At 39.1% G+C, this 59,728-nt stretch overlaps 3 protein-coding genes across 15 annotated transcripts; 2 read left to right on the top strand and 1 right to left on the bottom strand.

Moving 5' to 3' along the window:
- The first annotated feature begins 521 nt into the window (after window positions 1–521).
- LOC131308662 (inactive poly [ADP-ribose] polymerase RCD1-like) lies at window positions 522–25,723 on the top strand. Of its 12 annotated transcripts, XM_058335620.1 has the most exons (11): window positions 2,717–3,028; window positions 5,198–5,317; window positions 8,561–9,795; window positions 10,005–10,246; window positions 10,616–10,707; window positions 11,296–11,484; window positions 11,589–11,684; window positions 12,752–12,922; window positions 15,810–16,282; window positions 23,711–24,870; window positions 25,162–25,723. In XM_058335620.1, the coding sequence occupies exons 3-8, from the start codon at window positions 8,678–8,680 to the stop codon at window positions 12,806–12,808; spliced, it is 1,794 nt and encodes a 597-aa protein (XP_058191603.1). In that variant the 5' UTR covers window positions 2,717–3,028; window positions 5,198–5,317; window positions 8,561–8,677; the 3' UTR covers window positions 12,809–12,922; window positions 15,810–16,282; window positions 23,711–24,870; window positions 25,162–25,723. The 12 variants fall into 12 exon arrangements, with proteins under 12 accessions (XP_058191605.1, XP_058191601.1, XP_058191607.1 ...); XM_058335621.1 differs by lacking the exons at window positions 15,810–16,282; window positions 23,711–24,870; window positions 25,162–25,723 and adding an exon at window positions 13,562–13,656; XM_058335627.1 differs by lacking the exons at window positions 15,810–16,282; window positions 23,711–24,870; window positions 25,162–25,723 and adding an exon at window positions 11,785–11,910 and having other exon boundaries at window positions 12,752–13,025.
- LOC131306907 (receptor kinase-like protein Xa21) lies at window positions 23,815–25,538 on the top strand. Its single transcript, XM_058333336.1, has 3 exons — window positions 23,815–24,125; window positions 24,221–24,870; window positions 25,162–25,538. Exons 1-3 carry the CDS (start codon window positions 23,815–23,817, stop codon window positions 25,536–25,538), a joined length of 1,338 nt encoding a protein of 445 aa, XP_058189319.1.
- A 7,555-nt stretch (window positions 25,724–33,278) lies between the features above and the next one.
- LOC131308305 (probable inactive shikimate kinase like 2, chloroplastic) lies at window positions 33,279–41,501 on the bottom strand. 2 transcript variants are annotated; one of them, XM_058335210.1, is made up of 9 exons: window positions 41,183–41,501; window positions 39,084–39,274; window positions 38,809–39,003; window positions 38,280–38,341; window positions 37,730–37,796; window positions 37,522–37,640; window positions 34,666–34,854; window positions 33,712–33,826; window positions 33,279–33,655 (listed from the first exon to the last, which is right to left on the bottom strand). In XM_058335210.1, exons 1-8 carry the CDS (start codon window positions 41,420–41,422, stop codon window positions 33,717–33,719), a joined length of 1,173 nt encoding a protein of 390 aa, XP_058191193.1. In that variant the 5' UTR covers window positions 41,423–41,501; the 3' UTR covers window positions 33,279–33,655; window positions 33,712–33,716. The 2 variants fall into 2 exon arrangements, with proteins under 2 accessions (XP_058191193.1, XP_058191194.1); XM_058335211.1 differs by having other exon boundaries at window positions 34,666–34,842; window positions 41,183–41,500.
- Between the last annotated feature and the right edge of the window lie 18,227 nt (window positions 41,502–59,728).

Here is a 59,728-nt window from a genome sequence, read left to right as displayed (position 1 = left end):
TTTACTACGTACCAATATTGTTTACCCTGAAGTTCTGCTGTAGTTTGCTTTATCATACCAGTTACAATTAGTTGTAGAATATTATAATTTAATTTTCCTCTATTATCATATATCATCCCTTAAATAAAATGACTTGGCGTACTAACTAGGCTTTTGTTGACATATCATTCTTTTTTAGGATAGTGATTGAGAAGCCTCGAAGCTCAAAAGAATCAATATGCTTGAAGATTTTTCGTCTTGAAGAAGATTTTTTAGTCTTGACATGTTTCATATTCTCTTTTTAGATGTCTCATCGAGGCACACATTTTCATTAATGTATATCATTTTTTATTTTCATTGGTGTTTTGGATGGTATTTTTTGATTTGATCAAGATTTATGCATCTGAGTTTGTTCTATGCGTCTTAATTGGTTAAATTTATTGTTCTGTTTTAATTTGCGTGTGCTGAATGTTTGAGCCGTGCCTTTAGGCACGGGCATTCGCTAGTTTTTAATATAACAAGGGAGAATCTTCCAAATCGATGAACACACAACAGGGTTTCATGGTCTCTTAATTCCTTAGCCATGTGACGTCGTCGTCTGGTTCCCATTGCAGCTCACGCTCACTCCTATCCCGAGTCTGAGACGACGACGTTGAGGCCAGCCAATCGACGCAGCTTTCGTTCTTAGTCCAACCGAATAGGTACAGATCTTCTCTTTCGGAGATTGATTTGCGTAACTGTTTGATTTCCCGTCTAGATGTTTTAAAGAATTTGACAGATTGGTGCTGATTTTGAGATTTCAGATTATAACGATTGTGATAGTATGTGTGTGTCGTATGACTCGTATGCTGTTTGAGGATCGTGAATTTTTTCCTTCGTTTAGATATCGGAGTTTTAGTGATTGGACAATTTTTTTTTAGTCATTTTTTTTCTTCTCTTTAGTTAGTTTGTTGATCTCATGGAAGTTGAAGTTTTATGATTTGTTTTGGTTAGAGCATCTCCAATCCATACAAAATAGAAGATGGATGTAACACATTGAGGGGAGATTTTATAATTTATTTCACTTTTTCTTCACTTTTTGTACTTTTTTGGGAGAATTTTTGAGGGACCCACCGTCCTTTTTAGAGTTTGGAGGAAATTTGTACTCCAAATTTACTTTTGGTCCTCCATTTTTAGAGGACCAAATTTACTTTTGGAGGACCAAACTCTAAAAAGGAAGGTGGGTCCCTCAAAGATTCTCCCAAAAAGTAGAAAAAGTGAAGAAAAAGTGGAATAAATTACAAAATCTCCCCTCAATGTGTTACATCTATCCTCTATTTTGTATGGATTGGAGATGCTCTTAGAGATATGTGTTTGTCGCTCTATATGTCAGACATGTCTACTGTTGGATGGACGTGTGACCCAAAACATGGTGATCTCAATTTTAAAATGCTACACTTTTGAAACTATTCTTTGTTGTACATTCTTCATTGAAATTCCTCCTCATTTATTTTACACCCCTCCATCACTCTAAAGTTGGAAGTTAAACTTTATTTTCATAGCGGATCAAAAAAAAAAAAAAAAACTTTATTTTTCATAAGGTGGGTGGAAGATGTTGATGGATACTTTAAAATATATACACAATTATTTCATTAGCGTTGGTCCCACCATAGCTCCATCATTAAACTCATCCTAATCCCACAAATTGAATTGTTTGTTAAGTCCCATCGAGATGGAAAACTACTCTTCCCTCCGTCTCGAAACATTAGACACTCTCTCATGCTCTTTGTCGTTCCATATAATTTGTCAATTTTGAAAAAAAACAAAATATGGTAAACTTTCCATTTTAACTTTTCTTTTGGGCACAACATTTCAAATTCAAATATTCAATTACTACTAGACAAAGTATAGTAGAAGGGTGACAATTTGATATTACATTTTTTGGGAAATAATTTTTACACTCTCCTTTTTTTTATTGGAATTTTCTTTTTTGTCTTTATTCATTCAGGTTAAAATTATAAACATCCTCTTACCTCTTGAGTTAATTTTCTTAATGAATGATGACGATTTGATATTTTCAAGTGAATAAAGACAAAAAAATAAATGTCAAAAAATAAAAATAGGTGAGAGTGCGCAAATCATTTTCCTATTTTTCTCTAAAATAAAATTTAGAACTCCCAAAAGTATTTAGCATTTCGAGACTTTGGTTAAGTGGGTTTAGGCCATTTTAGTTACATTAATGATTGCTGATAAAAAAAAAAATTACATTAATGATCCTAATATAAATTTTTGTGCACATATCATGTACATATTTTTTGTGGGGCCCATATTAGGTCTCACAAAGATAATCCAAATTGCTTGTTTTTTTTAAAATATTTTTTAGAAGATTCCTGTAAAAAATCAATTTCAATGGACATTGTTAATGGCTTTTATAGAAATCGTAGGGCGAATCATTCTTTTTTGTCCTACAAATTTAAAAAAAGTGTTTACCGACATTTGTTGGAATTAACTTTTTACAGAAATCCTCAAAATATTGATTCAAAAAATATGAGTGGTCGGATCATCTTTGTAAAACTCGATATAAACCCCACAAAAATATATATGTATTATATGTGCACAAAAATCTGAGTAAGAGCACGATTGTTTTTGTATATGAACATTACTCGCCGCCACTTGACCTCAGACCACACAACCTGACGACGTTCCAAGCAAATTCTCAAGAAAACGATACCGTTTCACAGTCACCAGGCCCCACTTACGACTCTCCCAGATCTCACCCCCCCAATCTCCGAAGCAACGAGGTCGGCCATCTCTCTCTACACTTTCTCTCTCTACTTTCCTGCTCTTCCTTTTCGCCCAAGCAAACGCCAGTCGCCAGGGCCACCCCATTTAATAACAAGGGAGAATCTTCCAAATCGATGAACACCCAACTGGCTTTCATTGGTCTCTTCCTTTGCCATTTGACGTCGTCGTCTCGTTCTCAACGCAGCTCACTCCTATCCCGAGTCTGAGACGACGACGTTGACGCCGGCCAATCGACGCAGCTTTCGTTTCTAATCCAACCGTATAGGTACAGATCTTCTCTTTCGGAGATCGATTTGCGTGACTTTTCGATTTTCCGTCCAGATGTTGTAAAGAATTTGACGGATCGGTGCTGATTTTGAGTTTTCAGATTATAACGATTGTTTTGTTACTTTTCCGTAAATCCAGTGGCCGGATATGTGTGTGTCGTATGATTCGTATGCGGTTTGAGGATCGTGAATTTTTGCCTTCGTTTAAAGATCGGAGTTTTAGGGATTAGACGATTTTTTTCCCCCTTTGGTTGGTTTGTTGATCTCATGGAAGTTGAAGTTTTATGATTTGTTTTGGTTTAGATACGTGTTTGTCTCTCTATATGTCAGACACATCTAACGTTGGATGGACGTGAGACCCAAAACATGGTGAACCGTGCCTGAGTTGGTGACCTTTCACCTGTGTGCCAGTGATCCGTTAAATCTTTGTAATCTTTTTCAAAGATTTATAATAAAATTTGTGCTGATTAAAAAAAAATTGTGCCCGAGGGGGGTGAAGCCAGAGGGTTGAGGGTGCGTGCACGTGTGCTGCGTGCCCTCTATGGAGCCCACTACGGGTCCTAATATTTAATCTGAACTGTTCATTTTATTCGTTTCGTCAAGTATGTAGTGCATGTGAAAATTCAATTTGATCCAACATCAGTAACTATGTTTTCAGAATGTATTTTTCTTCGAAAAGAAACAGTTGGTGATTTTCTTAAATTTTTTTTAAGTTCAATGTTCACTGAATATATAGTTATCGATGTCCGATCAACCTGAATTTTTATGTGGAATATGTACACGAGACAACAATGAATGGTTCAGATTAAATAATGGGACCCGGGGTGGCCTCTTAGCGGGTGCACATCAGACCTGCAACACACACCCTCAACCCGAAGCCATAGGAAACTCTGATGGAGGCCCGCAGCAATACTGACGTGCGAATTGTTCGTTTGACTTGAGTATAGGGGTAGAAGACTAATCGAACCTCCGGTAGCTGGTCGCCTGGTCCCCTCCGAAGTTTCCCTTAGGATAGCTGGATTTCAGGATTTGTCTGGTTAATTCTATTTAAGAACGAGATCTCTGCCTGCTAATTAGCTATGTGGAGGTGACCCCATACAATGCATGTGGGAACCCGTATCTCTAGACACATCTGTGTCCAAATTATTGTCCTTATTTTAATTGTACATATAAGCATGGATGGAAGTTGGATGGATCCACATCTGGTGCAAAAGTTGAGGCAAAAGGAATTTGAGGTCTTTCTGTACTGGTTGAGATTAAAGTAGGTTCCTTGGATTGGTGGAACCTTTGATCAGCATGAAACTGATGCTCGTTTTTTGGAATGAGAAAAAATTTGATTTGAGTGCATTTATACACAAATAAGCATGAAAGTTAAGAGATTATTTTCACATTCTATATAAGTTATAACAGAACATAAGCGTGATTTAAATAGAGAAAAAAATTTCACAAAAGAACTTGCAGTTTTGGTATTAAAATTACTGAAATGCAAAAATTTATTGGGAGGGGGATTTATAGGTGTCAGTATACACCTTTTTTTTAAAGATTACTAATTTATTTGTTTCAAACTCGTACGGGTGTTTCATGTGTTTTTGAGCAAGGGACGTATGTATTAGGGGTGTCAGGTTCTGAAAAATTTCCAAACTCGCTAGGGTTCATGTGTTTCATAAGCGAGGGACACGTGTTGAATGTGTCCAGTTCGGGAAAAAGCAAATAATAGAAGTGACAGAAAAGTTTGGACACCTGCTGGGTGTCCTGTCCGAAATGGATACAACATCCTTGTTGTAACTGTCCGAACCTCTTAGATTTTTACCGAAGCTATTTCACTGGGTGGAACTGGAGTAGAAAAATAACGTGAATTGGAATATTGGCCGTGTAATTATGGACTTATTCTTTTACTGGTAAAATATTCAGTGGGAAGGTGCCACCAATTTTACCTGTGCTACTACTTTTATGTTTTTTACTTTTGTTTATTGGATAGGTCCCCTCAATTGAAACGTCAATTTGAGTGGCAGTATTTTGGTGCTATTGAACCATTAAATCTGTCCCTTCCAAAGGAGTAACACGTTTCATTCATTCACTATGTTCCCATTTTGCGCATTCATTCGTATGCTCATCTCTACAGTAGACCTATATCTCTGGTTTATACTGATGAAAATTGTGCATTTTAGAAGAGTATAAGAATTGGAGCTGCTTGGGATATTGTGGCCTTAAAAGAACTTGTCGACGTCGCACAAATGGCTGGGAAGAGACAAACGTGTACAGAAAGGAGTTTTAGTTTCCAGAATTCGGTATAGTCTTGCACCTGCAATGATGTGCTAAATGACATTATTGATATTCTTTCTTTTGGATAATGTTAGAAGTTGATCATGTTAATAAATTCGTCCTGTGTTATGTAATTTGACAAGTTATACTGGTTGATGTTTTGGGCTTGCTGCATTAAAGTTTCGAAAGGGGTCAATATTTCTGATTCTAGTCTTGAGATTACCTTCCAAAATGCATGATTTGCTATTTTCACATGCACAATGCAACTTGCAATATAGTATGTGCTAAATGACATTTGTGATAATTCTTATTCTTTGATAACATTAAAAGTTGATCATGTTGTAGAAGATGTTGTCCTGTAGTATGTGATTTTAGAAGTATACAATTGACGTTATGGGCTATTGCTGCATGAAAATTATGAAAGGGGTCAAGGCGTTTGAATCAAGTCCTGTGATTAGTTGCCAAAATTTGCTATTTTCACATGCACAATGCAACTTGCAACATAGATGACTTTCTTTTTATTTCTTCCAGGTTCTTTTTGGAGAATTCTCTCTTCTATTTTTTTATTTTTTATTTTTTGTAGATTTTGAGCTGCTAAAGCTATTTGATAAGTATTGTGTGTAGGTAAAGTACAAATAAGCTAGTACAAAATATCATAATGTATATTGTGCTGCACATAGCTTTTTGTTCTGAATTTCAGTCTAAGACTTGAACTCAAAATTCTTAACCTTTTAAAGTTAACAAAAACCCATATTCAGGAATTAAAACAGCTGTATGTTCAGCCATTTATAGAAAAGGGAAGAAGCAAAAACATTTCAATGGTCTGATGGAAGGAACTTTCTCCAATTTCAAGAACACCTGTAGCTGCCACGTGTACATGTGTAGGACATCTTCTCTAGCAACCGAGTTTGATTACTGCATTGGTGAAACTAGTTGTGCTTAACGGCTATTGCAGAAGTTTAATGTCGTCGTGTTGGCCATTGAACATGTAAATTTTCATGTCAACTGATAAACGTTAAGTTACCTCTAGTTATGTCGCTAATTACAATATCAGTTAGGCATCACATAATTTAATGGCTCTTTTTTCGGAATCCCGATGCCAAGTAAGAATGACATAAAAATAAGTTCTAGTCTCGTCTATTTTTCGTTTGGTTGGAATTATTTCTTCTTATGAATATGATAGTTGGGAACTAATAAAAGCAGGCATGTTTGTCTGATTATTTCCTTCAAAATAAATGTATATAGATATGTAACACCCGCATATAGATATAAATGTATATCTTTGGGTGTGTGTGTATTTGCAATGGGCAGATAGCTTTATCATCCTATCGCCTATTGGGGACCTCAGAAACTTGCTTCTGCTCTCCCAAGTTATACTCTGCTAAGAACCTCGCTCTGCTCGAGAAGGATTTTGCTCCCAACCAGGATAGAACCTTTCAAGCATATAAATCCCAAAAGAAACAAAAGAAAAGATACCAAGCGAGAGAAGAGAAAATAGGAAGTAATGATTAGATGCTAGAAATCTATTATTTCAAAATTTGCCAAGTACGTAGTGTAGCATCCCACATCGGGATTTCAAGGGATAAAGAAATATTATATAAGGTAAGGCCGGCCAACTACTATTAACCCGAGGTTAACCTTTTGAGCCACGTGTTTAGGCCAAGGGTTAGGCTGGTCAGCTGGAGGCGGGGGCGGGCTGTGACATGTAGTACAATCCTATATTTACTAATATTCACGAAAGCAATATTTGCAACTGACAATCATGAATTTACATGTATTCTAGGACCATCAACAACTAATATTTTTGGAGTTCTTTTTTATATTTATATCAATATATATGCACACATGGTGCTCCTATAAAAGCTTCCAACCTAAATCCTTCTATATCCTCTCACTCTCCCCACCCGTTCTTGCTCCTACACTTGCACCGTCTCTTACTTTGTGCAATTAAGGGTTAAATTGTCTATTACACATGCCAATTTTGGTTCAACTGATTAACATTGTCGTAATCATATTTCCACCTCCAAAAGGACCAAAACCCAATTATAGAAGTGCTACGGTACATATGGCTTTACGGGGCAACGTCAAAATTCTTTCCTTCAGAAGAGTGAATGGAGGCGATCTCCATTTCATTTCCTATTGAGTTCATGCGTCATCATTTAGCAAATGGATGCATGAGATAAGGCCCCCCACATTGGAGATTGTGGAATTTTATCCTACGACGCTGTTTGCTTTAAAACTAGAAGAACATTGTTCGAGCACCGTCTATAGTCCATTCACGGTTCCTGTCTAGGTCACATCTCTCTTACGGAATGTGTAGTGGGTTTCCTATCTTAGTCTCTTTAGCTTTCCCTATTTCTATACAAAAGCTAAAGAATGAAAGCAAAAACAAAGAGATGGCTCAATGCAATATTACTAGTCTTCTCATACATTTTAAAATTTACACAACGGGTAAACACGGGCCCATGTACGCACAGAGACATGTTTATACAATTGTATTACATATACATACATAATAATATATATGATGGACAGAGAAAAAGTAACATTGGGTTTTAAGAGTGAGGAGAGATTTCTGAAGATAATAGAAGTATGTGCTTCGGAGCAGCCTGTTATGCCACTCACCCTTCTTTCCTAAAAACTGAAGGGCCGCTCAACGGAGAATGCAAAGTACTGACGGTGTATTTATGGAGACGAAACTGCGGAGGTTGTGTGGGACCAGGTGTGCTTTAAACCACAAAGCTAGATGAAGAGAGGAAAGTTAATCTGGGTTTAGGACTCATTCTGGGAAAGAGAGATGGGAGAGGGGTCTGTGAATAATGAATATATAACTTGACGGAGGAACTGAGAGGCCAGTTCTGGCTCAGTGCTAGACGATGCTATTTCTATACTTCTCAGCTAGACCCTTCTCTTGCTTGTGTTTTAAGGTGGCAATACCCGGTAGGATGGAATGAACCTCTTCATTTCGTGAGGATTCGGATCCGTTTTGGAATCCTTTTATCACATATATTGGTCGTCTTTGAATGACTTTGATCAAAGAAGGAAATAAGAATCAGTTTCCATCAATGATTTTTGCATGTTTATTGCTTGGATTAGAATTGTTGCTCCCAATGATCTTACTGTTGAGGTGCCTACTCTTTTTTTTTTGATGTTTGCCTGAATATTTGCTTCATATCACTGTTCATTTTCCTTGTCATGTTAGTTTTCTTCAGATGTGCGACAGGTGCAGTAATTATGTGTATGTGTTAACTAGTTTGATTTTGATCCAGGGTTTGCAATTTCTCCTCCATGACATCATATTTAGGGGATTTTGGGTAGAAGAGTTAGTAGGGTACCCGTTAACTTTATAGGTTTTAGTGTGTAAATAGGTTTGTCCTTGTAGATAAATGGATTCAAAGTGGGTCAAAGTATTGGATAATGGCTGTAGACAAATCAATAGAAGACGGGCAACTCAGTGTGCGGGAAATATAACTGAAGCAAGCCACAAGGTATTGCGACTTCAATCCAAGCATAACTCATTACTTACCAAGCTTGGCAAGAGGAAAAGATCGGTTGGATGCAAAAGCAAATGTGCAGTGCACTTGAGGAAATCTTTACTTAAGAACTATTCTAATTTGATGAAAAGTGGAGTGCCACAACGGTTATTATTTTATCAGGATACTGAATGGAATGATTTTCCTCGGGATCTTGTTGAGATGGTTAAGGACGATTTCCAAATGAAGAAAGCAGCAATTGAAGTGCAATTCAATGGATGCCATTTAATGTTAGATATCTTGTATATGGTTCAAGTAGATTTGAAGACAGGTTCTCGAAAACCTATAGCTTGGATTGATGAAGCTGGTGGCTGTTTTTTCCCTCAATTACACTCTTGTGATGGAGTATATGACTGTAGCCATTCCGACTCTGATAAAATTGAAGAAGTTATGTTTGTGGATCCAAATGGGGCTTCTGACATCGAATTGCATCTTCAGATTGAAATAAATGGAGTTAATGGCTTTGATTTGCAGGAATGTGTAGAAGAGTCAAATATCGATGTTAAGAGGACTAAAACTGAGAAAAAACTTAGCATTGATCATTATGAGCTAGGTGCTAATGACAGCGATAACCAAAATTCTGGTGCGAAAATGGAAGACGTGGTTGTGGAAGTTCAACGGATTGGTGAAATTTTATCTCCCAAGTTTGAAGATGGTTTTGAATCTGTTGATATAAATGTTGTGAAAAACATGTTTATCGCCAGCATGAACCCTTCCAAAGATGCAAGCATACTTGAAATTATCAAATGCTCTAGTAAACTGATGGAGTCTCGTTGGGAAATTTTTCTAAAGCAGGTTGAGATAACCCGAAAGCATCGTGGGCATCCAAATGTACGGTATGGTTGGCTAGCTTCCTCAAAAGATGGATGGTCTAGCATCATGATGTATGGGCTTGCACATTGTGGAACCCAAATGAAGGCCCCATTTGGTTCTGGAGTCCACCTCACATCCTTAAAGTGTGCTCTCACCAGGTTTGCATGTACCTTTATTTTCTCTAATAGTTGTTATTTGAATCAGTATAAGCAACAACAGAATATGGTAAGCTCTGGCTTAAGAGATTATTCAATTGATATTTGTTTTTCCTTTTCTAGAAATATTAGTGTATCTTCCCACTATTTTGTTTTGCTTTTTTACCATTTCAATTTGCATTTGGAAACATTTGTTCTTTGGTATTTTTCAGTGCAAGTAATTGTGATATTGACGAAAATGGAGTAGGCCACATGGTGTTTTGCCGTGTCATCCTGGGGAATATGGAACCCGTTCAGCCTGGATCTGCACAATTTCACCCCAGTAGTGAGAATTTTGATAGTGGTGTTGATGATCTTCAAAATCCAAGTCATTATATTGTTTGGAATATGAATATGAACACACACATCTATCCGGAATATGTTATCAGTTTCAAGATGTCCCAGGGTGCCGCAGGTGCTACTTGATACCTTTTTTAATGTTTCCTTGATTGAAATTTGAAGGTCAATGCGTGATTTATTATCCTAAGGTCAATGCATGATTTATTCTTCAAGCTTAGGAAAGGTTATTATGTACCCTTTTTATGTGTCCCACTGGCTTGGCAAATATCATTTGATTAGTCTCCTTATATTTGAATGGAAGAGCCTGGCACTTTTTACATTTTTTCGTACTATGCTATCTGGATTTGTGAGTCAGTGGGACACATTACGAGTTTTTTTAAGTCTGAGACATCCTCAATGTTGGTGGTGGTTCTACCAATTTTCTACTTATATTTCATGCATCTTTAAGTTTCTTGAGTCTCAGACATTTTCAATGTAGCTACAGAAGCTCTGGTTCGGAAAGAAAGCCAATGTGTTACCACTTCTCAGGGGCATCAACAAGGTCAATTTCAGCTAGTTTCATCTTCTGTTGAGTTGGTAAGCATTCAGGGTTCCCTTTTATTAGAACCACGTGGTTTGTGGGGATTGGATTTCACTTTTCTAGCCATTGGGTTGGTTGGCCACTTGGCCTTGTATATGTAAAATGACCACGTGGTTTGTGGGGATTGGATTTCACTCTTCTAGCCATTGGGTTGGTTGGCCACTTGGCCTTGTATATGTAAAATGAGGTTATTTGACGAACTTTCCAGGACCCTTTGTTGCACATTTGTATTAATGCCTGATTTCTGGACATCTATTGGTATTAGAATTGTTTCTACTCATCTTTCTACGTTCTAAAATGGCAAATTGGCAAGTATTCAACTGATGGTTAGGAGGGAACCAATTTTCGTTTGTGAAGTGTTCGTTGGTGATTGTGTTCGATATTAATTTCTTTTCAGTAGAATTTGGGATTTTCATCTCGCAAGATGTCTTCAGTTTAATCGCTAAATAGTGGCCAACCTTTGTTTGGAGTTTTTGGTTACTACTTGTTTACGTTGAGATTTTCCATTGTTGATAGTTGCCATTTCTTATTCCCTAGGAGTTGAGATTTTCCATTGTTGATAGTTGCCATTTCTTATTCCCTAGGAGAAGAATTCCCCTCCGTGTCAAAATTTTGAGGGCATGCCTCAGCAAAAGGCCCCTGGCGATTGTTCAAGCACCTCCAAGACTCCTAAATCCCCTTGGATGCCTTTTGCAATGTTGTTTGATGCCATCTCCACTAAAGTAGCTCCAAAAGACATGAAATGGGTGAATATGCATTATAACATGTTCAGGGTACGTAGAACTCTCTCTTATTTTCTGCTGTTTGTACGTTAAGTAATGTTCGCCTAACTTTCTTCTCTTTTTCGGTTTCTTTGTCCATTGTTGGAATGTTGTAGAGCAAGAAAATCAGTCGTGATGAGTTTATTAGAAAGTTGAGATTTTCAGTTGGGGATGAGTTGTTGAGGAATACAATTATCAGTCTTCAGGATAAGGTAATATTCGTTCTATTCTATTCATCTCACTTGGCCAGTAATGTGTAACTGGGGCATTATTGATTTATCCTGTTTTGATGTTTGCAACTTATAGCTACAGGCAATGTTTTCAAGGGAGTTCTGGTGCTCGCCTCGAGGCAAGGCATAGGAAAAACCTCTCTGGGCATTGATTTTTAGGCAGAAAACCGCATAAGTGTTTGCCCATCCGTCGGAGGCACATAGAGGCGTACGCTTTTCATGCCTTTTTCTCTTATATGACGGAGGCGACAGCCTCAGAAGAGTCGGTTCTTTTTTTTTTTTTAAGGAAAGAGTCGGTTCATTTAAAGTTATTGGGGCAAAGATGCCAGGTTTTTGCATATTTGCGAGATGATTTATGTGCTTTTGGAAGTTGGATCAGCTATGTTTTTACTCCTTAATTAACATGTACCTTTGTATGGCGCATACACTATCCCCTATTATTATGGTATTTTTTAGTTGGTTTTATTGTTTATAAAGAAAAAGTGAAAACTTGAAAGCTAAGTGCCTCAACGCCTTGAGGCTTACACCTCTCCTCATGAGAGGTAGCCTTGCCTTGCCTTGTGCTTTCGCCTTTGAAAACTTTGGCTATTGGTTTCATGCCAAACTAACAGTTCGAAAAGGACTGCTTATATTCTTGTTTAGTACTGTAGCTTGCTTAACATGAGTAAAATTAAAGTATTTTTTGCTAGTACATCAGTAAAGATTGATGCTGTACAGAATTTGCAAGGCTTCTTTATTATTTGGACTTGGTATACATAAAAATATATAAGCGGGCTCACGTGCACGTGACTACGATTTCATTATGAGTGGTTAAGGTCAGTCATGAATCAAAGCAGTTTTTTCCCCCTTACCTTTTAGTTTTTTTAGACCTGTGTTATAATTGGTGGTCAGTTTTTGTTGGCATGGGAATCTCTGTTAGCCTCTTGAGTGAAGATAGTATGTGTATTCCTTACGGAGCAAGACAAAGGGTAGAGTCTTGTCGGATGTCACGAATTCCTGAACAATTACTGGGTTTGAAACTGATTGTTCCCTGTTTTCTTTGTTGGCAGTTACCATCTAATTTTGCATGCCCCCCAAAAGTGCCGAAGGAGGAGCGAGAAAATTGAGGCAGTTTTTGAGGCAGTTTTACAACGGTTCTTATTTGGTTACATCGGTGATCAAATATGTTTTTGCTGTGTTGCGTTGGTGGTTGTCGGCAAGTTGTGAACAATGTAGCTTAGGTATCTGGAATTTGCTCTCTAGTTCTATTTCTCTTGTCAACTTAGATATTTATTGAACTTGAACTAATGCGTTTTGGTTTTGCTATGAAAGCATGTTGTTAAATGCTTGGTCTCAACTGTTAAACTTTCCAGAAGTAAACCAGCTCATGTTTGTTATTGTTCATGTGGGATTTAATTGTCCGTTCTCTTAAATGGTCAGATAAGATTTTGTCCCTATAATTTTCTTTCCCTGTTTAACATATCCTGCCTGTTTCTCCAATGTGTGGGAAACCAGGTGTAAAACATGGGTATGCGTAGTTTTTGATAACTCAGTTGTCCGGGCCAACATACAGGGGTATGCATATGTTGAGAGCACAAGTTGTGTTTATTTATGAAATGACTGTGTACCTTTTCCGTCTTGACCTTCTTTTGTTAGTTACTCAAAATGCCCAGAAAAATTATGCATTCGAAGAACATTTCTTTTCCACCTTTCAACATCATTTCAAAAATTGTCTTCCTAAACTGAATGTAGTGAGCATATCCCTTGTTTCTTATGAAGTATGAGTTTTTTTTTATAATTAATAAGTTGTTATGTTACTAGTTGTGCAATAGGTTACAGGTTTGCCTGTTAATTACGGGTAGAACGCTTTTACATTACAGAAACTGGGCTGCAGGAATCTATTTTGGCCCCACTTGGTACCATTTATGATGGTTCATATCGTTAACAAATACTGATAAATTGGATTTAGAGTTTAGCTTGTCAGGAGTTTGGGCAACCCGGCAACGGACACGAAACACGATAACACGACACGAACCAGATACGAAGTTAGCGGGTTAGAGTTGAACATTTCTGACACGTAAGACGAAAATGACACAACTCAAGAACACGAATTCTAAATAGGTCGGGTTCGGATTGAACACGCGAGATACAAAATTGACATGACAAATATGGTTACTAATTTGTGTCACCTATTAACACGAACATATATATATATATCTGTAATTCTATAAAGAGTTGGGCAACGGACACGATAACATGACACGAATTGGATACGAAGTTAACGGGTTAGGGTTGAACATTTTTGACACGAAACACGAAAATGCACGACTCGAGAAACACGAATTCTAAATGGGTCGGGTTCGGGTTGGATGGTTTGTGACACGAGCCCGACTGACCCGACACGAACACGATCCGACACGACCTGTTACCCAGGTCTAGGCAAGCCGACTGCAGCTTGTAGTTTATCCATTTGCATGCGGGCTCTTACCAGCCACCAGGTCTGTGTTGATGATCTGAAGTGTTCATTTCGTAGAGCTCATCGAGAATATTGATCATGACAAAGATCATGTTCATCAGACATCGATTAATATCTTATAGGAACACATTTCACTTGAGATCAATATCCGTTGGGAACACGGCACTTGGGAAAGTGTATAAAATTGGATTTGATCCAGTGTGTTTGAGTCCATTTTCATAAGAGAAATGTGTTTTGCAAAGATATTTATCGACATCTATTATGATTTATGTTCTTGATGAGCTTTACAAAGTGAATGATTTTGATCATTAGAGCAAACCTGGCACGAGTCCACAAATGGGCAAACTGCACGCAACAACTGCCAACGGCCAACTCCATTAGATTTTAATTGTACTCTTATACTAATTACTTATATAAATGAAGAGAAAGACTTATTCACGGCTTCGCACAATTTCAATCGTACATTTCGGTAATCAATGGCTGAGATACGCTTTTTAATTTTGACCGATAAGAAAGGTCAACTAATTTTCAAACTGAATCATACAAAACACTTTTGAATGCGCTTGATTGAGCGCCGCAATCTCTATGGGATGCTGATTACATTTTTTTCCCAAACTGGACTTTTCTAAGCCTACCCAGTAATTGGTGGCCCGTGTTGATTACATTAGCTTTTGCTTTCAAGACTTTAATTCCAAGTCGTCAAGACTTGTTTTTCAAGTCAATAAATGAAAAATCCGTTTTTTCTCGGTTGGCAAAGCAGGTCCCATTTTGAAAGATTTTTATTTTTTTAAGTACTTTGGTTATTTTTTCACAATACAACACTTTTTATTTATAAAATAAGTAATTATTTTAGTTAGTGGAACACATCCTCAATATTTCATCAATGCTCCTTCTTGAGCATACCAACTGAATGAAGATTCTGTATTCAAATAGAAGACGTGCCCAGTATTAGGATATTATTTTTTATTTGAATGTTCGGGTTAGTTTGCGCGGTCCTAAACTAATTTTGGGGCATGAAATAATACAACTGGAAAAATCCTCTAGTGGTCCCAAGATTTAAAATGTTTGGCCTCTTTGAAAATAAAACATGCGATCTCATTACACTTATTTACTTTTTCATGCCCACCTCTCCAAATTCCTTGGAGCTGTGTGTCAGGATTAGGATGAGAACAAACGCAGGCCTCATATCAGTAAGTGAATGGGAGATAATATGCCACGCTTTCACGAGCCAACCCGGTCAATAGATTCAAAGCGTACCAAATACGAACAGGAGACTTCTTCATGACTTCTGGCCAATTTGTCATGTCATTTTATACTTTACTTTTACCAGTAAATAAAAAAACTTTCTTGATTTTTATCGAATATCCGGTCCAGCATGCACGTACACCGACTAATTTCAGGGCCGTGAAGTTAGCAACTAGACAAACCATCCAGTAACCACAAAATTTGAAATGTTTGGCCTCGATCAGTAGAATTCGAACGTGGATTCTCATGGAGGACAAATACCCCACTTGGCCAACCTCTCGGGGTTAATATAAGAACTTTAATTTGTTGCTCATTAGAATTTCAATAGTTTTTGTTGTTCATTAGAAACTATTGGTTTTGCACAAGTGTGTACACATGTGCGTTTACCTAATTTTCCCCCTCGACAGGAAAGAAACTGCTAAAATGTGGCCCTGATCATCAACTTCTTTTGTCCTTGGAAAAATGCTACCAAGCGCACCCCTCCTATACTTGAGTTTCTTATGCATGACTTCTGTTGGGTTGATTACCCCTACAACATGACTATCATCCACTTTACCAATGAGACGGACCGTCAAGCTCTACTCGCAATCAAGGACATGATGCCGGGAGATCCCCTCGACTTCTTTAGCTCATGGAATAATTCTGTTCGTTTTTGCAATTGGAAAGGCGTTACCTGCGGCCTCCTTCATCGAAGGGTAACCGAGCTAAACATGTCATCAACGGCGCTGGTTGGTTCTCTATCTCCTCGATCGCGTGGAAAACCTTACCTTTCTTAGGACACTTGTTCTCGATGACAACAACATTCGTGGCTTAATCCCTGAAGAAATTGGAAGGTTGTTGCGCCTGCGAATTCTTTCACTTCGGAACAACTCTTTTGAAGGTGAGTTTCCTGCCAATGTGACTCATGATTGTCCAAATACCATGTAGTACATTGACGCACATAACATGCAACAATTAATCTTGGTGGGGAAATTCCTATCAATCTAGGGTATTTGTCTAGGAAGAAATCATTTTAGTGGAACAAGGACGGACGCATGATTTTATAGTTGGGTGGGCGACTGTAGTGGGCCGAAATATCCACAATTTTGGAACGTCCAGGGGGGTCGCGGACCAATTCACTTTTTGCTATGGACACGTCACTCTGTGGAACCATTCGCATTTGAAGCTGCAGGAAGCACCGGGTTCAGAGGCAACCTCCCCAGGCTCGGCAACCAAGCTCGGTGGCAGCCTCCCCGAGCTCGATGGCCAGGCTTGGCAAGCTCCTCTCCATGGCTCAGCAAGCTTGGTGGAGACCTCCCCAAGCTTGGTGGCAACCTCCTCGGGCTCGGTAGAACCCTTCCCTAGCGTTCGGCGACGTTTTCCTAACGTTCGGAGGTCATTTCCTTAACGTTCCTAATGTTCGGATGTCTTTTCCCCTAACGTTCCTAACGTTCGGAGATCATTTGCCTAACGTTCGGAGGTCATTTCCCTAACGTTCCTAACGCCCTGCTGACATTTCCCTAGCGTTCGGATGTCTTTTCACTAATGTTCCTAACGTTCGGTGGTCATTTCTCTAACGTTCCTAACGTTTGGATGTCTTTTCCCTAACGTTTTCCTAATGTTCGGAGGTCATTTGCCTAACGTTCGGAGGTCATTTCCCTAACGTTCCTAACGCTCTGCTGACATTTCCCTAGCGTTCGGATGTCTTTTCCCTAATGTTCCTAACGTTCGTAGGTCATTTCCCTAACATTCGGAAGTCATTTCCCTAACGTTAGGCGATCATTTCCCCAATGTTCGGCTTAATTCTGCTCCCTAAAGATCTAACAAATATCCAAAGGTCGGTTTAGAAGCTTCTGGAAGCTTTTGTGAACAGGTGGAGGACAGGTGTGATAAAGCAAATCTCTTGGCATGTGACGTCATCCGAACAGTACGATACACGTGGGTGTACCGCCTACCGGTTCAGCACTCCAAGCCTTGCCTATAAATACAAGACCACCCCCTCATGTGAAAGGGTCTGGAAAAGAGAGGAGGAACACGCTTCTCTCTCTGTCTCTCTCTCTGTCCATACTTTCTTACTAAACTTCTCCTTTCTCCACTTATGACTAGTTCGTCGGAGCTTCTTTCCGGAGGAACACCCCCCTCCCGTTTGCAGGTACCAGGTTTGGTGGCCAAGCTTGGTAGATATCTCTCAGGCTCGGCAAGCCACCTCCCCAAGCTCGGTGGCAACCTTCCTAAGCTCGGTGAAGCTCGGCAGCCACCTCCCTAAGCTCGGTAGAGATCTCTCAGGCTTGGCAAGCTCCTCCTCAAGCTCGGTGGCAACCTTCCTAAGCTCGGTGAAGCTCAGCATCCACCTCTCTAAGCTCGGTGGCAACCTTCCTAAGCTCGGCGGCCACCTCCTCAAGCTCGATGGCAACCTTCCTAAGCTCGGCGGCCACATCTCTAAGCTCAGTGGCAACCTTCCTAAGCTCGGCGGCCACCTCCCTAAGCTCGGTGAAGCTCGGCAGCCACCTCTCTAAGCTCGGCGGCCACCTCCCCAAGCTCGGTGGGAACTTCACTGGGCTCGGTAGAAACCTCTCCAGATTCGGCGAGCACCCTCACCAGTCAACAAGGGGAAGAATGGTAAATGGTGAAAATCAGCCCCCCACAATTGGCGACTCTGCTGGGGAAACTGTCTCCTAGCTCTCTATGTTGTGGAACTGCACTGTACCTCTCTTCTTCTTTCTTCCACTCTCAACTTTCTAAGTCATATCTGGACACACTCTACCAGCGAAAGATTTCAATGACGTCCAAACTCCTCACACGGACGCTCTTGTTGTCACCGTTACCGTTGAAAATCAACCAATCAACATGTACTGGTCGACCAAGGGAGTTCGATCGAGGTAATGTTCTACTCGACTTACAAGCATTTGGGGCTTACCCCGAACCAACTCCGCATTGCTACAACTCTGCTCATCAACTTCACGGGCGCCCTTGTTTGTCTGCTCGGCTTGATTACCTTCCCCGTGGGCACCGCCTCCTGAGTGATGATTGTAGTGGCTGCTCGTAGTGGACAATTCCCCGAGCCCCTACAATATACTCCTCGGTCGAGCTTGGTTGCATGGCATGGAGGCAATCGCCATGCATGACTTTCGAGCGTCCACGAAGCCAACGTATTAAAGATTGCAGATGAAGAAAGGAAGCTTGGAGGATGCATGTTGACGAGGCTACCAATACCAATGGCACCGGGGCTGGTACTGTGCTCGTTTCACCGAGTGAAGCTGCTCGTCCTTCTATAAGCGTAACATTCGGCGATCATTTCCTTAACGTTAGGTGGACATTTCCCTAACGTTTGACGGTAATCTACTTGTTTGGGCGAAATCCTCGTAGCCCTCGGTAATCTACTTGTTCGAGCAAAATCCTCGTAGCCCTTGGTAATCTACTCGTTCGGGCGAAATCCTCGTAGCCCACGGCCTCTATTTGTTCGGCGAAATTCTCGAAGCCATCTATTACTGTCAGACACTTTCACCCCTAGTGTTCGGCATCTCTACGCGAAGCTAGGGTTCAGGCACTTTCACCCCTAGCGTTCGCGTAGGATTCAGGCACTTTCACCCCTAACGTTCAGCGTACCTACAAGAAGCTAGGGTTCAGGCACATTCACCCCTAGCATTCAGCATCCCTACGCGACGCTAGGATTTAGATACTTTCACCCTTAGCGTTCGGCGTCCCTATGTGACGCTAGGATTCAAGCACTTTCACCCCTAGCGTTCGGCGTGCCTACGCAACGCTAGGGTTCACGCACTTTCACCCCTATCATTCGGCTAGTATGCTTAGGGAAATTCGACGGGATTGTCTATCGTTCGGCCCCCTTTTATTTTCAACTCCTCCTTCAGCTCAAACCGCTGGAAGAAGGAGTTGAGGGGCTATTGTAGTGGGCCGAAATATCCACAATTTTGGAACGTCTAGGGGGGTCGCGGACCAATTCACTTTTTGCTATGGACACGTCACTCTGTGGAACCATTCGCATTTGAAGCTGCAGGAAGCACCGGGTTCAGAGGCAACCTCCCCAGGCTCGGCAACCAAGCTCGGTGGCAGCCTCCCCGAGCTCGATGGCCAGGCTTGGCAAGCTCCTCTCCATGGCTCAGCAAGCTTGGTGGAGACCTCCCCAAGCTTGGTGGCAACCTCCTCGGGCTCGGTAGAACCCTTCCCTAGCGTTCGGCGACGTTTTCCTAACGTTCGGAGGTCATTTCCTTAACGTTCCTAATGTTCGGATGTCTTTTCCCCTAACGTTCCTAACGTTCGGAGATCATTTGCCTAACGTTCGGAGGTCATTTCCCTAACGTTCCTAACGCCCTGCTGACATTTCCCTAGCGTTCGGATGTCTTTTCACTAATGTTCCTAACGTTCGGTGGTCATTTCTCTAACGTTCCTAACGTTTGGATGTCTTTTCCCTAACGTTTTCCTAATGTTCGGAGGTCATTTGCCTAACGTTCGGAGGTCATTTCCCTAACGTTCCTAACGCTCTGCTGACATTTCCCTAGCGTTCGGATGTCTTTTCCCTAATGTTCCTAACGTTCGGAGGTCATTTCCCTAACGTTCGGAAGTCATTTCCCTAACGTTAGGCGATCATTTCCCTAACGTTCGGCTCAATTCTGCTCCCTAAAGATTTAACAAATATCCAAAGGTCAGTTTAGAAGCTTCTGGAAGCTTCTGTGAACAGGTGGAGGACAGGTGTGATAAAGCAAATCTCTTGACATGTGACGTCATCCGAACAGTACGATACACGTGGGCGTATTGCCTACCGGTTCAGCACTCCAAGCCTTGCCTATAAATACAAGACCACCCCCTCATGTGAAAGGGTCTGGAAAAGAGAGGAGGAACACGCTTCTCTCTCTGTCTCTCTCTCTGTCCATACTTTCTTACTAAACTTCTCCTTTCTCCACTTATGACTAGTTCGTCGGAGCTTCTTTCCGGAGGAACACCCCCCTCCGGTTTACAGGTACCAGGTTCGGTGGCCAAGCTCAGTAGAGATCTCTCAGGCTCGGCAAGCCACCTCTCGAAGCTCGGCGGCCACCTCCCCAAGCTCGGTGGCCACCTCCCTAAGTTTGGTGGCAACCTTCCTAAGCTCGATGAAGCTCGGCAGCCACTTCCCTAAGCTCGATAGAGATCTCTCAGGCTTGGCAAGCTCCTCCTCAAGCTCGGTGGCAACCTTCCTAAGCTCGGTGAAGCTCAGCAGCCACCTCTCTAAGCTCGGCGGCAACCTTCCTAAGCTCAGCGGCCACCTCCTCAAGCTCAATGGCAACCTTCCAAGCTCGGCGGCCACCTCTCTAAGCTCGGTGGCAACCTTCCTAAGCTCGGTGGCCACCTCCCTAAGCTCGGTGAAGCTCGGCGGCCACCTCTCTAAGCTCGGCGGCCACCTCCCCAAGCTCGGTGGGAACTTCCTTAGGCTCGGTAGAAACCTCTCCAGATTCGGCGAGCACCCTCACCAGTCAACAAGGGGAAGAAGGGTCAATGGTGAAAATCAACCCCCCACAGCGACCATTAATAAACATTGTAACACTTAAGAAAGCGATATTAATTTAGCCAATATTAGTTGTAAAAATACTGTCAAAACTAATACACACACACACACACACACACACACACACACACACACATATATATATATATATATATATATATATACGGGGCGGTTCCGGGAACACTTAAAAAAACCCTTAAAAAAACTCCCCTAAGTTTCCGATCGAATTTTGATGATCTGGGCCGCTCAATGTAATCAGAACGTGATTTTAAGGGTGCTCGCGAGAAATCAGCAAATAAAAAAAAAAATCGGGAAGGGCTTCATCTGAACAGTTTTTTTATTGAACTTTATTGAACGGTCCAATAAAAAACTGCTCAAATCAAGCCCTTCTCGGTTAGGTTTTTTGCCAGTTTCATGCGGGCACCCTTAAAATCACGTTCTAAACACATTGAGCGGCTCGGATCATCAAAATTTGATCGGAAACTATGAGATTAAGATTTGGAGGGTTTTTTTAAGCGTCTCCGGAATTGCCCCGATATATATATATATACACACGCACACATACGGGGCGGTTCCGGGGACACCCAAAAAATTACCTAAAAAAACACCGCATAGTTCCTGATCAAATTTTGATGATCTGAGCCGCTCAATGTGATCAGAACGTGATTCTAAGGGTACTCGCGAGAAATCAGCAAAATAAATGACTGGGAAGGGCTTGATCCGAATAGTTTCGAATAGTTTTTTATTAAACGGTTCAAATATGCTCAAATCAAGCCTTTCCCGGTCATTGTTTTTGCTAATTTCTCGCGTACACCCTTAAAATCACATTCTGCTCACATTGAACGGTTCGGATCATAAAAATTCGATCGGGAACTATGAGATTGAAATTTTGGGTGTTTTTTTAGGTATTTTTTTGGGTGTCCCCAGAACCGCCCCGATGTATATATTAGTTGGTTCCTGACAAATTTGATAGCATGAAATTGAATGAGTTGATCAAGCCCTTACCGATATTCGTATGAGTTGATTTTTTATGAGACCCCTTAAAAACATGTTTTAAACAAATTGAATGGCTCCGATTATTCGTGTGGAGCTCCGATTAGTGTTGCGTCAAATATTTTGTGAGCGGAACCGGTCCATATATATGCAGAGAGAGAGAGAGATAGATAGATAGATCAAAATGATTCTATAAGTAACATTATTTTACCCAAAACTCTTGGTTGGACAGGTGTTAGATTGTTCAAAATGATTTTGGGCAGGGGATTATATGTAATTTTAACGGTAAATTTTAGAAGTGGTCCCTTCAGTTTCAACAAAGTCTTAGTTAAGTCACCCTAATATCAATTTCAATGCTTTTAACCCCGAAGTTTGGCTAACTTACCTATTAGATCCAATACAATAGATAACGCGTGCTTCCAAAATTAACTAAAAAGTGACTACTTAAGGGGGTGAATTTAGAGACATGGTTAAGCAGGTTGAATTGAGAGACATGGGAAAAGCCTTTGAAATGTCAAAATTGCTCTTCATTAGGCACTTTTTCACTAGTTTGGGAAGCATATATTATCTATTGGACCTAATAGGTATGTTAAACAAACTTTGGGGTTAAAAGCGTTGCAATTGATATTAGAGGGACGAAATTGAGACTTAGTCTAACCTTTTGTATCTAAAAACTAGTATAATTCTACTTGAAATTTGAAAAATGAGTAGCGCGGTCTCCCTGGGCTCATCCGCTCCTCGGTCCATCCTTGAGTGGAGCTATCCCACCTTCATTTGGAAACATTTCTAGTCTCCTTAAAGCTTTCTATCGAAGAAAATAATCTGAGGGGAGGCATTGTGGGGGGCTGATTTCACCGTGATCTTCTTGAACCTTCTTCTCTTTTTTATGCATTGCGGAAGTACTGAGCTGATCTTGTGCACCTGCAGAACCAGAGGGGGGGTGTTCCTCCGGGAAGAAGCTCCGACGAACAAGTCAAAAAATGGAGAAGAAAGAAGTTTGGTAGGAAATTTGTTAAGAAGGAGAAGAGAATAGTTGAGAGTCAGAAATCTCCTCCTCGCCCTAGAAGGGACACACTTCTATTTATAGGCAAAGATATAGAGTGTTGCACAGGCTGATTCTGCAACCCACGTGCTTTGTTACGTTCGGATGATGTCACATGTCAAGAGTATTTAATGAACGCCGCTTCTTGGAAATTGCAGAGCCGCGTTTGTCAATGTCAGACAGACAAATCACATCAATCAGAGATGTCACCTTGGTTATCAGAAAAGACAACCCACACATTATCAGAAGCTTCTAGAAGATTCCACAAAGGCGGTGCCGAGCGCTATCCCGAGCAAACACATTTCTAGATGCTTAAAGTCCTACCGAGCGTAAACAGCTTCCAACGAGCAATGGAAAGTTTACTGAGTAAAAAGGACCTCACCGAGCGATGGACACATTTCCCGAGCAAAGTCAGTATTAAACGTCCGGTTGTACTTAGCAAGCTTGGCAAGACGCTTTGTGGCAGCCTATTGTTCGGAAAACATGTGATGTGAAACGTCAAGATGTGTCCTGACCAACAGACGGACTGAGACAACTGAACGAAAAATCCAGAGTGATATCACCCCTATGATCTTTTTGAACCTTCAGATATTTCGGCCCACTACAGGCATTCCTTTTGAATTTGGTCAGGCTGTCAAGATTGAGGGTATCTCTATGGGTTTTAACAATATATCCACCTGCACTTTATAATATCTCAACCATTTGATCTTGCAAACAATCATCTCGCTGGTTGACATATCTGAGCAACTTTTTGTTCTGTATTCAATTTCAGTTTCACTCTCACTTATATTTGACAGGACATCTACCACGGCAAATTGATAATTTGAGAAATCTTGAGGTACTGCAAGTATCAGATAACAAGCTATCTGGATGAATTCCATCCGCTCTCGGCAGTTGTGTAATGTTAAGAACCATTTATCTGCAAGGAAATCACTTCGTGGGTGATATTCCAGTATCCGTGGTACAATTAAGAGGTATTGAAGTACTAGATTTGTCTCGCAACAACTTGTCCGGGCAGATCGTGTTCCTCAAAAACTGTATCTTTATTGCGTACCTCAACCTTTCTTACAATAATTTTGAAGGTGAGGTTCCCAATGAAGAAATCTTCAGAAATATTAGTGCCTTTTCACTGGTAAAAAATACCAAGCTTTGTGGTGGAATGAAAGAGTTGCAATTGCCTGCACGCGCTCCGTTGGAGAAGAAGAACCAGATGTGAACTATAGATCAGAAAGAACTTTAGTAGCTACTATACTTATTAGTTCGATATTAATCTACGTTCCTGTTATTATATACTGTCGAATTCAAAGGTCTACACAACAAGCCTCTTTGGACCCACCTTTGCCAAACCAATATACAAAACTCTCGTACGCAGATCTTTTTCAAGCAACTGATGGGTTCGCTTCATTCAACTTGGTTGCTGAGGGAAAATATGGTTCAATTTTCCAAGGTATTCTTAGTTCAGATGAACAATTTGTTGCTGTGAAGGTGCTTAACCTTCAACAACACGGAGCCATCAAGAGTTTCACAGCTGAATGTGAAGCATTAAGGAGAATTCGTCATCGGAATCTCGTTAAGATTATCACTTCCTGCTCAAGCATAGACTTTAAAGGTGATGATTTCAAGGCTTTGGTCTTGGAGTTGATGCCAAATGGGAGTTTAGAAGGATGGTTGCACCCAAGTAATCCTAAGTTGCAAGACCCTAAAATTTTCAACCTTGGTCAAAGGCTAAACATTGCCATCGATATAGCCTCAGCCTTGGATTATCTACATAGTCATAGTGAAGTTGCAATTATTCACTGTGATTTGAAGCCGAGCAATGTTCTTCTTGCTGATGATTTTTGTGCTCGTGTGAGTGATTTTGGACTTGCAAGAATTCTTTCAAAAACCCATTGTTCATCTAATCATCAACAATCAAGTTCAATTGGGATCATTGGAACACTTGGATATATTGCCCCAGGTAAATGCAACGTCTATGTATTACTTACTCTGATTAAATGGAATAGCGAATCTAAAATCAGATGCTACTAAAAACTAACTACAAGAATTTATACACAGATTTAAGCCTTACCGATACTTAAGAGATTATCCATTTTCACTTCTACAAAGTTCAGTGAGACTTATATTGTATACCAAAAGTCTTGAACTGTTATCCTTAGCGTTTTTAGTTTGATAAAAAGTAGTGTACTTGTTTAAATATCACAAGTTTTTTTACAAGTTATGCCATTATTTGTATTGTTACTTTTGGCAGAGTATGGTATGGGTGGCTTGTTATCTACGCGAGGCGATATGTATAGCTATGGAGTCTTGTTATTGGAAATGTTCACTGGAAAAAGACCTACCAACAAAATGTTCAGTGACAGTTTCAACCTTCATAGATTTGTAAGAATGTCTCTTCCAAGTCAAGTAATGAGTATTGTCGATCACTGCATTTTACTGGAAGTGGAGGAGGACCGAAATAGAAGTGGCACAAGCAACATTGCAAAAGTGGAGGATTGTTTAGTGTCGATCCTTCAAATTGGTGTTTCATGTTCTGCTGAACTTCCAAGTGAGCGAATAGATGCTAGAGATGTTCTTATTGAACTAAATAAGATTAGAAATGCATTTCTTGCAGTGACCGGACCATGAATATGAGATGGATGAAAACATTGTTCTTTCATGATTCTGTATTTGCGGCTTAACTTGTTTTCCATAATTCTCTCTCTCTCTCTCTCTCTCTCTCTCTCTCTCTCTCTCTCATGTTATGAAATATAGGACGTGAAGTCGGTTGCTTGTATAATCAATGACATTTATCATATCTTCGTTTGTATCCCTATCAGAGAGTTTCATATCTTTTGTCATTCCTTCGTATATATTGACATGTGTTATGCAGTGAGACCTCGTGTATAGAACTGAACTTTTTAACAACATGCCACTGCTGAACAAGAATCCTACTTTTTAGGTTGTTTCGCCTGGGAGTAGGCAGAAGAGATTTAGGAAGGCTTGGTTTATAGGCCCCCTTTGTCTCCAATGGCTTCCTTCGAGAAAAAGGAGCACGCACAAGTCCAATTCGGCAATTCTTAAGCCAAAGTCTGACCTTTTGCATAGCTTTTATTTTTGGTGTATAGGATTTTTCTATGCATACTGCCATACTCTTTCCTTCTTGTCGATTTCATCAACTACAGTGAATTAGGGTTGTTCACCTTTGATTAGATTCTTCCTGTGCAAAGGTTGCACCCATTATGGTGTTAACACTCATTTTTGGCCAAAATTAGGAAAAGAATAGAAGAATGGCCTTGGAGGTAGTTTCAGGCCTTGAGAAGCCTTATAAATTGGTTACCTACAGAATCGAAGTCTTATAAATTGGTCACCTGCAGAATTGGGCCAGTTTAAATGCGAAAGGGCCAATTGAGTTTGCAAGACTTGGGACAAACTAATGCCCAAAATATCACTTTTCACAAATTCGGGCCCAGGTCTGGCCAAAGTCTTGGGTCGACTCACTATGTTTGAGCGTTTTATCCAGGCCTAGGTCAGTTTTTAGAAACAATAAGGCCTTTTAGTAGGTCCAAATCAGTTAAAGCCTAGGTTTTTCTTCAGGCTTGGGCTCACAAGGCTTACAAAGGATGGAGGCCTATGATTCACCTTAGGCCTGTCAATGGACCGGATCCGATCCGAATCCGGATCCAACCCGAAAAATCCGACCCGAATCCGGATCCGAATACGATAATGTTGATCCGATAATCCGAATCTGGTAATCCAAATACGGATCAGATCGGATTCGAATCGGATCGGATTAAATCCGTTATCGATCCGAATCCGAACTTTATTTTTTTTAAAAAAAACAGTAAATTTTTTATTTTGAAAAAAAAATGTTTAAGAAGTTGTATTTTTATTTTTTACTTTTTATTTTAATTTATTTTCGGAAAATATTTTTTTTGAAAAATATAAATTTTTTTTGCTAAAATTTTTGAAGTAAAAAAGTTTTCGGATCGGATTTGAATTTTTCGGATTCTGATCCGGATTACCACTATCGGATTTGGATCGGATCCGGATCTGTCGGATCCGGATCGGATCTGGTCTATTGACATGCCTAATTCACCTCAAGCTCAGACCCAAGTGACAGATGGGCCTGCTTCTTTAAACGTCCCATATGGCCTTCAAATGGCAGGAAAAGGCCTTTAAGCTGCTCATAAGTAGCTTGAGGGCCCAGAATGTTCTTGCTTAACAGGTCTAGGTAAGTTGCTTGTAATCAGCTCTCAAGGCCCGAGTCTCTACTATCCTTCAGCATGAAGCAAGGCTTAAGACACATGGCAGCTATGCATGGTGACATCCTAAGCAGCTCACAAGCAACTCAAAGGCCTAGAAGTTTCTCTTTAACAACACATAAGCAGCTCAAATAGGCCTGGTCGCTGAAGACACTTAAAATACCAAGTGGGCCCTCAAAAGGGGCTTAAGAGCCAATGAAATGGCTTAAAGGCCTGGTAAAATTTTGGCCTTTAACCTTAGTGGGCCCAAGATCTTCTATCTAGACATTCAAGTAACTTACAAGCACCTCAAAAGGCTTGGAGGTTCTGCACAACCAAAATTCCTTTTGCCGTTTTACAAGTTTTTATGCAAGAAATGAGAGTTTTTTCAGGCATTTCAGGTCTTAGCTGATTTCTTGGAGTGAGAAGCAAAACTTGGACAGGTGGCAATCACTCATTGGAGGAAGTAGAAGCAACTCAAGTCTAAGCCTTTACAGGAGGACACTTGGCAGCCATGCATGAAGGCCTGTGGAAGCAGCTCAAGCAGCTCAAGGCATAAAACTTCTGTCTATAAATACCAGAGTTGAAGGCCTTAGCAAAAGTCCCCGACCAATCAAGCCCACGGCTTATCCAAATTACATTTCAATTGTCTTTTACATTTCCAGCAAATGTCTTTATCTTTCATCACACTAGCCATGCCTAGTAGATGTTTTATTTCCTTATACCAACTTCGTTAAACTGTTAATGAAGTTCTTTTAATTTCATCGCACCTTGTTTCTTTTTCTTTCCATTTTCAACCAAGATTAGGAAATTCTAAGTCCTTATCCTGACAAGGCAGACCACGAACCACATACGGCCTTACCCCCTAGGCTATACACAATTCGCTCAATACAAAGTCAGATTTGAGGCATCCAAGCCTTGATACGAATTTGGACTACAATCCAGTCCTGGCATGCCTGCATCAGGCCTAGAACTGCACTACTCGCTGTTCCTAAGCCAATTGTTTACATTTTGGAAACAAACATATGGTGCCTTTTGCTCTTATGCAAATAAGTATATAACATACTCAGGTAGCAATAAGAGAAAGACAAAATGGATCCGTTAACCGTTAATTTGTTCGCATCATCGTCAAACCATCATGAGAAGATTGACAGCAGCTGTTACATAAGTGTGTAAGCATGCTGTTAACACTGCCATAAAGAGGCGATCCATATTTTATAAAGAAATGCTATGATGCATGAAATAGAAAACATGAAAGTGTCAATGAAAGTTAATTGACGGTTAGGATTCACACTGACCACCATGTGAGTAGTGTTTACTATCGAGTAATGCTTACTACCCCATGTGAGTCGTCAATGCTGAGTACAATGCACCAGTTGAGTGCACTTGGTTTGCCCCAATTTTTCTTAATCACAGGGGAGCCCTAGAAAACTTACTCAAAAAATAGAACCCCAAACACTACCACAAAGAATATACTTGCGTACCAAAAGGATTTGCATAACAAGTATCATATTCTATGCTATTAAAGAAGGCCGCGCTGAGCAAAACCCAACAATCAAGGCCAACAACAACAATGAATCTCTAAAATAGACAGAAAACAAAATAAAAAACCAATTGATCTCCAAATTTTCATAAACAATTTACCACCAAATTGTGAAGCATCATGTAAGCCGGTCATGTAGAAATGATAGCAGACGTACCAAATCATTTAGTAATGGTAGTTACCATTACTTTAGCTGTGCATAACCAGAGATGGACTGAGGTGGGGGCCCACAGGGAACATGGCCCCCATTCAATTTTGAGTAATTACATAAAAATCCTTTTATGTTTTAGTGATACGCAATAAATTCATGATGGCATTCACAATAATTCTCCAAATTCTCTTTCATTAGGATATTTGTGAGACTATTTCTCAAGTTCAATAACCTATTTTTTTTGCAAACAGACTTCCGTTTCTGTTAATTTGAAGGTGAAGTTAGACATATGGTAATCAATATGTATCGTTGTAAAAAGTTACATATTAAGTTATTTAAAAAGATTTTACTGTTGCAACTAAATTGTGCCTGCACTGATGTAAATTTTTGAATCCGTCCCTGGCCATAACGATACCGGTCAAATTTTTTTTAAGCATCCATAAAATGAGAATCACATAGAAAATGCCAATAACTACCAAGAAACAAGAAAGACTTGAAAAATAGAATTGGTTATTTTAGGGTGACAAAATGCACTGTCACCTACTTTCAAAGGTTCCGTATCGAAAAAGACAAACTGTAAATCTCTGTTACGGATGAGTGGATTCGAAATTGAGGGAATTAATTTGGGTTAGAACATTTATCAAATTGGAGGGTGGTATAGATGTACTTCGACAAAATTCCAAATATAAACATAGTCATTTAGCAATGAATTCCAGATAACTACAGTCAAACATTTATTTCAAATCCGTTCCGTTCTTGGAATGTAGACAACACTGAATTCAAGGTCATTGTTTTTTGTTTGAGCTTCATAGAAGATAAAAGAAATGAACAGAACAATGGAAGTGAAAGAAGAAGAAGAAGAAGAAGAAGAAGAAGAAGAAGAAGAAATGCTTACACTACCAAGCCATCGCAATACGTCTTTGACCCCGAAATAAAGCAATATTGACAAGACAGGATAGTGGCCTCCACCGGTATAATTTCTCCGTCCGGGCAGCCATTGGTAGCATCAGCATCAACAGCACTAACTCGAAACTTCATGCAGTGAATGCGAGAAGTGTCAATGAACTGTATAGGTACCTGCGGCGAAACCCATAACAAGCAGAACATGTCGCCGCCAACATGAGCGAAGGACGGAGGAGGATCCTTGTACCCATTATTGTCCCTCACATAATCCCAATCGTCATGGATGGCAACACGACCCACAAACCACGTCATGGTCCGTAGGTCATAACCACCTAGGCGCTTCCTGTCCACCACATACCAATACAAAGTGTTGCCAACAGCCACAGGTTTTCCACACAAGTCTTCTGGGTGAAAGAATCTGCAGCAGCGAAACATTTCCTCTACCCATTCTCCGGTGTCAGCATAGTACAAGTGAATGAGACCCTGATGAGGTAAACCCACCACAATACATGGCCTGGGAGCAGTAATACTATAATTACTGCTGCTGCTGCTACAGGTGGAGTCTAACATAGCTGCTGCTGAGAAAATAAAATACCATCCCGGTCACCTTCGGGAAGGCGTGGAGGGTCAGGTACATGCTCCCACGCCTCCAGCCTCGGGTTGTAAGCCATGGCCCAGGGTGACTGCTGTTGCCGCCTTCTCTTCTTTCCGTCGTCGTTCACTTCCGTCAAGCCACCTAAGCAGTAAACCTTGTGGCTGAGAACGAGGATGTGTGCGTTTGGATGAGATAGGTAATTAGGGCCAGGCATTGGAGGAAGGCTCTCCCACATGGTCTTCTTCGCCGTGGGACCACTAGTAAGTACGTCAGCGCGACTTTAATCGACACACGAATTTCAACACCGCCGCCTCATCCTCGGACAACTGCAACTTCTGTAGATCATAACAAATACGGTATATAGTCTTCTTCTTATTAGTAGTGTCTTCTAAGCCCAAAATCGCCCAGGAATGTCCCGGCTCGGGCTCGCAGTCGGCGGTCGCGGTGGGGGGCTTGAATTCCGCCACCGCTCCGCTCCCATGCCCCTCAATTCGTCGTCGGAATCTCGTTAAGATTATCACATCCTTTCCTGCTCAAGCACCCACTATAGGTACAGATGATGTGCATACCGACCGGAATGTGGGGCCTACTTCGGATTCTGCACGGATGATTTTGAGTTGTTTAATTATTTTTCGAGTGGGCTCGCGAGAAATCAGCTTAATTATATATGTGTAGAGTCTTGATTCAATCTTTCATTTTTTCATTCAGATTACAAGATCTTGAAAAACTGAATAAAAAAATGAAACATTGGATCAAACATTTAAAAATATCGAATTGAGCTTTTTTACTTGGCCCACTCGGTTTTTAAAAAAAAATTATTGAACGATTTGAATCATGCCTGCAAAATCCGAAGTGGGGCCCGCGTGCCATCGGTATGAATATGGTCGGTCCCCATAGTTTTTTTTTTTAGATTTTAAAGGTGGTGATTTCAAGGCTTTGGTCTTGGAGTTGATGCCCAATGGGAGTTTAGAGGGATGGTTGCACCCAAGTCATCCTAAGTTGCAGGGCCCTAAGATTTCAACCTTGGTCAAAGGCTAAACATTGCCATCGATATAGCCTCAGACTTGGATTGTCTTCATAGTTATAGTGAAGTTGCAAATTTTTACTGTGATTTGAAGCCGAGCAATGTTCTTCTGGCTGATGATTTTTGTGCTCGTGTGAGTGATTTTGGACTTGCAAGAATTTTTTCAAAAACCCATTGTTCGTCTAATCATCAACAATCAAGTTCAATTGGAGTCATCGAATCACTTGGATATATATATTGCCCCAGGTAATTGTGTCTATGTATTACTTACTCTGATTAGATGAAATAGCAAATTCAAAATCAGATGCTACTAAAAACTAACTCCATGAATTTATTACTTACTCTAATTATTTGTATTGTTACTTTTGGCAGAGTAAGGCATGCGTGAATTGTTATCTACGCAAGGTGATATGTATAGCTATGAGGGTTTGTTATTGGAAATGTTCACTGAAAAGAGACCTATCAACAAAATGTTTAGTGACAATTTCAACCTTCATAGATTCGTAAGAATTAATGTCTCTCCCAAGTCAAGTAATGAGTATTGTCGATCACTGCATTTTACTGGAAGTGGAGGAGGACCGACATAGAAGTGGCAGAAGCAACATTACATTAGTGGGGGATTCTTTATTGTCGATCCTTCAAATTGGTGTTTCATGTTCTGCTGAACTTCCAAGTGAGCGAATAGATGTCAGAGATGTTCGATGATCTTATTGAACAAAAAAATAAGATTAGAAATGCATTTCTTGCTGCGACCGGAGCAGGACTTTGAGATGGATGAAAACATTATTCTTTCATGATTCTGCATTTGTGGCTTATCTTGTTTTCCAACTCTCTCTCTCTCTCTCTCTCTCTCTCTCTCTCTCTCTCTTGTTATGATAGATAGCACGTAAAGGCGGTCGTCTATGTAAAAAATGACGTGTCATATCTTCGATTGTATCCCTATCAGAGATCGAGAGTTTCATATCTTATGTCATTCCTTCCTATATATTGACACGCGTTATGCAATGAGACCTCGTGTAATTGGGAAAATCTTTCTCACTTGATATGACTATCTAAAATGCATTTACATGATTCAAAGTGAAATCTTAATATTGCATTACTGGATGGGAAATAGGAGTATAAACTAATTCTCCGAGTAGATGAAACTTTCTTTTCTTTTCTTTTCTTTTTTTTTTTCCAGGAAAGAGAACATGCCACATCATTAACAAAGCTTTTCTTGGCACCTTTGGCAAGGTTATAGACAGCGACCACAACTTGCCTAGGAACCTTGGTTAACATAATCAAAACCTCTGACAAAGAGCAGCTAAACCTTAAGCCCAACAACCACTTCAACTGAACTTGAGCAAAACCTCTAACGAATAGCTTGAAGAGCAGCAAAACCTTCAACCATGGAGGCAGAGGAAGCTTTTACTTTGGTAACACCATTATCCCTACTAGAATTATCTGTGTCTACCACGCACCAAGCAGCAGAACCATCGCAAGTACTTGCAATCGACGCCCCATCCACCACTATTCTGCAAATCGGGGATTCCTCTTGCCTAGTAATGAACGAACGACTAGAGAACCGAGATGCTAGTGAACCCAGTTCATCGGCTCTCATATCTGTGATATATGAAACTGGATGCCAGAGAACCCTGTGCATTGGCTATCATTTATGTTGGTCTAACGAAATAGTAATGAATGAAAGTACGGTCAACATTTTTGGCATTGGCAATTATGGTTTCTTTGTTGCCATACCTTTCAGGGGATTTTGTAACTTATTAGGAATTTTATCCAGCTCGTTCTCTGAAATACTCATGGATTTGCAAAATTTAATCACATTCTAGTAGTTCATGACTTGTCCAAAATAAAGAGGATTCATGTTCTTCCTTGTTTCATAATCGAGGAATGTAAGATTAGAAGAGAAAAACAAACAGTGAAGAATTTCAGTTTCAGATTACGACTCTTCATTCCTTTTCTTGGATTGACCATATTTTGGGCACATTTACTTTGAATTTTATCAGTCCAAGGCATCAGTTCAAAGCAACATCTCCTTATGTTGGCCTAATCAGGACATATACAAATTTATAAAAGGTAGAACGTCCAGTGTATTTTCAGGACATTCTACTTGAGAAAAAAACAAATTTTTTTTCCAAGGACATCCTACATTTTCAAGCCCAGACAAGGAAGGTAAAATAATTGGAGAATACAAGTGTCAGGTACATTGCTGAAGAAAATCTGCACTTACAAAAGTAGCAAGCTCAACTACAGAGTCACAGGGTCCTCCATTGCTTATTGGCTTCAGAGACAAAACACAAAGATGAGTCGCATTATAGGAAACTCAAAAGCAGCAAAATCCTTCGAATTGTTGTTTGTACATGATACATTCTACAGAATGGGCTGAGAGTTATCACCTCCGGTAGATGGCTCGCCTCCAGGAGGCTTGATGTATGGCCAATCACCTCGACATCCCAGTCGTATGTATAAACTTTTCTTACCTGTAAAAAGAGCAGAAGTTATAGAAGTGACAACAAGATGATGCTATAGTATTTAATCATACCAAAAATACAAACCACCTTATTTAGCACCAGCTGCTCAGTGTGGCAACAAAAGGAAAAAAAATTACAGAATCAATGTTCCCTCAAATACGTATTGGGGGTGTTGCTTGGTATAAAAATGCTGGTTGAAGTTTGAGGGAAACCACCTCGTATAACTAATGCCAAAGCTTAAGCGTCACTTAAGCCTCCATGCAGTCTTATCCCTCCCAATACCATGGGTTAACGTGATCAACACTAGGTATTATCGCTCATATGTTCAGATTCTATAGAACATCTTATTTCCGTGACTTCTGCCACAACAATAGAAAAGATAAAATCCTAAGGGTTCGAAATGCTATCCCACATTCATTTGAACTTATCAAGGAACGAGAACCCGAAATATTTTCAAAGGCAGTCATCTCTGAAGAAGTGACTCATATCATCGGTAACGTCCTTGAATCAAGAGGAACATGAACTGAGAAAGGTTCAATAGATAAAGTAGCATGGGCTTCCCCACTCCTATAGTGTTGTGCTAGAATAATTTCCATTTTTAGGATAGAATAAATGGTTCCTCCTTTTCAGCTGCACAAAAGGGACAAATCCCATCACTATGGGTAGTAGGTAGTGAAATCCTTCAATATGTTGGTTCTATTGGAGTATTTCTTTTTGTTCCGCAGGGTTTAAATTTTGCTTCACTTGGGAGATTAGAAATGCAAGCAGTCAAGATCATCATGCTCCATTAGTAATCTAGAAAGTATATTCTATATCCCAAGGGAATTGAATAGCATGATTATTGGTACCTGGAAGCTTTTTGTCAGACAGAATCAATTGTTTGAGGGCACTCAAGGAAGCCTGAGCCACAGATTTGGCATAGTTGGGATCCCAACCCCCAAGCTTGACTACCACGTCTGCATTGGAGTAAGCTTGACTACCATCTTGGACGTTCCTCCTGGCCTCCTCTTTTGCTGAATCTTCATCTGCATTATATTCTACAACAATCACTATCTAGAAAAGATATCTGGTTAAAGATCAGATAATGCAAGCAAGGATCAGTCTGTTTATTAAGTCAGACACGATGACTTATATAGAGCAAGCAAGGACCGGTCTTTTAAGTCAGATACAATTGACCTATTTTGCAGTTTTGTTGCATGTATTGGATCCACCAACTAGCTAAAGTGACTAGGAAATGAAGTGATAAAATTGGATAAAATGGTGGATCCTTGAATTTGAGAAATCATGGTAATATTAATTAAACTTTGAAGAGGTTTAAGCACTATTAATTATTTGGTCTTTTGCATTACTTTTTGGCAATAGAGGTGGCTTCTTCACCTAAGGGTTATTTGTTGTCACGACCTAAGTATGCCAATGCGATTATTATTGAGCTAGATTCACCAATGATAAATTTGCTGATACCCCTATTAAGTTACATGCCAAATTCTCCGCTTCAGATGGTGTGTGATAAGTGCCGAAATATCAGTGTTCTAAATGGCGGCTGCCCAGGCCGCCTAGGCGCTTGGAGGTACCCTGCCGCCATGCCAATAGCCCTTGGCGTTTGATTTGGCACCCAGGGAGGTTTGGCAGTGTTTGGCGGCCGCCAAGGCCGCCTTGGCGTCTTGGTAGTCTTGGCGGCGTCGTCGGCGGCCTAAAAAAAATATATATATAAAAAATAATACGAGGGAGGTGAGCGAAGCCCTGCTACTTATTGTCTTATTCAACTTATTTACTAGTTGCTACTACTTAATTTTATTTGGGTTTATACTTTGAAGTTTGAACTTGCATTATGGATACATGGAATATAGTTTGATTGGATAATGGTTTGTTAAAAAAAATAAAAAATAAAAAAATCCGCCGAATTGCTTGGCGCCGCCTAGGCGGCTTGGCGCTTGGAGGTGGGTCTCCACCCTACTATCGCCAAGTGCCATTTAGAACATTGCGAAATATTCATATTTTGGCACTCCAAACTACACTTGTTAGTCATTTATATTTGTTACTTGATATTGATTTTGCTTTGATTTTGTTTATAGGTTGCTCGAGCTCATTGCAAGATTTTGGATAAAAAAGTGAATTGAAAGAACTGCGAGGTCGAAATACGGAATTACTCAAAGTTGGAGTGTCAACTAATTAATACGCGAAGTTTGAAGGGCCTTTATGCGATTAGTTCATTAAAACCCTATTAAAACAAATGGAGACCAATGGACTTGGGAGCTTTTGGAACGGGAAATTGGTTTTGGTCGTGGCAGCGGCGGAAAAAGAACCAAGGTAGAAGGAAATTGTTCTTTGGAACATGGAGATTAATTCAACATCATCCGATTCACTTCTTTCGATGGCCGGCTAAATCCTTCTTCTAGGGTGTAGATGAAGCTTGAACTCTGAGTAACCCGTTTATGTTTTGATTTAGGTTTTATTATTCGAATCACGGTTGTATGACTTTCAAGGATTTATTTATGAAATTACTTCTTTCCAGCAAATCTTGTGTATGAAATAACAAGTTTTATGCACGTTCATACAACAGTTTTAATTGTTTTATGATAACCGGTTGGATGGATTATGCTACGTAAGATGCGTTGTGCCGATAAGACGATCCGTACTTTAATTTGAGACGGGTTGTGTTAGTAAGACGATTCGTGCTAGGCAGAGCTAGTCCATGCCAATTGGCGATTCATAAATTATTTTTAGGAGGTATCAGAAGGGCTTGCAATCCTACGATATCCGGATTGATTCGAATATATGACCTACAATTGAAACATATTTAGGTTACGAGGGGAAAGGGTGGATTCAAAACTCTAGAGCTTTTTCCCATCAACTATTTTCTGCTTTTCTATCGTCTTTAATTTCAGTTCAATAGTTTTAAGAAACCAGCAATCAATCAATCTTTTTCTCGGATTAATATAGAAATTAATTGAAATAATTGTAACTCAGCCTTATAATCCATGTGGAGCGATATTAGGAATACTTACCACTGTTCATTTGAGTAGTAGTAGTAATTGTTTCGTTTTATTAATTATTTTTGGTACGGAAACGACCCGATCAGTGTGCCCTCTTGAGGATCCTACATTGTATCATCAATTGGGAGGTTGTTTGGTTTATCTTACTGTCACCCATCCACATATTGTATATGCTGTGCATGTGGTTAGTCAGTTCAATCCCTGCACCTTGCACTACTCATTGGGCTGCTTTATTACGCATCTTACGTTACATTTGAGATACTATATTCAGAGCTTGTTACTTTCTTCAAAGTATACGGGGCAAAAAAGATATATTTAACAGCCAGGGCACTTGGCCCAATGGTTGTGTAGCTGCATTTATCTGAGGTTTTGGGTTCAATTCCCCTGGAGAGGAAATTGAGAACCTTGTTGATAGGTTGGGTTTGGTAGGGGTTGGGGTAGTATAAATTCTTCTGATAGGTGACAAACAACCAACATTTAAGGGTGTGTTTATTGTAATCAGCCTAATATATGAGTCTTGAAACTCAAATCCTACATAATATATACTCAGCCATCAGATGGATACAATATCAGAAGTGTACGTGTAAACTTCTGGGGTGCCCAAGATGTTATAAACGTAATAGTAACCAAACTCATGCTGACTAACTTCCCCAAACAAAACATTTAACCCAAAAAAAAAAAAAAAAATTATGGCAAGTTCAAAGATGTTACCTGTTGCTTCGGACTGAGAAAGCCAGACCGTAAATCCGGCATAAAGATGCTGCCATTTATCAGCTCTTCCAGCAGCACCAAGCTGTCCTCCTAAAGTTGCAACGACAACACGCAGATTACTGCAAAATCAATAAAGAATGCACAGGTGTTTTTACTTATCCAAACAGAAATAAAGACTCAATTCAAGCCAAGGACATATGACCCATACCTACTAAGGCTTTCTAATACAACACTTTCTGCGTCTACAACGGAGTCAGAACCCTCTGCAATCACCCCTGGAATTGATTAGACTCGTTAATGCACTGCAAGATTGGCGATACAAGTCACATTGAGCAGTTCAAGTGTTACTTAACACATTAAAAATCATCTGAACAGGAAGTAACTCCAAAAAGTTTGATTTCCCTTTCTTAAAAAATTGTAAGTATCATCATCATCATCATCATCATCATCAGGGGAGTCAAAAGGAAGTATTCCGTGCAAAAAATAAACAATGCATATCCAAAGCGATTCTGAAAATGCACTCAACATAATGGTAATGATTCACCTCCAAAACATCCACCAAACAGAAGGCAGGCATAAGATTGTACATGGCCTTTCTCGTACCATATAGGGTAAAAGTTATCTCCATAAGGTCTTTGTTTTCCGTAACAACTTTGTTGGAAATCTTTACCGTCAATGTCAATAAAAGGAAGCCATTGTCCATAAAAGGAAAATTACAGTCTTTAAGCTCACTCAACAAATAATATGACCACACTCACATGAGTTAATTGTTTTCTGGCCATACGTTTCCAACAGCTCTTTTGTAGTAAATGGAGTATACCTGCAAACCATATGGACCAAAGAGGAAAAGAGATTAAAACATAAGAGATATTCATCAAGTACAGATTGAGAATCATCCTAGAAAGACTCTCCATTACTTAGCGAAAACAAAGTTGCATCAATATCACGTGGTTGGCGTCATTGACTAGACAAGAAGCTATTAAAAAAGTGAAATAGTATCCCCATCAAGACTACTGTGATTGTCATAGCATTATAAGCAAAAGATACAACGTCCAACGAAAAGCAATGATACGGAGAGTCCAGCAGCACAAAGCTCACATATTCCCACAATAATATACATGCCTGATTACTATATTGTTAAACTATCTATTCATTTTTCTGGGGACCAATTTGGTGCAAGGTAGGTGATTCAAGTAGGTGAACAAATTAATGATACAATTATCTAGTCAGAAAAATAGATGGATGAAAAATTCATGTCCTTCAAATTCAAGGAATAAAAGGTAGTACCCAAGACCAACAGCTAGTTCTTGAGCGATTTTTTCGTTGATTTCAGATGAATCCCCAACTAAGTAAATCGATATCCCTTTCAAGAGCTGCATAACTCCTACTGAAAGGGATTCCCAGGACTCGATAATGTCAGGCCAATGTAACTCTGGGTCATGTTTCTTCAAATTAACAACCAGTTGATCATCATCTAAGTACCTGGAACAAATAGACTTCAATTTAAAACATGCAACTATTGTTGTTAAGAAGATTTATAGCATATGATTCATTGCACAAACCATATTGTTTCAGCAGGCTTTATCTTGTCATAAAGACAAGTAGCTTCCATCAGAGTCCAAAGTGACCCGGAGTGCTGTACTCTGACTGTTAAAGAGCTCTCATCCGCATCCACAAATATGTCTCTTGTACTATTAATGGCATATTTACCGAGTTCTAGCCTCAACTCCAATTCAGTGGGACCATCCAAAAACTGCATCATACATCGACAACTGTATTTTGAGGCTTAATCCAATCGGTAAACCAATTCCTATCCCAAAGCAGAAAATAGATTGAAAAATTGAAACAGGATCTCTTCTGTTAATATGTTAGAGCGAAAACAGAAGCCATGCAACTTTACTAATCCATTAAGAATGTAATAAGGGAGAGAATAGTTCACAGCTCTACCAAGCATCTCTCGTTTCATAATAACACCAAAAACAGAAACCATACAACTTTAATAGTGCATTAAGGAACCTGAATGGGAGAGTAAGTAGACAGAAACACTACCAAGCCTCTTTGGTTTCAAAAGTACACGAGGACACTACTATTGTGAATTGTACACAAACATGCACACTCAGGTGAGAGTCCTTGTATTTTCAAAAGCAATCACAATACAGATGACTAAGAATGTGCTGAGTAATGAAATTGGTCCCAGAAGATCACTAATATAGGTATTAATAATGGAACTTCCTTTCTTTTATAAAGCTCCTTGAGGTTTAATGCTAGAAATTTAACATATATTTTTGAGTACCTATGCTATTACTCTGTATAGGAAATATAAGTAAAAATTGACAAATAGAATCTATATGGTGCTTCTCCCGAAGCTAAGTGCTCTTTACATTTATCCTTTATTTCAGTATCCTCAAGTATTAACCGTATTAATATTATGTAGGAACATACAGTCACCTCCATCAAACTGAAGAAAGTTTAATGTGAAAAGGATGAAAAATTATGATGGTAAGATATTCAGTTGATTCCTTTAGACATTAGAAAATGGCAACACATACATCTATCCTCTTGATTTAAGGGCTGTTAATGAGAAAATGCATAAACGAACGAATTCATAGGCGTATAACCGGTGGTAATTCTTCATTATTTGTTTCAAGAACTACAAAATTAGCTAAAAACATAATTTTCGGCAACACAGAATTAATCTGAAAATGTATTACCCGTCACCCCATATCCATCTGTTTTACCGAAGTTAGAGTTGGACTAAATTAATATTTGGTAAAGACTGTCTGGTTTATTTAACTTTAGTTACATTTTTTTCCCGCTTTTCGTCATAATTTTTACATCACATCGTTCGTCTCGATGCGGGAAATCATAAATGCATGAAAAATTATAGACCAAAATTAGAAAAAGTTTACCAAAGATGGATAACAGTTCAAAAAAAGACAGTCTTTTGGTGTATTTAAAGTTGTCAGGACTTTTTGCAACTTTGGTCTATAGTTTTATACTTTTCTGAATTCTCTCGTCAAGACGGACAATAAATCCAAGATATTTAGTAAAAATTAAGAGAAAATGACAAAAAAAGATTCCGTCAAAAAGATTGAAAACTTTAGGCCAAAGGGGGCCTTAAAGCATCTTCAATGGGAGGAGTCAAATCTAATGTGGAGCTCCACTTGTCAAAATTAACATCATAGGTCTCTCCACCCTTACCTTCAAATGAGAGTCGAATCGTACATGGATTTGAATTCAACCAATTGCTTCAAAAATAAAATCAAGTGTCAAATGCAAATGTGGACTTTTGGATTAACAAAAACAGTGTTTAAGTTTTTATCTTCAAGATCATGAGAACAAATTTGACATCATGATTGGAGAAAGAATATTACGGGTGTCAAATTGCCACATCAGCCTTCAAAAAAAATTTAAAGGCTCCAAACCGGAAGCGAAGGTTGGAGATGTTATTAGAGTCATGCGTACGTCAAGGGGTATATATGAATCAACAAAACATCAGAAGAATTACACCACCTACTAAAAAAAACCAAGTCAAGTATTCAACTTATTTATATTTGTTTTCAAGGTTACAAACAGAAATGAAAATTGAAACAATCACCTTTCTCATACCACAACCAAACAGAGAAATTGCCGAGAAATTAAGCATTGCAAAAAAGACTACCTCGTAATTAGTGGTGCTAGTGGAGACGGTGGAAGTGCTTTTGCAGAGGAAGGGATTGAGTCTCTTCGCGAGGCCGAAACGAGTCGAAGAAGGAAAGAGGGAAATTGTGCGAGAAAGACTAGTTGTGATTGCAGAGGAATTGGGTTTATTATAGGAGGAGAGAGAGGACTTTGAAGGCCGGAATTTGGAGGGTTTGATTGGATTTTTCGCAGAACAGAAGCAGAGAGTGGCTGTGGCCATTTCTGCTTCCTGTGTGAAATGAGTGGATGAAGGTGAAGTATGAACACGGATGACATGTGGGTTACCTCTAGCATGTCAGTGTACAGTAAAGTTTCCCCCAACATGTCCGAGAGGGAAATGAATAATTGAGATTTCTCTTATGTTTGGGCCTACAACTAAAGTGAATCTCAATCAATGTTGTGAATTCTGTTTCGTACCGATATGTACCAAATATAAATTGGTACACAAAAATAGGTATTTTGTACAATTTCAAATACCGACTTGTATCGGTTGATGCTGGTCGTACTGGTCTATACTGAGCAATATGGGTTTGTATAGGACATATCGGTCGGGATAAAAAAATTTGTGTATTTTTTCTTTTACTTAAAAAATGCTGAAATTTTAAGATAATTCAACATAATTTCAAATCTATAATATGTTAATCATCTTAAGTTGTTATTAGGACTAATTTTATGGTATATTAAAGTATTAGAATTTATGGTGAATCTGGAACGGTATTGAGATATATACAAGTTGGTTGTGGCTGTTTAGTCGAGCCCAATTTGTAATAGTGGTGAAGGTCTATTACTATAACATTTATAAGGTTTACAGTCTTTTTTGGGGCAAAAATGCCCCGACTGCCCCGTACTATATAATGTTTTATTTTGAATTTTTGATTGCTCTCTCTCTCTCTCCCCCTCGCGTGCGCGATCTCAATTATCTATTATGATTTCGATTCTCTCTCTGACCATCTCTCCTGATCACGATCACAATCTCTATCTTGATCACGATCTGATCGCGATCTTTGTGGTGATGTATCTTGCTAGCGATGTGTGACGATTTCTGACGATCTGCTCCTGATCTGTTCTTAGCAACTTTTGTTTCTCGCTCGCGATCTCTGTGGTGATGTTTTTCTTTTTCTGTGTTTTTCTCTGTGTTAGTATTTGATTTTTGTCTGGCTTTGTTATTTATATATGTTGCATACTTGACTGATTTATAACTTTGTTGTTGATAAGCTCGGTTTTGCATATCTTTGACTTCTGTTTAATTTTGAGTTACTGTTCTCTTTGCTTTATTTTGCCTTTTTTGGTGAGATTTGTGTTGATAGAGTTATCTTACTGTGAATTGTATTGGCTGAGATACTATTATCTCTTTTTATTTTTGTGTTTTATAGTTTATTTACTGAGATAGAGTTATCAATTACTTTATTCTGATAGATACTAAGAATATTTTTGTTGAGATAACATTATCGATTGCTTTATTAATGTAGATAGACTATTTTTGCTAAAATATGTGTATCTGATTTGTTTATTCTGATATAATGTTATTTGTTTGCAGACTGAACTATTTTTTGAAATGAATTCTTCTATTGTTCTATTTTGCAAATATGGATCCTATAGTGTTGTTGTTAAGGTGACAAAAGGTAATCAATTTGTGGATCTTGTTGGAAGTATTTTTAACAAGTAGAATGGTTTGGTATCAATGAGGTTTTTGTATTATGTTTCTGATTATCGTAATATACTCCTTAAGAATGATGATGATTTTCGTAATATGATGGATTTAACTGCTGCATATGGTGCTCGTTGTGTTGAGGTATCTGTTGAAGGCGGTAATTGTAGAATTAGTAACCGTTTTGAAATTGGTGAAAACAGTCGTAGCAATGGAAATGGTGGAGTAACTAGTAGTTCTCGTTCTGAAACTGATGTGGATCCTCTTGAAAAGTTTTGTCCTCATCATGAGACAAAAAGACTTTCTGCTGATTGGGCGTATTTGATTAGTCATGTTGGTCAAGAATTTAGAGGTGGTGTTAAGAATTTTAGGTTATATTTGTGTAAGTATGCAATTGAAGTTGAATTTAGGTTTAAGTATTTGAAGAATGACAAAATAAGAGTGACAGCTAAGTGTTCTTTTAAGGCAGATGGGTATAAATGGTTTGTTCATATAACTCTAGACAAATCAAATGATTTTTTTCACATTAAGGAGTTTGACAAAGAACACAGCTGTGGTGCTACAATTTATAATTCAAAAAATTCTTGAATGTCTTCAAAGCTTGTTGCGGAAGAAGCTCTTGATGAAGTTCATCCAAAGGCGTCGTATGCACCTATAGATGCTATTAGATTCTTCAGCCAACGATCATGGTACTACAATCGGTTATCACCATGCGTGGTTGGTGTTGAGAAGACAAACAATGAAACTAGTGGTGGTTATGCATTGTCATTTGAAAATTTTCGATTGTATGCGGAGGTAACGAAGGAGAAAAATCTGGGTAGTCTTGTGGACCTTGAATGCTGTGAAGATAATCGATTTCGAAGGTTATTTGTGGCATTCATGCATGCATCAAAGGATTCAACTACTGTTGGCCTTTTTTTTGTGTCTTGATGGTTTATTTTTTTAGGGAAGATATAAGGGAACTTTGCTCGTAGTCGTTGGGAAGGATGTTGATAACGGTCAGTTTTTTTTTGTTTTCAATTATGGAGAATGTTTATACTGAGATAGAGTTATCTCTCACTTTTATTTGTGAACTATATTGGCTGAAATACTGTTATCTCTTTCTAGTTTTGTGATTATTGGCTAAGATAGTATTATGTATTGTTTTATTCTGGTAGATACAGAGGCTATTTTTGCTGAGATACCATTATCTCTTGCTTTATTTTGGTAGGTAGAGATTGTTTTTATTGAGATACCGTTATCTCTTGCTTTATTCTGGTAGATACAGAGATTGTTATTACTGAGATACTGTTATCTTTTTTTCTTTTTTGTGGTGTAGGCTTATTTTCGATTGCTTATGGTGTTGTTGATTCCGAGACCGATGATAATTGGCTTTGGTTTTTGTTGAAGTTGAGATCTATTCTGTTAGCGCGTGAACTTACTTTTATAATAGATTGCCATACTAGTCTTGTGAGGCATGTGCCAAAGGTTTTCTCAAACGGCTATCATGCTTATTGTATACAGCATTTGAAGGGTAACCTGAGGGATAGGATGTCAGGACGAGCACCAAATGATTTTCGAGAACAAGTAGTGAATCTCTTCAATGATTGTGCTCTTCCACCTACTGTATTAGATTTTAAAAACTGTGTAAATGAATTGTTTGAGGTCGGCGGAGACAGAGCCAAAGAGTTTGTTGCTTTCGTTCCGTTATATCATTGGGCAAATGCATATTTTCCAGGTAAACGATATGAGGAAATGACCTCAAATGCTGTAGAGGCTTTCAGCAATTGGATTCTTGAAGCTTGTAATTTGGCAGTCCTTAAATGTGTTGATACTGTCACGTCCCAACTCCAATACGGGTCACGTGACCGGCCGGTGACGGAATCACCAAGGCCTCCAATACTTTTACCATTCAGAGCATACTAAATAACATATAAAGAGAAACAGCGGAAGCGTCTGATTATACAACTCCAGAGTGTCTATACAACATAGCTAAGCATAATTTATAATGACAACTATTACATTGCTATATGTCTCAAAACTACACAACACTCATGTTCCTTTTTACAGACGTGCTATTTACAATAGCTAACCAAACAACACATCTGGCCCACAACTTGCTATCTACAATAACCTGGAGAATTATACAATAGCTAACCAAACAATGCATCCGGCCCACAACTTGCTAGCTACAATAACCTAAAGAATTAGAAAAGGTTTTCATAAGCTGAAGCTCGGGTGAGAAACGTCAACCAAAGTTACAAGTTTGACCATGGAAATACCTTGCTTAATAAAACAGTTCAAGAACCAAGCAACATTTCAAGTATTCTCATCAAACTTACCAGTAACATGCATTTTGATCTATAAATTCAGTTCTTTGGACCAAAAGATGGACCTTTTTCTTCTTCCCTTTCACTTTTGCACATTCAATCGATAATAACATTCAACGGTATTTTTGCCAGTTGGTTGGGGAGCGACCCCATTGAAGAGTGGTAAGATATCGTTACTCGGTGATGCCTGGTAGCATCTCATACCTTATTACTTCATGCCGCTAGTTAATTTCTTTACATGTCCCCTAGCGCTCGAGACACCATTCGAATGATTCATATTATCACAAGCATGCACTAACAATAAGTAAAATTCAAGTTCCCAAAACATATTGCCATGGTCTAAATTGTAGCACAAAAGATTTGTAAACCAACCATTGCATGCATTAACATCAAATAAAGTAAGTAGAAAACTCAATTCCCATATTTTCCAGCAAAACAAGCAATAGCATTTCTTTCAAAAAATTTAGAAATTCATGTAACTAAGGTATGCACAACTCACCAAAAAAGATGTGTCTAACTTGACATGGCACCGAACTAGCCCAAGGCATTGGAAACCTATACAAAATGTACCACAAATTATTATTTGTTACAGTTGAACTTAATGGGGTAAATTAATTTTCAAATTAGGCCATCGAATCGGCATATATAAGCTTGGGTACAAAAATAATTGAGGCTTATAACAGTCATAGCATCATCACCAAATAATCTACTTAAATCAATTTACAGGGGTGAGTTCCGGAACCAAACTCTTTGCCGGAAGGGGTTTCGCTTGTGTGAAAATTTCAGGGGTTCTGGTGCTGTGTATGCAAGAGGAGAAAAAGATATGGTGAAAAGGTGTGAAAGAGAGAGAGGCCGAAGTGGTGTCGAGTTGGTTGGCAGCCATGGCCGCTGTTTCTCGATGCTATGTGCGCCGTGCGTGAGTGTTGTAAGAGTTTTGCCCGAATTTTACATCCTCTGATATCTAACTAGAGTACATATTATAATACCTATTGTAAGTAAATCAGTGAGTGAGTGAGAGATTATCAAACAAAACTGTAGATTTTCCTAGATGAGATTAGCGGCATGGCTAGCGGTGAATCTCGGATGGAGTATAGATACAAGAGTCTCTCTCTTGCTTTACTATTCTCTTTTTACTTTGTTTTGTCTTCTAAATTGATAATTATCCATAATGGATATATATATTTTGGTGGAGAGGAAGTAAAACATGTAAGGAAGACACCGGTTACTATCCTCCTCATGGCTCAGCATATTTCGCGTTCCATTAATGCGAACTCTGACCAAATGCGTTCAGATTTTAGTCTCTGAAAAATTTCAAAAAATCAACACAGACTAATAATAATTTAAGGATCATCGCGGCGGTGTTGGATTTTTAAGGTAAAATCCCAATGTTGCATAACTCATACAGTGTGTCGGGTTCCTATTCGGACCATGTGACTAAACTTTTTTTTTTTAAAAAGTCAGGAGTTTTCATTTCTCCTTACCTTAAGAAATTTGGTCCTCCAAATTTGTCTAAACTTAGAGTTAGATTGGGGTTCAAGATAAAATAGGTAGATCAGTCATACCTTCCTCAATTAGTTCCGGTTATCATCCTTTCTTTCCAATGTCGCCTCATCCCCAGAATGTTTTTCCCACGAAACTTTTACCAACGGAATGACTTTACTTCGAAGTTGTTCATCTTTTCGATCCATAATTCTAACGGGTCGTTTATCATATTGTAAATCCTATTCTAACTCCACTGGTAGTTGAGCGAGAACATGTGACGGGTCTGATATATACTTCTTTAGCATTGACACATGAAACACATCATGAATCCTTGCAAGTTTAAGAGTCAAAGCTAAACAATACGCCACTGGCTCAACTCTTTCAATTATTTCTAATGGTCCGACATACTGTGGATTCAGCTTCCCTTTCTTTCCAAACCGTAAAACTCCTTTCATTGGAGAAGTTTTAAGAGAAGCCCAATAACCCTCCTGAAATTCCAATTCCCTTCTGTTAGCATCTGCATAGCTCTTTTGTCAATCCTGAGCCGCTTTCAGTCTGTCTTGAACCTTCAATTTTCTCTGCAGGTCCTTGCACAATGTTTGGCCCAGTAATATGATCTTTTCCCACATCTATCCAACATAACAGAGACCTGTATGACCTACCATATAATGCTTCAAATGGTGCCATCCCAATGCTTACTTGATAGCCATTGTTGTAAGCAAATTCTGCCAAAGATAGATGCTCTTCCCAACTACCTTGCAAATCTAGCGAGCAAGCTCATAACACATCCTCTAATGTCTGAATTGTTTGTTCGGACTAACTATCGGTCTGGGGATGAAATGTTGTGTTTAAATTGAGTTTGGTCCCCATCACTTTCTGAAAACTTTTCCAGAACCTAGAAACAAATCTCGAATCTCGATCTGAAACAATAGCTACTGGAACTCAATGCAAACGCACCACTTCCCGAACATAGATAGCAGCCAATTGATCCATCGTATGCGTATTCTTCACTGGTAGGAAATAAGCAGTCTTGGTCAATCAATCCACAATTACCCATACTTAATTGGTTCCTTTCTGCGTGCGAGGTAGTCCTACTACAAAATCCATTGTTAAGTTCTCCCACTTTCCTTCAAGTATAGGTAATGGCTGTAATAAACCAGCGGGTTTTCGTCTTTCCGCTTTGACTTGTTTTTGCATTCCAGATCACCACTTCCAGTGGTTAGTCATGCCTTTTGGATTAAAAACAGCTCTATTTTTATTTCAAAAGGCCATGATTCGGGTATTTGCTCCCATTCTATCCTCAGCACTTGTCTACATTGATGATATTCTACTATTTTCCCCAGATATTGAGTCTCATGCTGTATTACTACAAGCCTTCCATTCCCTGGTCCAAACCCATGGTATCATGCTCTCAGAGAAAAAAATGTTTCTTGCTCAACCAGAAATTGATTTTTTAGGGATGCATATCTCTAAAGGTCAATATGCCCTCCAACCTCATACAGCCTCCCAACTTGACCATTTTTCAGATGAAAATCTCAGAGTCAAATAAGTTCAACAGTTCCTTGGAATTGTTAACTATATGGCTGATTTCATTCCCAATCTTGCCCAATACTGTACTCCCCTCTCAGCTCTACTAAAGAAAACCCCTCCTCCTTGGTCAGCCCTTTGTACCAAAGCTGTAAAAGACCTCAAAGCTATAGCCAAAACTCTTCCTCCATTAACCATACCTTCAGATGGAAAGAGAGTCCTTCAGACAGATGCCTCTGATCTATATTGGGGAGCAGTTCTTTTGGAAGAAAATTCAAAACAAAAGCGCAGAATTTATGGATACAAGAGTGGTGCTTTCTCTCCAGCAGAACTTAATTACCACTTTACTTACAAAGAAATTCTGGCAATTAAAATGAGCATTGAAAAGTTTGAATTTCATCTAATCGGTCATCATTTTCTAATTGAGACTAATATGATGAGTTTTCCCAGCATGCTCAAGTTCAAACAGAAGCACCTCCCAAAGGCACAGTTACTCAGATGGGCAAATTGATTTTCCAATTAGAGTTTTGATGCTGTTCACATAAAAGGAAAAACAAATATCCTCCCTGATTTTCTGTCAAGGCTCAAAAAAGAAATCAACCAATTTTCAAAAACAAAACCACATTCCTTTGTTCCTGGCTGTTTCCCAATGATTTCCTGTTTCCTCCCAGTTAATCTTCCTGTCCACCTTCAGTGTCAAATTCTAGAGTTAACCCTTTTTTCCAGGTGTGTCCAAATGTGTCAAAACCTTCAACATCTTTGTATTTTTAAGTATGGTCTTGATGAAGGTCCTATAAAAGGTCTACCTTTCCATCCTGTCTATTCTTTTCTCACCCAGTTTGAAGTGTCTTACCACAATGTCTTTTATTTCAAAAAGGAAGCCTATCTCCTCTTATGGTATTTAGTCGATGTGTATACTATAAATGTCTGTTTTAATAAATCAGCAGTCTTGGTTTATTTGGCTCATGCGGAGTTCAATCAAGTCTAACCTCCAGAAGATTTCCTTTTGAAATTTCTCTTGCTCTTCGGAAGCATATCTTTCTGGCAACAGAAGATCAGACAAATCCCCAACAGTGCAGGCGGAGATCTCCAATTTGCTTTTTGGACAAGTCGCAACAACAGGAGTCATCCCAATCCAGATAGTTCTATCACTTGGCAGAAGGAGTATCACACTATATTTCTCTCTGCATATCCAGAGTCTCAGAGCATCGAGATCCACAGTGGAAATTATCTGGTCATGACTCAAACACTGTGTTCACTTAATGGATTGACACCTGCAGAAGTTTCCTCATCTCTCCTCCATTATGAGTCTGTAAACTGGAAATTCAATGATACTTATCCTGAAGAATGGCGCCAAAATATCCGCTATCTTTTAGAACAGTATTACTTGACTGACAGAACTGAAGACTATTCTGGAAGCAGTGGTTCAGATAATCCAGAGTGAAAATCACGTGCTCATGACACCTGTTTCTCTTTCCATTTTCGGGAGGGAGTGAAATTATTGGAATTTACTGTTGTGTACTGTTGTAAAGAAATATTAATAGGTGTGCTGTGTAACATAGTAAATGTAATGGTCTTTTCATTCCTTTTCAGAAGGGGTGAAAGTCTTGATAGTATTGAAATGTCATAGTCTTGTAAATAGTAGTGTTCAATTATGGTACCACTTGTATTGTCGTATGTATATAGGTTTAAGTGTGGACTTTAGTCTGTAGGTACAGTAGCATGGCAGGTGAACCAATTATATGCTATACTATTCAGTGATCTAAGCTATGATGCAAGCCACCCCGCCTTACGCCTATAAAAGGGGGGCTTTGCCCGTTGTAAAAGCAAGCGAGTAATGAAGTTAGTATTTTCATAATAATATCCCGTGTCTTGTGTTCTCTCTTTGATCCTAACCTACTTTGTGTTTGTACCCACTTCGTGTCTGCAAACTACTCACATAATCCACCACTTCTTTTTTCATACCCATCCACCAATACAGTTGCCTCAAACTTTGGTACATTTTTGTTACTTTGGGGTGACATGCAAGCTTTTACGTGTGGTGTTCATCTAAAATTTGTTGCTTAAGCTGGGGAATGTAAGGAACACACAGTCGATTTCTAAACTTCATCACTTGTCCATCAATTGAATAATCTACGTGGGGTTTTTCCTTCACTTGATTGTATATTTTCTTCAATTTAAAATCCTCCATTTGTCAAGTCTTTACTTCCTCAATCAATGTTGGTTGTACTGTGATCACATAACACTTAACATTCGACATTTTAGCGACAACTTCCAGGTTCAGCTTTTCCATCTCTTCCTGTAAGGTTTGTTGCTGGGTAATAAGATGATTCAACTTTCCCACCGTCTTTCAGCTCAGCGCATCGGCTACCACATTTGCCTTACCAGGATGATAGTGAATCGTAAAATCATAATCCTTCATCAATTCTAACCAACGTCGTTGCCTCAAATTTAATTCCTTCTGAGTAAAAATATACTTCAGACTCTGGTGATCTATATAAATCTCACAAGACATTCCATAAAGATAGTGACACCAAATTTTCAGCGCGAAAATGACAACAGTTAATTCTAGGTCATGTTTTGGGTAATTCTTTTCATGAGGCTTCAACTGCCGAGAAGCATATGCTACAACTCTCTCATGTTTCATTAATACACAACCCAATCCTTGTCGTGAGGCATTACTGTAAATAGCAAATCCTTTAGTTCCATCAGGAAGTATAAGAATTGGAGCTGTGGTGAGTCGTTGCTTTAACTCTTGAAAGCTTTGCTCTCGTTTCTCTGTCCAAATAAATGGCTCCCCCTTCTTTGTCAGCTCAGTCAAAGGTACTGCAATCTTGGAGAATTCTTGCACAAACTTCCTAGAATAACCGGCCAAACCCATGAAACTTTGAACTTCGGTTATAGTTGTCGGCCTTGGCCAATTCACAATTGCTTCAATCTTTTGGGATCCACAGAAATTCCTTCACCATTTATAACGTGCCCCAAAAATACCACTTCCTTTAGCCAAAATTCACATTTTTTAAATTTTGCATACAACCTCTGTTCCTTAAGGGTTTGCAACACAATTCGTAAATGTTTTGTATGTTGTTCCTCATTCTTCTAGTATATCAAAATGTCATTAATGAACACGATCACAAAATCATCCAAATAACGCTTGAATACCTGATTCATCAAATCCATAAAGGCAGCGGGGGCATTTGTCACTCCAAATGGCATCACAATAAACTCATAACGACCATACCCAGTATGGAAAGCTGTCTTCTCAATATCCTCTCTTTTCACTTTTAACTGGTGGTATCCTGAACGCAAATCAATATTAGAAAATATCTAACTCCCTTGCAGTTGATCAAACAGATCATCTATTCTGGGTAGTGGGTATTTATTCTTGATCGTCACTTTGTTTAATTCCCGATAATCAATACATAGCCGCATAGTCCCATCTTTCTTTTTTACAAACAACACCGACGCTCCCCATGGTGATTAGCAAGGTCGTATAAAACCTTTCTCCAGTAATTCCTGTAGTTGCACTTTCAGTTCCTTAAGCTCTACTGGTGCCATCCGATAAGGTGTTTTGGAAATAGGTTATATATCGGGTGCCAAGTCAATTGAGAATTCTATTTCCCTGTCCACTGGCGTACCAGGAAAATCTTCTGGAAAAACCTCCAAAAAATCCTGAACCATAGGGATACTTTCCAACGTTTCTTTTTTTGTCTCACTCGACACTATACTGCAATAGTACCCTTCACAGCCCTTCTTAAAAAGTCGTTGAGCACGAGCCGTAGAAATACAATATGGAGGTGAGAACACTCTTTCTCCAATAAACCGAAACTCATCTAGCCCAAGATTTCAAAACACAATGGACTTATTCTTATAATCTATAGTAACACCGTTGTTAGATAACCAGTCCATTCCTAGAATTGCATTAAAGTGACCTATAGGCATAGATATTAGGTATGCTATCAACTTTTTACCCCCAAACTTTACATCGCACTCCCTATATATCAATTTACATATTGTGCTACTATTCAAAGGTGTTGACACTAATAATTTATATGCGAGTGGTTTAGGGCTTCTAGAAAACTTCAACGTAAATTGGCTAGCAATAAAAGAAATGTGTCAATTCCGAATCAAAAAGTACATAGCCAAGAGTGGAGTAGATGAGTATAGTACCTGCAACAACTGATTCTGTATTCCGCGGATCTCTAGGAGTTAGCGCGAAAGCCTTTCCTTGTTTTTGATTTGTCCCCGTCTTCTGCTTGGTAGGATTTCTGACGTTCCCTATTGGCATCGCATTGGCTCCAGTTAACTTCTTTGGGCAGTCCCTCTGACTATGACTGTTCTGACCACAATTAAAACATTTAGTCGTAGTTTTCCAACATACTTCTGAATGTTTTTACCACACATAACACAAGCCGGGATACTCGATCCCTAATTCCCTTGACTGATCTTCCAACATACTCCAGAATGGTTCTTCCCACAAGTTGCACAAACAAGAAGAGTCCCTCTTTGATCCACCTTCTCAGTATTCTGTCTCTTTGGGTTGTCATATTCGGTATTTCTCCTAACATTCATATTCCTCCTCTTTTTAAATTCAGAAATTTTTCTGACATCCTCACGTCCTTGTTCCACTATGAGAGCACTGTCGAGAACATCCGCATATGTAGGCAGGCATAGTGGTTTAACAACATTTAATTTACGCGCCTTCCTATTATCAGTATCAATGGTGTGGGACCCAAATTTCACCAAATTAGTAAATTCAGCTTCATAGTCAGCAACAGTCATTGTCCCTTTTTGCTTCAAGTCCAAAAACTCGGAACATTTTGCATCTCTGATCGCCTATAAATCCCACCAGCGGTGTGCTTCACCTTTCAACTTGTAACTTGCCAACCTTACCTTTTGCGTTTCCATGCATGTAATTACCTTAAAGATCTTTTTGATTTCAGCCAGCCATTCATATGCAACAGTAGGATTTATTTCACCTTCAATCGTGGGAGGCTTCAATTTCAGAAACTCCTTAAGATCAAGTCCTGCTGCCGGTTGGGGTTGATTCTAATTCTCATTTTGTTCAGGTATTACAGGTTGTCGTTGTGGGGGTGGTACATGTGGTGGTTGTTCTTGGGGTGGTGGTTGTTCTCAGGGTGGAGGAAGGGGTGGTTGGTTTTGTTGTAGATTTTGGACCAGAGTGGATAGGTCTGCTATTGTCCTTTCTAAGCGTTCAAATCTCATTTGCGACTCAATTTTTGCCTGAGTGCGACGTCACACCATGGTTATGTCTAAGTAACAACAGATTAAAGATGATCACAATCTAGATTTAGTCATAACAATTAAAGTAAAACAAGGGCAACACATTTTTTATCCATAACTAGACACGTTTATATTACAACAATAGTGAGTACACCTTCTCTCTCTCTTTTTTTTTTTTTTTACAACATCATGTACAACTATTCATATCGACAAGATTACGTACATTACTTCGGTCATACTTACCATTACATAAGTCTTACCATACGTACTATACACTTTTTACATTTTTACATGGTCAGTTCACTTAGTTTTCTCGGCACACTCCTATTGGCTACTCCGAGTTAGAAGATATCACAATTATATCGGGATTCTCCTCGGGATCCTCCTCCTCTTCCTCTAAATTGGAACCGGCTCCCTCAACGACCATAGGTTCCTGGAAAAATACACGTTGTGCCCTCCTATCAGGCGGAGGCGCTGAGGTGGACGCCTGTGCCGGAGCAAATGAACCGAAACTCTGAGCTGCGGACTCTCTCACAGCCATTCCATTCCTTAACTCCGTATAAGTATCCCAAGAAGTAGCCAGTTCCATTGCCATTTTAAAGACTAGCTTTTGTGATCGCAACCTATGTCGGACAACCGCTTGAGTCATTCGTGGAGGATATCGATGCTCTCTATTCACCTTTTCTATTTCTTGGCACACCTTGGTCTCTGCATCCCTCCTTACGTTTTCCATATGCTCTGCGATGTCCATAAAGCTAGCATGGTATACTCCCGGTCCCTGAGAAACCACCTTATAACGACCCCATTCGTCCCTTCCTTGGTGAAAGTTATAATTTGTCATTTCTACAAATCAAAAGGAGAAAGAAACCACATTAACTAACTTATTTGTTTCTATTGGCTCTATATTTAATTTATTTGTTGTATGCCAATATATGATGTGTCCCCTATACTCTGGAGTTTTACCCTAAATCCTAAACCATGCTTTGATACCACCTCTGTCACATCCCAACTCCAATACAGGTCACGTGACCGGCCGGTGACGGAATCACCAAGGTCTACAACACTTTTACCATTCAGAGCATACTAAATAACATAAAAAAAGAAACAGCGGAAGCGTCTGATTATACAACTCCAGAGTGTCTATACAATATAACTAAGCATAATTTACAATGACGACTATTACAGTGCTATATGTCTCAAAACTACTCAACATTCATGGTCCTTTTTACAGACGTGCTATTTACAATAGCTAACCAAAAAAACGCATCCGGCCCACAACTTGCTATCTACAATAACCTGAAAAATTAGAAAAGGTTTTCATAAGCCAAAGCTCGAGTGAGAAACGTATACCAAAGTTACAAGCTTGACCATAGAAATACCTTGCTTAATAAAATAGTTCAAGAACCAAGCAACATTTCAAGTATTCTCATCAAATTTACTAGTAACATGCATTTTGATCCATAAATTCAGTTCTTTGGTCCAAAAGATGGACCCTTTTCTTCTTCCCTTTCACTTTTACACATTCGAGCGATAATAACATTCAACGGTATTTTTCTAGTCGATTGAGGAGCGATCCCATTGAAGAGTAGTAAGATATCGTTACCCGGTGATGCCTGGCTGCATCTTAAATCTTATTACTTCATGCCACTAGCTTCTTTACATGTCCCTTAGCGCTCGAGACACCATTTGAATGATTCAAATTATCACAAGCATGTACTAACAAGAAGTAAAATTCAAGTTCCCAAAATATATTGCCATGGTCTAAATTAATTGTAGCACAAAAGATTTGTAAACCAACCATTGCATGCATTAACATCAAATAAAGCAAGTAGAAAGCTCAATTCCCATATTTTTTGGCAAAACAAGCAATGGCATTTCTTTCCAAAAATTTAGAAAATTCATGTAACTAAGGTATGCGCAACTCACCAAAAAAGATGCGTCTAACTTGACGTGGCGCCGAACTAGCCCAAGGCACTGGTACTTATACAAAATGAACCACAAATTATTATTTGTTACCGTTGAACTTAATGGCGTAAATTAATTTTCAAATTAGGCTATCGAATCGGCATACATAAGCTTGGGATAGAATTCCAACAATTTGCTAGGGTAGATACGTAGGAATTTAGCAAAGTCTCTTATTAGCTTTATCAAATTGCTATTTCAATCTCTTAAATTGAGGCTTATAACAGTCATAGCATCATCAGCAAATAATCTACTTAAATCAATTTAGGGCAGCGAGTTTTGAAACCAAACTCATTGCCGAAAGGGGTTTCGCTTGTGTGAAAATTTCAGGGGTTCGGGTGTTGTGTATGCGAGTGGAGAAAAAGATGCGGTGAAAAGGTGAGAGAGGGAGAGACCGAAGTGGTGTCGAGTTGGCCGGCAGCCATGGCCCCTGTTTCTTGGTGCTATGTGCGTTGTGCGTGAGTGTGTGAGTGTTGCAAGAGTTTTGCCCCAATTTTACATCCTCTGATATCTAACTAGAGTACATATTATAATACCTATTGTAAGTAAATCGGTGAGTGAGTGAGAGATTACCAAACAAAACGGTAGATTTTCCCAGATGAGATTAGCGACATGGCCAGTGGTGAATCTCGGATGGACTATAGATACAAGAGTCTCTCTCTTGCTTTACTATTCTCTTTTTATCTCTTTTTACTTTGTTTTGTCTTCTAAATTGATAATTACCCATAAAGGATATATATATTTCGGTGGAGAGGAAGTAAAACATGTAAGGAAGACACCTGTTACTATACTCCTCATGACTCAGCATATTTCGCGTTCCATTAACGCGAACTCTGACCAAATGTGTTCGGATTTCAGTCTCCGAAAAATTTCAAAAATTCATCATAGACTAATAATAATTTAAGGATCATCGCGGCGGTGTTGGATTTTTAAGGTAAAATCCCAACGTTGCATAATTCATACAGTGTGTCGGGTTCCTATTTGGACCATGTGACTAAACTTTTTTTTTTTTTAAAAAGTCAGGATTTTACAGATACGGTCAGGGTTCAAATCATGACTCAAATGTGTGAAAGGAAACAGTTATCAAGGAAGTGGAATAGTGTTTTGTGTCTTGAAATTGATGAAAATTTAGAATGTTCTTTAATAAAAGATGAACATGGACTTTGTTTGGATCAAGTAATGAGGTTTTTGAAGTGTCTTCATTACCAGTTGTTGTGGTTGACATAAGAAACAAGACATGCACATGTTATCGTTGGCAACTCTATGGTTCCCTTGTGTGCATGCAGTCACAGATCTTCAGAAGAATGGCATAGATGTATCCAATTATATTTATCCATTATACACTGTTGATGCTTTCCGATTCTCATACGATTGTCCTATACATCATGTTCCTATTTCTACTCTTGGAGTTGCACAAGTGTCTGAAAATTCTGCTATTATTCTTCCTCCTAAGACAAGGAGGCCACGTGGGAGACCCAAGGTTGCAAGAATCCGGTCAAGGGGTGAGAAGGTGAGGCAAATAAGGTATGGTAGGTGCAAGAAGTTAGGAAAACATATTAGGAAGGGATTTAAGGAAGCTTGCGATTGATTCATTGTGTTCTATTGTTGATTCATACTCATTGGACATTGAATGAAAGGTTGAATGTTGGCTGAGATACTGTTATCTCTTCTTTTCTTTTCTTTTTTTGTGTTTTTACAAAGCATGTTTAGGGTTTATGGGTTTAGGGTTCACAAAAAATATTTTTACTTAGATAGCTTTATCTGTCACTCTATTTTGTGAAATATATTGGCTGATATACTGTTATATCTTTGAATTTTTGAGTTGATACAAATTTTATTGGTTGACATAGCATTATCTCTTGTTTTTATTCTGTAGATAGACTATTTTGCTGAGATAGCGTTATCAAATAATTTTTTTTAAAAGGAATTCAGGAAGTAGTGTTCGTAGCATCAATTGTATATCAAATGAAAACATATATAATTGTTATCATAACAAAACGATGACCTGCTATTTCCCATTGTTCGGAGCCGACCATGCATATGTGTCAGTGTAGTAAAAGAGAATGCCTACTATACTTTCTACTTTTAACAGAGCAAGTAAGACATTTCATATACAAGCCTTGGTACGGCGAGTTCCAATTGTTTGGAGCTGACCATTCATATGTGTCAGTTTTAACAAAAGAACACCTATTTTACTTTTAACAGAGCAGGCAAGACATTTCATATACAAGCCCTGGTACGACGAATTTCAATTGTTCAGAGCCGACCATTCATATGTGTCAGTTTTAACAAAAAAACACCTATTCTACTTTCCAATACCTAGTCAGTCTTCAAATTTCATCTCATTTACCAACTTTCGGTCTCTCCAAAGAGTTTCTGTCCATGATCCTTGTTCATCATACAGGAATCTCTGTAACAATAATACTCTATATTGTTTGATTTCATTAGTTGTCAATGACTCAGGAATGCGATCTCCCTGTGCAAGCTTGTCAATGATGTAGCAGACTACAATTCCACAGTCAACGCTGCAAAAGTTGTCATAATAAGAGTTTAGAAGGAGAGAAAATAGAGTGTACAGGAAATAATACAGTGCACAGGAGTATCGAAATAAAATGCTGAACAAGATTAATTGGCTTACGTTCCAGGTCTTTGTTGCGGAGATCCGGGTGAGATTATTGGAGCATCAAACTTTTGCTTTTGAAAGATTGTTTCGTTTTGTGATGAAAGGATGAATGTTGGGGTATGATTTTTTTTTTTCACGAATCCTTCATCGTAGCTTTTCTGCATTTGCAAAGTTAAATATTTGTTTATTATTATTTTTGTGTCATTTGAGTATGGATTACAAGAAGTCTCAGTATTTTTACCATTAAGTGAGCATCTGTAAGGTATGCATCTGCATTTCTTCCAATTGGTCTGATGGAGTTGTAATGCATCCATTGCCCATCCTCAATGTCATAAATCAGGATAGCCCAATGGTATGGATTGATAAGCACCCGATAATGCAATGTAGGGTGCGCTAGTTATCTAGTCTTAGTTAATTTTATCGTTAATTTTGTTGTTTTTAATTACTTTTGCTCGTAAGGTATTCTAGCTTTGTTTTGTAGAAAATCAGTCAAAGCAGAAGTTTTTAAAGCCAAAGTTTGTCGAGACATCCAAGGTTTAAAGTTAATAAAAAATGGAGTCACCGGAATCCAAGCACAAAAAGTCAAGACCCGAAGGTAACCCGATGAGGCCGAAGGCAAGCCAAAGAGCAAGAAACAAGTGCTGGAGATAGCATCTCGGTATCGGTACATGTCATTTCTCCCTATCGGTACCGAATTCTCAGTGAAGCTAGTCTTAGTTCTCTCGGTATCGGTTCCACACTTCATTTTCCATCGGTACCGAGTACATTTACAAGACCCCAACGACCGCCTTGGTCCAACTTGGCATCGGTACCATCTTTTGACCCCTATCGGTACCGAGCCCCTTATCACAGCAGCATAAGGCCTTTGCTATCGGTACCGAGGGCTTTGAAAGGCATATTTGGAGCATCTCTTGGGATATTTTGTGCGTGTACCTTGAAGAATATAAAAGGTGTGATGTCACTTGTACAAACAACTTTTTGTATTGCATAATTTTAGATCTAGCCTAGATTTGCTTGTCTTTTGAATTGTTCTTCATTTCCAACATTTTAATTCTAATTTCCTACTTTAGTTAATTAGTTTTTGCTACTTTTGTCTTCATTAAAGTTGTGGCCGCTACTCTGATCTATCGTTTAATCTAGTTTTCTTCGAGTGTTGTTATTTCACTATGCTTAGTAGATTTTTGCTTGCTCTTATCTTCATAGATATGTGTGAGTAGTTTTCTAGGGTTAGGTCATGGGGTGATTAGCACCTCATGGCTCGAGTAAAACTGCATTTTTCACCATAAAGTTTAAATCTTTGGTTCAAAAATCGATGTGTAGTTTGGATTTATTTGTCAAATTGCCAAGGTGTTAACCTCCTTGATCATGTGTAGGTAAGAGTATTGCCTACTTACCACACATGATGCTTGAAGCTCTTTCGCTCGAGGTGTTTGCTAAATAAATTCTAAAGCTAGCTTGGTAATTGAACCATCTTATCTTCCGATTTAGGAACCTTAATCAAGTATCTTAAACCGCGTAATTGGGTGAAAATGTTATTTAACTTGAGACGTGGGTGTTAGTAATTCCTAGACCTAACCTGTTTTTTTATCCTAGTTTATTCACTTTTAATTTAGCCTTTTTACTTTCCACCGCAAACGTAAAACAAAGTTGGCTGCCTAAAGGCCAAAAACCCTTGCTTACTTCTACAAATCCATCAAAGCTGTACTAATTATTCCCGTGGGTACGATCTCG

The sequence above is a fragment of the Rhododendron vialii genome, chromosome 11a (genome assembly GCF_030253575.1).
Source record: "Rhododendron vialii isolate Sample 1 chromosome 11a, ASM3025357v1".
Taxonomy (NCBI): Eukaryota; Viridiplantae; Streptophyta; class Magnoliopsida; order Ericales; family Ericaceae; genus Rhododendron; species Rhododendron vialii.
Note: the sequence above shows the minus strand (reverse complement) of the source record. Positions and strands in the feature narration are given on the sequence as shown.

Excerpts from the sequence above, each read along its gene's own strand:
- LOC131308662 (XM_058335620.1), top strand. The coding sequence starts at position 8,678 with ATGGATTCAAAGTGGGTCAAAGTATTGGATAATGGCTGTAGACAAATC. Across the intron at positions 10,708-11,295 it reads TTTCATCTTCTGTTGAGTTG|GAGAAGAATTCCCCTCCGTG; the intron begins GTAAGCATTCAG and ends CTTATTCCCTAG. Across the intron at positions 11,485-11,588 it reads TGCATTATAACATGTTCAGG|AGCAAGAAAATCAGTCGTGA; the intron begins GTACGTAGAACT and ends GGAATGTTGTAG.
- LOC131306907 (XM_058333336.1), top strand. The coding sequence starts at position 23,815 with ATGTTAAGAACCATTTATCTGCAAGGAAATCACTTCGTGGGTGATATT. Across the intron at positions 24,126-24,220 it reads TTGGAGAAGAAGAACCAGAT|GTCTACACAACAAGCCTCTT; the intron begins GTGAACTATAGA and ends TCGAATTCAAAG. Across the intron at positions 24,871-25,161 it reads ACTTGGATATATTGCCCCAG|AGTATGGTATGGGTGGCTTG; the intron begins GTAAATGCAACG and ends TACTTTTGGCAG.
- LOC131308305 (XM_058335210.1), bottom strand. The coding sequence starts at position 41,422 with ATGGCCACAGCCACTCTCTGCTTCTGTTCTGCGAAAAATCCAATCAAA. Across the intron at positions 39,275-41,182 it reads CTAGCACCACTAATTACGAG|TTTTTGGATGGTCCCACTGA; the intron begins GTAGTCTTTTTT and ends TGTATGATGCAG. Across the intron at positions 37,797-38,279 it reads CCAGAAAACAATTAACTCAT|GGGTGATTGCAGAGGGTTCT; the intron begins GTGAGTGTGGTC and ends AATCAATTCCAG.